We start from the raw sequence: 70,968 nt of genomic DNA on the forward strand, positions 1-70,968 counted from the left end.
TTTCTCCCAGCCTGCTCCCACACCTGTCAGGCCAGTTTCCAGAAGAAAAATTTGAAGCTTACTACCTTCACCAGGCACTGATGACAAATGACCTACGTGTTCTCCTATTGGTCGAGTCCACAATAGCACAGCCGCAGCCTTATTCCATTCTTTTCCTGAGAGACCCACTAAGAATACTGCCCTGACACAAGGATTCTATCACGGCTAAACCCATCATAGTGTGTGTATGTGTGTGTGTGTGTGTGTGTGTGTGTGTGTGTGTGTGTGTGTGTGTCTGTTTGCCTGTCTGGCCAATGAACCCCAAGACAAGACACACTGTCTTCTAAACCCATCACGATTGTGTGTGTGTGTGTGTGTGTGTGTGTCTGTCTGTCTGTCTGTCTGGCCAATGAGCCCCTAAAACACACTGTCTTCTTCCCCACCCCACCTCACCCCCATTCTGCTACCTTGCCAAGCTTTTGCATGGGTGCCAGGGGATCTAAACTCAGGTCCTAACGCTTTTGTGGCAAGACTTTACCTACTGAGCCATCTCCCCAGCCCCTAAATGCCTCCCTCTGAAAGAGGATCAGACAGCCAAGAATCACAGTCATTTGAGGGAAACTGTAACTATGAAAAATAGAGAGCCAAACAAACAGAAACAAGTGAACTCCAAGGAGACACAGACAGTATGGAGGCCAGAAAGAATTAAGAATTTCTACCGGACTTTCTACTCCCAGGGGACTAAAGAAGATACGTTATGAAACGAGACAATGTTAGGAAAAGGAAATGAACAAGAAAAATTCTAAAAATGTGAGGTGATAACAAACTACAGAAAGGGATTAAAGGTGTGTGCCACCAGCGCCCAGGGGGCTTTGGGGCTTCAAATGCCTATGCCAGGCCCAGTGGATGACTCCTGCTGCCTGCAGATCCAGAACTCTCAACTCTCTCCAGAATCATGTCCGCCTTCATGCCTCCAGGCTTCCCGCTATGATGATAATGGTCTAAACCTCTGAACCTGTACAACAGCGGCAATGAAATGTTTTCCTTTACAAGTATTGCCATGGCCACGGTGTCTCTTCACAGCAATAGAAACCATAACTAACACAGGTGTAAGTCTGTGCACTACATGTGAGCCTGGTCCCCAAAGAGACCAGAAGAGGGCATCAAGTCTCCTGGAACTGGAGTTATAGATGAGTGTGAGCTGCCATGTGGGTGCTGGGAATAGAACCCCAGTCCTAAAGAATACCAGCCAAGTGATCTTAACTGCCAAGCCACCTGTCCAGCCCCATCAAATGTGTGTGTGTGTGTGTGTGTGTGTGTGTGTGTGTGTGTGTGTGTGTGTGGTTTAAAAGACGCTTTGCGCCGGGCGTTGGTGGCGCACGCCTTTAATCCCAGCACTCGGGAGGCAGAGGCAGGCGGATCTCTGTGAGTTCGAGGCCAGCCTGAGCTACCAAGTGAGCTCCAGGAAAGGCGCAAAGCTACACAGAGAAACCCTGTCTCGAAAACCCCCCCCAAAAAAAAAAAAAAAAAAAAAAAAAAAAAAAAAAAAAAAAAGACGCTTTGCATCAAGAACAGCTTGCAATCTGCAAATTCATTCTTAGGGATCCTGCCAAACAACAAACCCAGAAAGATGAAGACAGAGTTCAAGAAACACAGGACCAAAGAGAAGTAAATGAAGGGGAACCCTAAAATAAAGATGGAGGGAGATCTCAAGAAGAATGCTTTTGGCTGGAACCACTGTCTAGGGTCTCCAGGGAGTGTGACACCAAGACTGAGCAGGCCTGACTGTGAAGAGACAAAGCTTTGAAACGTCAAGCCTGCCCAGAGTGACATACTTCCTCCAGCAAGGCCACGCCTCCTAAACCTCCCCAAACAGCACCACCAACTGGGCACCAAACATTCAAACACGTGAGCCTGTGGGGGCCATTCTCATTCAATCACCAGAGATGGAAATCCTTTAGCTCTTAGAGGCATCTCAGTGGGTGCCCGGGAAATGTTTGGACATATGTGTGAAGTGTGGGACAGACAGGTATGTGGGAGGGTGAACAGGTGAGTGACTGTGGTGTTCCCTCGGTGTCAGCGCTGTTTGGGTTAAAGGCTGTGTTCCTTTGAAGACGACGAGAAAGCCCGGGAGAGACTGGGATGGGAGGAAAACTCAAAACCACAAAGGAAGCTATTAGTCTGGTTTTTGTTTGCTTGCTATTTTTTTTTTTATGGTTATTTAGTTTGTTTTGTTTTGGGGGGGCAGGGTTTCTTTGTGTAGCCCTTGCTGTCCTGGAACTCACTCTGTCGCCTAGGCTAGCCTCAAACTCAGAGATTCGCCTGCCTCTGCCCCCTGAGTGCCACTGCCACCCAGCTATTAATCTGCTTTTTAAAAGGTCTGGGTGATAGGAATGGTGGTTACACGTCTTTAATCCCAGCACTCAGCACTGGGAGGCAGAAGCAGGTGGATCTCTGTGAGTTGAGGCCAGCTTGCTCTCTTTAGTGAGTTTCTGGCCAGCTGGAGCTGCACAGTGAGACTCTGTCTTTAAAAAAAAGACCTGGACGATGTCTATCCCTGAATGAAACCTTATCCCAAACACTACCCTTTCACCAATTCCTTACCCTAGACCCAAGACCTACCCCTGGGACACTTACCCCAACAGCCAAGGTGTCCAACACTAGGGGGCACTCTTCCACCACACTGGCCCTGCCTTCCTTCCCCACCCCCCAGGATAAAAGAGGGCCCTTTCCTACAAAGACTGCAAACCCAGGGCCTCCCCATGTTGGATGTAGCTTCTGGTCATGACTAGGGGGCCTTCCAGGCAGCCGTGGCTCATCCGCTAAGTCAGCAACCACCACTCTAAGTTCACAGAAAAGGGAGGTGTCGGGGCTGAATTAATCTGCCTTAGCTCGTTGGCCTGAAGGTCAGTTCTGGACTCCCTTCCCCTTACTATGTGTGACAGTTATCTAGAGAAGAATAAACTAAAGGGTGCATGCACATCGAAGCAGTTTCTTCCTGTATATGCCAACACCCATTAGACATGTCTCCCATGCAGAACCAGGCTCACAGAAGGTCTGGGTACTCATGGACCCCAGAGAAGGGAAAAATAATGGAGCAGTGGGCAAGGCTCCCCTCGCCTTACCATTCGCATGGATAGGCCCTCCCCTGCAGCATCGTCAGAGCAGAGACCATTGAAGATGGCCAGAGGCTCAAGGAGTATACCGCAGCCTGAAAAGTCTGACTCCTTCAGTTTCAGGAAAGCCCTTGGGCACCTTCACAGACTCGGGGCTTAATTCCCAAATGCTCCATCTTTTGAGGATTTAACCCCAAGGATACAGCCCCTTCTTTCCAAGCAACTCTATGTGAGATTGCTGCTCTGAGGCCTGGGGGACATAAGGAGGAGGGGACAGTAGTGGAAGGCAGGGCTTAGGAAATAGAATCTAGCAATAATGGTAGCAGGAAGGGTGGGAAATCGTAAGGATCAGCATAGGTGGGTAGGAAAGCACAAAAGGCCCTCGCTTGACTCTTCTGCCATGGAACAGAGAAGGGTTGGTATTTGCATCTCCACGGCATTCACAACAGCTCTTCTGGTGACTGGTGTTTGGCCCCAGATTCGAGCAGGCTTCCTGTTCCCATAACCTGTCAAGTAGAGTGTCAAGGGAAGCTGGGAGGGGGGATTTCACAACTAGCAGTTTCCCTTTGATGTTGCCACCGGAGCCCAGAGTCCCTCCTCCACCAGCCAACCATTTGGGGAGTAAGGAAGATGTTCTCAGTAGGTCAGGGGAGGGGTCTCCACTGGGGAACGGTCCTCACATTCCAGCAGGGGCCTGTGAGCAGGGAGGAGGGTGTGGGTATCTAGACAATTTGCTAAACCCAGGGCACACCTCTGATGCAGACACACCCCTGCGAGCTGAGTTCTCCAAAGCAATGGCTTTCTCTGAGAATTGGGTCAGCTTTGCAGCTTTCCTGGGCAAGATTCCAAACCCAGCAAGTCACAGAGTCTCTGGGAAGAATTATTACCTGCAGGAGGTGGGGGTGGGGAGAATAAGGGAGGGACAAAGGTGAGCTAGGAAGCCCTGTCTCCCTCCACGGGTCTCTTTGCCCCTGTTCTCAGCAAAGATTGGTGTGCAAGCCGGCAGGCTAGCCCAGTACCCACCTGTGTATCTGCTCCCCTGGCACATTTGAGATGGGGCTCCCTTCTCACTCCATCATCCTGCAGAGGCAGGTGTGGCTGCCAGCTCAGGCAGATTCCACTGAAGCTCCAGGCCTGGCCCTGCCTGAGAGGCCCCACCCTTCATCCTTCTTGCAAAGAGGAGAAAAATGTATATACATTCCATTTGAGAATCCCTCTCCCCCCTCTTTCCCTCTGGGTTACATGAGGCTTGCCTTGGTCTGGAGCGGACCTGCCCACCCTTAAACTGGCCCCTTCTCCAACTATCTCAGGAATGCTTGCTTGTCAAACATCCTGTTAGATACCCCTCTAAGCACCAGTGATCCACAAGACTGCGCCATATGGCTTCTCCCCTGATGTTTGTAACTCAGAGCATATGTGTCTGTACCTACTCTCGTAAGTGTCTCCACCAAGGGTTCCAAGAATGCTGTCCATGAAGCGAGGACACCTGGGAACCTCTTGTCTTTGTCATAAGACACTCACCTACTGCAGCTGGGGGGACAATGGTGTGCGGGCCACAGCTTCTCTTTGAACGGTACCCTTGAGCACATTTAGCTTGGCACACATGTCTCTTTCTTATTTGGCTCAGACACAATCACAATCTGAAATGCAATGTTTGAATTTCAAGCAAAACATATACACATTTGGGGGGTTTAGATTTTTATTTATATGCATTAATGTTTTGCTTGCGTGTATGTGTGAGCACCACGTGGGTGCCTGGTACCAGCATAGTTCAGAAGAGAGTGGCAGATCCCCTGGAACTGGATGGTTGTAAATCACCAAGTGGGTTCTAGGAACCGAAGGCACAGCCTCTGTTAACTACTTAGGACACCCCCACTTTTAAAGGGGAGCTTTATGAAAAAATTGCCTCGTCTCTGGCTATTGAGCTTGAAAGGTTTCTCATCCCTGATCCTCTCTGTGTTGAGGGAAAGAGAGAAGGACCAGGCCAGCCAGCAACGGAAATCAGCCCTGACTCTAAGTGGATGGGTCTGAGAAATGAATGCCACTCTTACCAGAGAGAGCTCTTACCAGAGAGAGGAGGAAAGGAGTGAGAGCAGCCTTGCTTAAGAAGGGGTCTCCTGGGGAGATAGAAGAAGGACCCAAAAGACAGAGGAGACAGGAACACTCCCGGGCAGAACAGCAGGAGCCAGCGAAGCGGACAGGAAAGAGGGTTGGCTGGGTGTAGGAGAAGTGGAAACGATCATGGAACTGGGGACAGGTGGGTGGAAGCAGAGACTCTATGGGTCTGCCCTGTTCAGTTAGGGAGCCCGGATTCTGGTGACCACGAAAAGAGACTTGGCTTCATCAGTTACTCTCTGTGTGACCCTAGGTAAACTGCTTAAACTCTCTGAGCCTTGGTTTCCTACTTACTACAAAGACGGTCAAAGAACTTCGTCGGAGGAAAACGCGAGTGATGAAGTGCCGCGTGCTCGGCTTAAAGCTGAGTGGAGTTAGTTGGAGGGTGATTCGTTTGGGTAGTGGGTCAAATCCACCAGATTTTCAACCCAGATTCACACTTCCTGTAGAGGCAGGATCTAAAAGAGCTGTCGAAGGTGTTTGTAAACAATAAAAGTGCAATGCAAAGTTTGCCGCTGGGGGCTGAAATAGTAGGGTTAGGAAAGAGGCGGGGCAGCTGCAAGCCGAAGCATCTGTTCGCCTGCAGCACGGTCAAAGCTGGGCGGATGTGGACTGCTTCCCAGCCCTCCCGCCATCTCCAAAACGCCAACGACCCCTCCCGCAGCCACTAGCGGGGCGTGCGAGGCATATCCCGGAAAGTCGTCCTTCGGTGCACGTAGGGATGACGGGTGAGAACCGGGCGCGGACAGTGGTGGGGCGATCTTGGGCCGAGGTGGTTATGACCCCCCTCAACAGCTAGGACAGTAAGGCAGGGGGCAGGGAACGCAGCACAGCCGCCAGAGCCCAGGGTGGCGAGGGGACAAGACTGAGGCCAGCCCAGCGGCCAGCCGCAGCGCCGCCTCCCGGGAGGAAGGCGGGGGCCCGGACGGGGAGCGGGAGGAGGCGGAGGGCGGAGGAGGGCGGCGCGCTGAGAGGTTATTTGTGGTTCGCTTTGATCCCGAGGGGGAACCTGAAACTCTCACATTCCTGGCATAGCAGCCGCCTCCAGCGCGGGCTGACCCAGGGGCTGCGCACTGGGGCGCTAGCAGCCAGAACGTCGGCGACACTGGCGAGTGCGCACCTCTGTTGCCGAACGTACCTAAGCCGAACCCGGTCTGCGCGCGCCGGCAGCCGCGGGCCGCAGCGGTAAGAAAGGTGCCGGGCTCTCTGGGCAGCACGCGAGGCCGGCGGGGACGCTCCCCAGCGGCACCCCGACACCGCGATCAGCCCGGCCTTTTCTGGCCATTGGAGCTGGAATGGACGAGCCTCTAAGGGAGCGGGAAGGGGAGACAGTGCACCCTTTCGAGGATCGATCTTGGGCGTCTATCTAGCCCTGGGAGCCCCGTGGTGTGCGCTTTTTTGAGGGGGAGACTACACGACTCCGACCCACTAGGGCTGGAGGAGGGACAGAGGATCGGTGTTTGGGGGTGTGAGTCTCGCGACTGGGCAAGTGGAAAACGGCTGTAGGCATATCTTGCCAAATGCAAGATCCAGGTAGCTGCTTTGTCTAGATTGGGGATACAGGTGGCTTTTACCCTCAGCTAGCTCAAGAATTCCTCTTTGTCTTCCTTGGAAAATCCTCTCTGGAGCCACGAACTGGCTCTCACTTAGAAAGAATGCAGCTTGCTGTCCAGCCCGGTGACGTCAGCGCTGGAGTATTTGGAAAACAAAGAGGTCTGGGGAGAGAGGCGGACCCGCGATGCTAAAAGACCTCTCGCGGTTGCGGGTTACTCTTTCCCGGGGCACTCCGGCAGGCATCGGGGCTAGTGGTCCGCCTCGAGTCGAGCGGGAGCCCTGGCCTGGCTGGCTTAGCTTTGGTTCTTTTTGCTAGAGGGAGCCCAGGCCAAGGCCAGAAACGCGTGTTTGCTTAGGAAGGTGGTTTGCAGAGTGCAGAGCGCCAGAGCAGCCCAGGTGCAACGCCCGGGTAAGGAAGCTGGTTTTTAGTAATGGCTCAACTATAGATACTTGAAAGGTTGTGTATCTAGGGGATTAGATTGGGACCCGTGTGCGATGAAAGGCCTCGGAAATGTTCCGGGAGCATGGCTCATGTTGGCGCGCCTGGAATCTATCGCGAAGGCTCTGCATTCCTAGTAGCCGCTCCCGGATCCTCCTTAGCGGGAGTCAGCCCAGACAGTGATTAACTTAGGAAATGCCAGGAAGAAGAAGCTGCGTGCGAGCAGACTCCTAAAGACTTACACATTGTAGAATGCAGTGGGGGAGAGGATTGGGTGCTAGGAAGAATGAGCGCATAGGTGTCCTCAGGACTCATTTCCTTCCCTCAGCTCTGCCAACATACCATTCCCAAGCTGAGGCGGGGCACACCGTGGCACAGAAAGGAGCCACATTTCCCCACCCTTCCCTTCGTCTTCCCTCTCAACGTCATTACCCCATCAGTTGGTTCAGGTGGTTGTTTCTAATGTCAGCAGAGATGCAGAGGGACCGTAGCAGATGTGTGTCCCAGGAGAGGCAAGTGATCATAAAATCAAGGATGTTTCGCTGGCTCGCAAGCACACTCTGCCTCCTCACAAAACCATTGTCCTGTTGTTACCTTTCTTTAGCAGCATTTGCCAATTGACGCTGTAGCTTCTCCTGCCTGCTCACCGTGCAGAATGACTGCTGAGGTCATCTGTGACAAGGAGACTCAGATTTATTTTAGAGGGAGCCTTTGAAGAAGCTGAGCCCAGGGTCTGTCTTCCAAGGACTGTCTGCTTCCAGGAAGAGAAAGCGGGTGGAGGGTGGTGAGCAGCTAGCTACCTGTGGCTCAAGCATCTTCGTTCTGAAGGGTCATGGGAGTCATTTGCTTAGAGCTTCTCTCTACAGGGCTACATTCATTCTTTACCATCTGCCAGTGAGCTGGGGTCTAGACTGCTAAGTGGTTGAATTTGATGGAAATTTGTCCTAGAGTCACTGGTGAGACTGTTTTGGTGTAGCTGCTGACTGCAGGGGACCATGGTCCCTATTAGATAACCTTATGGTTTTTTGTTGCATTTCTATGGGATTAGTTAAGTCTCCATAAATGTCAATGATAAACATTTGCCAGGGATTTATAACATACCAGGCACTCAGCCTCTCCAAGAGGCACACTGTATTGTTTTTAGTGGACAAACTGAGGGTCAAAGACTCAGTAACTAAACTTAATAATAGATAGCCACATTAGCACTTGGATCTGGGCCCAGGTAAAACCACCCACCTCCCCTACCTCCTCCTATGTGCTTCCATTGATTGCTATTATTTCTGTCTCTTAGGTGCTCTAGGACCAGGTGCCTGCTGGCCATTGTCTAGGCAGCTGTGTGCAAGCCAGAGAAGCATGAGGACACTGGAAGACTCCTCAGGGACAGTCCTGCACCGCCTCATCCAGGAGCAGCTGCGCTACGGCAACCTGACCGAGACTCGCACGCTGCTGGCCATCCAGCAGCAGGCCCTGCGGGGTGGGGCTGGAGCTGGGGGCACAGGGAGCCCCCAGGCCTCCCTGGAGATTGGACCTCCTGAGGATAGTCAGGTGCTACAGCAGGCCACCAGGCAGGAGCCCCAGGGCCAGGAGCATCAAGGTGGAGAGAGCCACCTGGCAGAGAACAGGCTCTACCGGCTGTGCCCACAGCCCAGCAAGGGAGAAGAGCTGCCCACCTATGAGGAGGCCAAAGCTCACTCCCAGTACTACGCAGCGCAGCAGGCAGGACCCCGGCCCCATGTTGGGGACCGAGATCCTAGAGGAGCATCAGGAGGCAGCCGACGCCAGGATGAGGCTCTGCGGGAGCTGAGGCATGGCCATGTACGCTCCTTGAGTGAACGACTTCTGCAGTTGTCCCTGGAAAGAAATGGTGCTCGGGTCCCCAGCCACATGAGCTCTTCACACAGCTTCCCTCAGCTGGCCCGGAGCCAGCAGGGTCTCCAACCCCGAGGACCCCCAGCTGAGGTCCCAGAGCCCCGTGGGCCCCCACCTCAGTACCCACACGCTGTACTGGCTCATGAGACTGCGGCCGTCACTGACCCAAGATACCGTCCTCGAAGCAGCCCACACTTCCAGCACGCGGAAGTCAGGTGACTACCCCACCCTGGATTTCTTCTAGTCCGGTGTCCCAGGAGAACCCCAAGGTCATATACCTTGGATCCCAGGTGGCATGATCCCAACCCCACTGCACCCATACCATCTCCTGGGGCTGTCTGCTCTTGATCTACTCTCCTGTCTTGAGAAGGGAGGAGCCGAGGGCTGGAAGATAGGGGGACTTACCTGTCTGACTTTACTTAGGAAATTAGCTGCCAGTCATGGTAGCACACTTAGGTGAGGTAGGAGGAGCCCAAGTTGACCGCCTGGGCTACATAGCAAGACTGTCTAAAACAAAAAGAAACTGACATCATTGCTTGAACTCAAAATATAGATCGCATTGTCTATAGCATTCAAGTAAGGAGGTCTCCCAGGGGATGTGAATGGGGTTTAAAGGTGAGATTTTTTAGAAAGAACTAACAAAGGACAATGGGAATCCCTGCCAAACTGCTCTCAAGTTAAGTAGGCCAAAGGTGGGACTTCCTGAAGGTTTTTTTTAAAGGGAAAAATGGACTTTTTTGTTGTGTTGTCATTGGGAGGTGTTGCTAGTGAGGCTGAAAGAACTAGGTGGCCACCTCTGTCACAGCTGCCTTGTCTACCAGTTAATTACTTATTACGTTTTCCCTTGTACTTGTCATTAGGATTCTGGGCCTAGGTGAGCCTTTTTGTGGGTTTTTTGTTTTTTTTTTTTGGTGGAGTCTCAGGATGCTGTTGGATCAGGACAGCGACTTAGCTTGACTGAGTGTGAAGGGAAGTCTTGGTGTGTGTATGTGTTGGGGGTGGGATATGATGGACTTTTAAAAGAGAGGCACATCACAATGCCAGCCCGAGAGAATGGGTCACTAGAGCCAGGGTGGAAGCTGGGAGCCCGGCGAGTGCAGGCAGGAAGCCAGATCATTGAAGGAGTGAAGGTTCCTAGAAACCAGGGGCTGCCCTGGTCATCTGAACTGACCCTTCCTTTTTTTTCTTTTTTCTTTAATTGGGTTTTTGAGACAGGGTTTCTCTGTGCAGCCCTGGCTGTCCTGGAATTCACTTGGTAGCCCAGGCTGGCCTCGAACTCACAGAGATCCGCCTGGCTCTGCCTCCCGAGTGCTGGGATTAAAGGCGTGCACCACCACACCCTTCACCTTTTCCTTGGAAACAGGCACCATGGCTGCATCCCCCTTGAGGGTGGGGTCAAGTGGGTTTCCAGGAAGCCCTACCAGGGGGACCCAAGAATCTGCAGAGCCTCTGGGTTCAAGGTCAAAGTCTGGCTCACTTCAGACCTGCTGTCTCTTCATTTAGTCCCTTGACCCCTCACCAATGGTTTCCCTTTACTCTGGAAAAGCGTGGTGGCCCTGGCCCGGAGGAGTGGGTTCACTCGGCCTCCACACCCCCAGACACCCACCTTATCTCCCTTCTCAGGGCAGTTCAGGAAGAATTTCTTCTCTTGGACCAGCCCTATTGAACCCTGCCAGGAAAAGATAATATTGCAGGCAAGGAAGCAGGCTGTTTGCAGAGAACAAAAAGATGGGGAGGGGGGGAGTAGGAAACGGAGAAACGGCAGACCCAGGAACAGGGAAAGCAAGTGTGGAAGGCGAGGAGGCACCATTCTTATTTGGAGCTAAATCATTCTCCAAGAATGCCAGTTGTGTCTGCCTGGCCTGGGGGGGGGGGGGCAGTGCGGCAGCGCAGGAGAGGGTAGAGAATGACAATTTTCTGAGGCCACCCTGCGAGTGACCACCACACTTAGCAACAAGAGAGAGTTGAGACAGCCCCTCTAACCTGCTCTCCCTGGAGGTAATAGTGGGGAAAAGCACATGCAGGCTTTTCCTCAGCTGACCAGATGAGAAATAAAGAGCTGGAAGCCTGGGGATGGGAGAAGGGGGGGTGTGATAGACCCGGAAGTGAAATCCAACTCTGAGGCAACTTCTAGGATTCAGAAAATTCTTAGTACACTGAGGCCCCAGAAAGGCTCTCTGACCCCCCCATACCTCATTCTTTGTCCTTCTCTTGACATAGAGCCTTAGGATGTGTTACACCTAGGCCAGGGGCCCGCAGAACACTGGCCTGAGCTCTGCTGATGAGCTAATCCAGAGGTGGCCCCTTGTTCTGAAGTGCCCACTGGCAGAAACAGGGGCTAAACTGTTGTGAGTGCCTGTTGTCTGCCGGCCACTCTGTCTGGCCTTGCTTTTGTGGCCAGAGACCCTTGGGATTTAACAGATGAAGGTGGCATGATGCTGGGCGGCCAAGGCACTCATTTGTTGGGGCTGAAATCTGTCCCTATTTTGTCAGGCCGAGCTCAGGCTCAGCATCTGCTTCCCTGCTCTAATCTTAGCTGGGTTCTTGGAAAAGAATTTCCTGGCTGGGGGTAGCAGGACCCTGAAACGAGGAGGAGAACTCAAGTGAGCTGCTTTAGCTGACGCGACCAGAATCCAGCCACTGGGCCTGGAAAGCTGTGTGGGTTCCATCCCAAAAGAACCTTCTGTCCCATTGGAAGGTTAAGGATTCCTTTTTTTAAAAGATACTTTATTTAAGCTGTACATGCCTAGGATGCCCAGGGTTGCTTGGGCTGATCCCTAAGGCCTTAGCCACCGTGGGGCAGCTGTGAACAGAACAAGCAGCTGGGTACTATGCCACCCCACATGCCACCCCACACCAGTCTTGCTCTCTGACCCTTTTGAGTCTCAGGCAGATACCATGTGACGTAGGCCCTCCCCACTGGTGGCTGCCTAACCCTGGTGAGGCTCAGCCACTGGCACTAGTGATAGCCAGGAGTGTGTGGGTGTGAGTCGGTCTCCGAGCTTTGCCTCTCCTTTTCCAGGATCCTCCAGGCCCAGGTCCCGCCAGTGTTCCTCCAGCAGCAGCAGTACCAGTACCTGCAGCAGCCCCAGGAGCACGCCCCACCCCTTCATCCGGCCGCTCTAAGCCATGGTCCCCCGGGCGCCTTCAGCCCACCGGCAGTGGAGGGACCAGCAAGCGCGCAGGCCACCTCGGGCAGTGCCCACCTGGCCCAGATGGAGACCGTGCTGAGAGAGAACGCCCGGCTACAGAGAGACAACGAGAGGTTGCAGAGAGAGCTGGAGAGCACTTCCGAGAAGGCCAGCCGCATAGAGAAGGTAGAAGAGACTCTTAGGGTGGATGGGGGAGACAGAGGAACAGGAGAGCCTATCAGGCTGCCTCTTGCACCAATTTCTGTCTTACGTTCCACACACACACACACACACACACACACACACACACACACCACTCCTAGCTCACTCCAGACAGCTGAGGAACAGCCGAGCGGTTCGCCCTGGTGCATGAGCAGTTGCTGGCCACTGGTGGTTAGAAAGAACTCATTCACCAGCTCTCTGCACACTCGCACCCTCGCCCTGCACAACCCCTCCTGTGGACACCTCCCACAGAGAGTCCTTTGTGCACCCACACAACAGCCAGTCTGTTCCAGGCCAGCCCTGGCCAACGAGAAAGCCCCTCCTCTCAGGGAAAAGAAAAAAAGCAACGTGTTGGCCTAGCCAGCCAGCTAGGAGCACGTGTAAGACCTGTGGCTTCCAAGGGGGAGGGGCAGCCACATGCTCCGGTCAGAGGCAGCTCAGGCTGGGGGGTCTGGCGCCCCCCTTCCTTGGTGAAGCCTGGCCAGTTGTGTGCTAAGGTTCAGCCACCTAGAATATGCTCATCCCCGGTTCTTGGCGCTCCGATTATCAGGCAATGCTAGGCGGAAATGAAATGCTTCTTAGAAACACTGGACGTGGGGCAGGCTGGAGGTAGCCCCCTTGAAGAGCATCTAGTCCTGGGTCTAGGTGACATCCAGTCCTTCCTTAGGAACAGCTGTCTGTCCCAGCAGTCTGCCCTACCTGCAGCCCTCTGATTATCTCACTAGGCCACTGGCCTCATTCACTCCCCGGGACCCTTCCTGTCATTCATTTCATTGTCTGTCTTTGACAGCTGGAAAATGAAATTCAGCGGCTCTCTGAGGCCCATGAGAGCCTGATGAGGACCTCCTCCAAGCGTGAGGCCCTGGAGAAGACTATGAGGAACAAGATGGACAGTGAGATGAGGCGGTTGCAGGACTTCAACCGCGATCTTAGAGGTGAGAACTAGGCTCGTGGGTTGGGGAGCTGGGAAGACATCTGAGGGCTGGCGGGGGGTGATTCAGATTCTCTGTTCTGTGCTGCAGAGGCCCCCATGACTCCCCATCATTGGGCTCTGATCTGAGCTGGGACTTCCCTGTAAAAACCCATCCCCAGTTTGGAGGATGCTGGCTCACAGTTAGAACCCCAGGGTAAATCCCCAGGCTGGCAACATTCCTTGATACTAAAACATCTCTCCTCTTTATTTAAAACAGAGAGACTGGAATCTGCAAACCGTCACCTGGCAAGCAAGACACAGGAAGCCCAGGCGGGCAGTCAGGACATGGTAGCCAAGCTGCTTGCTCAGAGTGAGTTGGGGACCTGTTAAGAAACCTTGCCGGGCCTACAGGCAATGAGACCACTGTGACCCCATTCCGTTCCCCTTGAGATGTAACCCCGCTTCCTTGCAGAGGAGCACTCCAGGACCAAATTTACTGAATGGCTGCTGTGGGAAAGAGCGGTTTCCAAAGATGAATAGGGACTAGGGAGCAATGACTGGCTGGGCCACACGGTACTGACCCTCAGTGTCACATTGGTCCCTCCTGCAGGGAGGCCAGGACAGCCCTGGCAGTCGTTAAATAGGAGACAATGGGGGATCTTCCGGAGTTTCCTAGGAATGCCAGGCAACAGAAAGGCTGAGGGTACGTGAAGCTGGGAAGCAGGGTAGAACTGGTGGAGGGTCCTGGGAGAGCCACAAATGGGCTTAGTCGACAGCTACAGTCTATAGGAAGCACTCAGGCTTCTCTGTAAACAGGGAGGCCCAGGCATCCTGGAGGCTTTATAGGCTAATCCATTCATTCCGTCTTCATTGGTGGATTTGAGCTAAGCACTGGGCCAGTGTTGGGTAGAGAGGGTGGGAACTCGCCCAGAAAATGGCAGGGAGGTGAGAGAAGCTTTAAGGCTGGAGCAGGCTCCCACAGGTTGGCGGGGGGAGGGGCAGTGTTCATGATCCTGGAGATTGGTGAGTAGGCAGCCCCTGGTGGTCTGGGAAGATCTGTGGGAACGCAGAAGCAGGGCTGTAGTGAAGGAGGTACCAGGCAGGCTTGTAGGTAAGACGGGCTTTTAGAAAGGAAATCTATGAGAGCGCTTTGTTAAGGGGCCTCAGGAGAGGGGAAGACCACATTCTGGCAATGCCCGCTTCTTGCTTCCAGGGCTTAGAGCCCTCGAGTGCTTGCTAAATCAGCCTTTGGCAGGAAATGGGCTCAGATTGGGCAAGACTTGGGCTATCCACTACTACCTTTCAAAATGAGGTGAGAGTGGCTAAAGGTCTCTGGAGCGGAGGTGAGGAGGAAGGAGGTGTCGCCTAGGGGCAGCCCTTGGGAGTCTGCGGAGGACCGAGTACTAGGGGAAGGGAGACTGGGGGTGGGTGGGTGCGCTAGTGGGAAAGTGCGCTTTGGGGCCCAGGCTCCGGCAAAGAAAGGAAGTCTTAGGGAGGGTTTCTGGAAGCCTGCAGAGGGGGAGGGGGGCAGAAGCAGCCGGGAGGCGTTTCCGCTCCCCGGGGAGCGAGCTAGCGCCAGGCTGTTCTTGGCTTCTTGCTGGAGCCATTAATCTCGCAGCCGCGGGTGACCTGGATGCCTGGCATTCCAGAGCCGCTGGGCTGTTCCGCTCCCGGCCGGTCCCCCTCCGTTCCCCTCCCATATGCGCCTGACAGTGGCGCCCTTCGGCCCCGGCGGCGCCCAGCCTGGCTTTGGGAGACACAAAGGGTGGCTGGGACCTGAATGTGGGGAGCCTGCTAAGCAGACTTAACCTTCCACCCGCTACCACGGTATCTTAAGGTTGTACAGTAAGGCTTCCGGAAACAAAAAAACTGGATCCACAGCCCCAGGAGCTAAGAAAAACCTCAGCAGCTCCCCCCCCCCCCCCCCATGTAATCCTCATTCTAAAGGGCTGAAGGTGACCTTTTTTGTGGCGGGTACAAAACCCCTAACACACACACACACACACACACACACACACACACACACACACACACACACAAATCAGAGCAGCCTCCAGCTCTGCCTGCATTGTCTTGTTTCAGGCCTTCAAGAGCTGGCTCTGAGGGCTGACGACTGGCCCTGCCCACTTGGGACAGGTGTCACCTTGGGCTGTGAGATAGGGCAGTATATAGGGCATTACCTCCTAATCGCGCTAGGGCTGATGTCTGGGCATTATTCAGTCATTAGGTGTAGGGCTCTGGACCCACATGGGAGAGATACTGTTTCTCCGTCCAAACCCGGTTTCCACCCTCCACCCCATTCACCGGTTGTTGAGTAGGCAGCATATGAACAGTTGCATTAAAGCGTCATTGAATAGCCCCACCTTTTCCTTCTGTACCAAAGAATGGGGCCCGCCAGGCTGGGCGCAGCCTTCAGAAGTGCACTGGAGGTGGCCCGGATTGCCCCTGCCACGCTGTCCTAGGAAGCAAAGAGATTCCCAAAGGGCAAGTGCTTTGAGGTGGGTCGTAGGCCTCGAACATCACTTAGAGAAGTCTTGTGTTCTGGCCTTGGCCCAGTGAGATGGAGAGGTTCTCTGAGCAGAGCTCCTCTAAGCAATTAGCTAAGTGGTCAGGGATAGCTGGAATCTTGGATGCAGTCTTTGGACCAGCATCCTTGTCATTGTGCTGCGAGGTTTGAATTCTATTATGAACCCACCTGCCTGCATGTAGGTCCCCAGACCATGTAAAGACAGGAATACTGAGCAGGAGAGGCTCCAGTCTGCAGGCTGCACTCCAGAGCAGACACTTAGGGACAAGAACTACATGCACAGCCAGAGAGCTGGAGCCTCTCAGTCAGCCATTTGGTTCCTGTGTTTCTCCCCCTATAAATCAAGAGCCACAAATCCTACCTGGGAGATTGAGTTGGATAAGATATGAAAAGTGCCTGCCTGCTTCTTCCTGCTTGAACAATGACCTTGTTGTTATAGTACCCTAATCTATAAAAGGTTGGCTCCGTTCCTGCCTGACCAGTCTCTAGTCATCGTGAAGCTTAAGGAAAACTGTGACTATGTTTTGGTGATGGCCATGCCTGGCTCAATTTGAGCAGTGTCCCGGCTGAGAGGCCATTTATCTTAGTTGTTACAGCAAGGGTCACAGTCAGGCCCTGCCATTTACGCTTAACCTGCGTCTCGCTGAAATGTAATAATAGACAACTCCCAGGAGTGTCTAGAGGGTGAGCGGCTGTTGTCGGTACAGAGCCCAATAGTGGACGAGTGTGGCCACCATCACTGATCACTCCTCAATTCCTCCGCCACAGGCTATGAGCAGCAGCAGGAACAGGAGAAGCTGGAGCGGGAGATGGCACTGCTCCGTGGTGCCATAGAGGACCAGCGGCGACGTGCTGAACTGCTGGAGCAGGCGCTGGGCAATGCACAAAGCCGTGCTGCCCGGGCTGAAGAGGAGCTGCGCAAGAAGCAGGCCTACGTGGAGAAGGTGGAGCGGCTGCAGCAGGCTCTGGGACAGTTGCAGGCTGCCTGTGAGAAACGGGAGCAGCTGGAGCTGCGTCTGCGCACGCGCCTGGAGCAGGAACTCAAAGCCCTTCGCGCACAGCAGGTGAGACCTGTGCAGCGGGCAGAGCTGGGCAGAATCCAAGGAATCCCTGAGCTCTAGTCTCTGTCCCCTGGGAAAGATGATTGCTCCATTTTCTCCCCCCCCCCCCCCCCCCCCCCCCCGGGCTCTTTGGTCCCTCTCAGTCATCTTGTATCGAAAAGGCTCTGCCATGTGGTCTGTGTTCAGGTTTGGAGGACTTGATGAGTCTTAACCTTGGCAGTAGCAGAAACTGGAATCTCAGGACCACACAGCAGTCATTAATAATGTTCATGCAGAAGACCGGGCCACTCTCACCCTATCTTCCCAAGATAGGAAGTCATGTCTGAGCCTTGAGTCTGAGCTTGCTATGTATTTGGACATAAACCTTTCTCGTTGTTTACAAACTGGATAGAGTTCTGTCTCCACACCCAACCTTACCCTGTCTTAGAAGTGGGGGGACCAAAACTTCATTATCGCAACATGATTATCACTCATATTCCCACTCCCACTTCAGACAATTGGTTTTCTAGTCACATGTGCCCTTACGTCCCTGGCTACCACAAACTGGGAGGGAACGTGAGGACCTTTGTTATCCCCCGAGTCTCTGGGTGGAAGTAGGCAGGGGGAGGATGCGGAGGTGCGCAGCAAATGACTGAACAAGGTGTGCATGTGTTAAGGTCTTCCTGAAAGCATGAGGACCAAAGCCCCACACACCCCAGCCTTAACCCTTGACTATGCTTTGCTCTACAGAGACAGGCAGGCACCCTCACTGGTAGTGGTGGCATCAATGGCGGGTCCACTGAGCTCAGTGCCCTTCGACTCTCAGAACAGCTGAGGGAGAAGGAAGAACAGATCCTGGCTCTCGAGGCTGACATGACCAAGTGGGAACAAAAGTACCTGGAGGAGCGGGCCATGAGGCAATTTGCCATGGATGCCGCTGCCACCGCCGCCGCGCAGCGCGACTCCACGCTCATCAGACACTCCCCCCAGCCCTCGCCCAGCAGCAGTTTCAATGAGGGCCTGCTGGCAGGCAACCACAGACACCAAGAGATGGAGAGCAGGTACTATAGGATCCGGCAGGGACATCTGGAGGGATGGAGGGGTGGGATGGTAGTAGCCAGTCTCTGCCCGATCCTTTGTCCCTGGACTGGGACAAAGGGCCCCACCCTCAGCAGCTCAGTATGTTTGGCATTCCAGAAATTATAAACAGTGGTTTCCCTGAGTGAATCCCTCCTGTGCTCAGGCTGGACATGGGTGGGTACCATCCAAGGTCTGGCTACTATGGGTCCTCGTGTCTGCTTCTAGCCCTAGGACCTGACTCTTGGAATGAGGTGGGCTCAGAGAACATCAATTGCAGAGCATTAATAACATTATGCAGTGCACCTCACAAGGGCAAGAGGTCCTACCTGCTTTAGGGAGGGATGTCTGAGCTTCCCTCCGACTTCTGTGAGGTGGGGAGAAGGAAGGGGCTGAGTCCGTGGGACTGACAATGTGGCCTCTCCCACAGGCTGAAGGTGCTCCATGCCCAGATCCTAGAGAAGGATGCAGTGATCAAGGTCCTTCAGCAGCGCTCCAGGAAAGACCCTGGCAAGGCTACCCAGGGCACCCTGCGACCTGCCAAATCGGTGCCATCCATCTTTGCGGCTGCAGTGGGGATTCAGAGCTGGCAAGGGCTCTCATCCAGTGAGCGGCAAGCTGATGCACCTGCCCGGCTGACAGTAGGTATGCAGAGGCTTGCAGTGGGATGGAGGGGAATAGGAACTTTTGAAACCAGACTCCAGACCTGGCTTAACCTTTGGCTCCTATGACCCTGAAACCCACAGGGGTCCTCCTAGTATAAAGTGGAGGATGGGCCTTCAGCTGCTTGCAGATAGATGTAGGCAAGTCTCTTACGTACTGCTCCTAAGCCAATACTAAGAAGTCCTAGATTTCAGCTACAAAGAAGGGGTGCAAAGCAAAGATGCCTAACTTGACCCCACTTATTCCCATTTCAAAAAGGGAGCCTTTCATTTTATTAGGCATCTTGCAAATTCAGAGCAGCTCAGTCCACCGAGTTTAAGATGTCCTCCATGGGTGGTGGTGGGGGGCCTTGTCTCCTGCATCAGGCTGTATCCATCAACCTCCTTTCTTTCCTACAGACCGTGTACCAGCAGAGGAGCCCCCAGCCACCGCTCCTCTCCCTACCCACACCAAACACGGGAGCAGAGATGGGAGCACCCAGACTGATAGCCCTGCAGATAGCACCTCTGCCTGCTCAGCCTCAGAACCCGAGAGCCTCCTAGGGTGCAGCAGTAGCCAGAGGACACCCTCCCTGGGTAAGCACCCTGCTTCCCCTGGCCTGTGTGTTAGGTGGGGGGCTGTGAGCCGGAACACACATTTCCCCCAAACTCATCCACCGTGGGAAGCCCCACAGTGTGAATGAGGGTTGTTGGAGGCATGAAACCCTCCATCAATGGGAGGCAGGCCTCTAATTCAAAAGAAAGTACCCCACCAGAAGGCATTGTACCTCCTCTGAAGTTTTTCTCACATATCCTCCTGCTGGTCCACATACCTATGATGATGGAGCTCAGCAGGTGGTCCTGATGGTGATCTTGGATTGGGAAGCTATTGATCGGGAGAGCCCAGAAAAGAGAAACTTGAGAAGAGGCCTTTTCTCTTCCTACTCTGATTTCACATTCACCCTAGCATAGCTGCCTGTGTGTGCCTCATGCTCCCAGAAAACCACAGGCATGACAAGAATGCTATAGCCTGCTTCTAACCCTGGGGGCACCCCTCCACGGGTCACTGTAGCCAGTTCAGAGTCTAAACACAGGCATACTTCCTCTGCAGTCTAGGCCCAGCTGAGGGGAGGGAGCACAGCGTTGTGCTTAGGTGACCAAGTTAAGAGGAACCTGAGGACGGGAGCAGCCCAGGAGGAGGGAATCAGAAGAAAGAGCCTGTCTTTAAAATGTGTTGGGAGCTGAAAAGAACAATAATACTCACACCATGGGTCTGCTGTTTTCCTGTCTTTCTCCAGACTCTGTAGCTGCAACCAGAGTCCAGGACCTGTCAGACATGGTGGAAATCCTGATCTGAAGGGAAGAGGTGGGGCCTTGGGGATCCCGACTCCTGGCCTCCCCTGGCATTCCAGCGGTCTTCAAGTGCTGAGCCTTACTTTCTCCAATCATTGACGGTGTGGTGCATGAAGCTCAGAGAGGAGCACTACAAGGGACCTAGAAAAGTCTGCACCCCCAGAAGACTGCTTCTTGGCCCATATTCCTCCCGTGCCCGTGAGGAAGAAAGAGCCAGATTCCCCCTGCTGCCCAGGGTCTGTTGCTGGCACAGAAAGGAGCTGAGCCCCCTCCGTCCTGCCCCTTTGTATTCAGGCATGAAGGAAAAGGGGAGTGGATTCTGATTCCCAAGGATGCTGGGCATTGGTCCGGTGGTCTGCTGAGATAACAAGCCAGCCATGGTGTTCTGTGGTCAAGCATGGCCTCAGCCAACTCCATCTGCTCTTCGGTTCCTCACTGCCTTCTTCAGATCGCTAAGACTTGAATCTTTGGGGGGACTTTTGGGAGTGTGGGTCTTTTGGGAGCCACCAACATGCCTCTCGCTTGGAGTAGGTTAGAGGCCATTTGAGAGGCCTGCAGAACAGTGTGTTTTGTATATAATTCTCCTTCCTGGGAACAGAAGACTAAGCATGCTGGTTCAGATTCTCCTTCCAAGGCTGTGCTGCCTGCCCCTGCTGCCCTGGTTCATGAAACATCTGATGGGTTCCTCCGCCTCCACTTCTTGGCCATGGAATTTGATATTAATTGCCTTTCCTCCATTTTAAACCCCTGTGTTCCATGCCCATGGGACTCTTGTCACCAGCCTTTCTGAACGGCTCCACAGCTCCTGTCCCTGGGACACCCTGTCAGTTTGGTTGTAGACTGAGCCAGATGCAATGAGCCGCCACATATGGACATCTGTCATGCCCAGCCCCAGGTTCTCTTTGAAGAAACTGGAGAAGCTGTTCTCGTCAACGTGTTCGTTCCCACCGGCAGGGAGTGGGAGAGGAAGCTATGCTCTTGAGAACTGATCAGTGAGCTTAAAAGACAAAAGTCCTCACTGTGGTGCCCCATCACAGAACGGCACCCACGAGGCTGGCTCCTCAAGTTTCTGGTGCCCCAGCCCTAAAGCAGGGCCAACTACTTGGAATTGGGTGAAGACCCTACACGGCAGCCTGCCAGCAGCAGTGACTTTGACTTTGGTCTTAAAGTAACCCCCATTCAGCTCAAAAAAGCGATTGGTGGATTTCAGAGCTTTTTTGTGTTTTCTCCTTGAATCTTTGGTTGTTTTGTTTGTTTTTCTTTCACTGTTTTCAAGTTCTGTTTGTTGTTTCATTCCCATGGTTCTCTGAGTTTTCTTTTTAAACATTTGCATTTGCTGGGCAACTGCATATTTTTTTAATTCCCCTACCCTTGTGTAAAGCTGAAAAATACATCTGGTTCATGTGCATTGTTTACAAAGATAAAAGTTAAAAAAAAAAGGAGGGAAAAAAAGGCAAAAAAATATTGTGAAAGAAAAAAAACAACTTAATATATTTTGGATTAATATTTGGTATTTCTTTTAAAGTATTTTTTTGTTGCTGTGAACGTTTTTTCTGCCAAAGACCATGACGTGTGTCTGTGTGTTTAAGTTATCATGAATATTTAAAGTGTAAACATGGCTGTTTTGTTACGGCACCCTGTACCAGGATTGCTGCTGCATTCCACTGGGTATGACAGTATTTTAATAAAAAAAAAACTTATAAGGAGAGATGCTTATCTGTTCATTCATTTATTGGTTGAGACACTGCCTAGGTCTGAATCTAAGTTTGCCTCAAACTAGAAATTCTCCTGCCTCAGCCTCCTTACCGGTGGATTTACAGGTGTGTGTGTGACCTCCAGCTACAAGACTGGTTATTTGCTAGGATGAGAAGAGGAAAGAGGAGGAAGATTTTAAAGGGTCACCATGTCCGCTCTTCAAGGACATGTGACAAGTCCTACTGGCGATTTTGTGAAGCGGCATTAAGGACAGTTGAAATGACATGGCTGTCCCCATCTCCCCACACATGGGCACTTTCACAGAGACCGTCTGTGAGGATAGAGGGTGTGGCAGATGGCTGCCTTTCCAGGGGACTGTCCTAACCCATTTGGATTCCGGTTGTTACAGAGTGGGAGTGAACACAAAGGTGTTGAGACGTTACCCACTCTATCCTCTCACTTAGCACACAACTTCTTTGTTACCATGGTTACCTCTAGGTTACCATGGTACCGTGTGAACCCTCTGGGCACACACAGTGTATGTTCCAGAGTGTGATGAGTTCTTGGGCACCTGTCTTTAGCCTCCAACCTTTGTTCACACAGCATATTTCTCCAACATGTAAAAGTAAAATTACCTCTTAATCTTGGCGTTGACTCCCCACTCAGGATGGCCATGAGGCAGCAGACCCCTGGATGGGCCGTAGGTTAACAGCAAGTTAACCTCCTATAACCTCCATGGGTGAAGTGTCTTCAGGGCAGGTGTGGGGACTCAACAACCATGTTGATGAGTGACCAAGCTGGGCTTCTAAAGAAGCCAGCCTGCTTGTCATGAGAATGGAGTTGACCAAGTAGGAGAATTCAGAACATGCAAAGGCTTTTCCAACAGTTCTGCAAGTGGCTGTGGACCCTGCTGTCTGCCTTCTGGGTGATCTAGTCAGTCTAGAGTCACTTTCATATTTCCTTCCCGTAGACCAAAAGGAGGAAGAAATGGATCCCAATGTGTTCAGCACATGCACATGTATGTGTGTATGTCTGCCCATGTGTCGCAGAGAAAAAGGTTAGGGGCAGCAGTATTTTCTGTTTTGGACCCCTCCATGGCCACACGTGCTCCCTGGCAAGGCGTCTCAGGGAAGGAACTAAACAGGTTACTCAGCTCACTGCAATCCACCCTACAGCCAAGCCCTGCAAACAGAAGCTGCCAACGGTGGGGAGCCAAGAGGCTCTGAGGAAAGCATTTGCCCCAGGTGTCTGGACACCTGCAAAGGGGTGGGGCCTATGCTAGAACCTGGGTGGCTCTGAGAGGCCGTTTGGAAACCAAGCTGATCTCTTAGGGGACAACCTAACCTGAGCCCTCACCTTCTTGTCTTAGCCCCACCTAGGATCACTTCAAAAGGGTGGGGAGTGTGGCATACTCCCCACCGGGTAGCGTAGCGGGGAAGCATACCATTCCAGGAGCCACGTATGAGCGACTGGCCTGGCTTCTCTCCTCTCTCTCACCTTCTGGTTAACTATTAACTCTCCCTTGGCATGAGCATGTGCCAGGCTCAAAGAGCTGGTTAACAATGTGCCAAAGGCAGAAGCAGTAAACAGGTACAAACTCACAGAGAAGCAAAGCCTCCCCATGATCCCTGAGGACCCCGATTGGACAGGAAACTTATTTTCAGAGCTACCTACCACCTTGTCTCTTAACCCAAGTGGGGATCTAGTAGACACATAGTCAGTCCTTCATAGTCCTTGCTGGGTGACCAAGCCTGCCGGAGGCAGTTCAGAGTCCTCATGACAGCGATGTCTTCCTGGACTAGCTGTGTCTGGGTCTAACCCATGCAAAGTGCCACAGCAACTGACTCTTCAGCATCCTTTAGAAAGAGGTAGACTTCATATACCATGAGATTCCCCCCTTTGACATGCACGATTCAGTCATATCTTATATCACAGAATTTACTTTAAGCCAGCTGTCAAGCATGGGTCAGCACTAATTGCCCCATCCATAGCCCATATGAATACCATTAAAGTGCCATTTGATCCACTTTCCACACGGAAGGCCTGTTAGTTCTCAGGATGACTCCTTGAACTTTCTACAGCTGACAGGATCCTTCCCTGCATCCTAGACCCAGCACCTCCGCTACACTTCCTCTAGGCTGCAAAGGACACTGTCTGCTCTAAGTCAGAGGCCTCATCATGGATCCCAAGCCTGCTACGGGACATGAGTTCTTCCTGAGGTTTGGCCAAAGGGCCAATGAGTTTTGGCTCTGCAGAGTTGACAATTTGTTTGTTTGTTTGTTTTAAAGCCTGAATCTTATTTAATTGGGAGGACCATATCTAAGAAAAATGTTACAAAGGGTTAAGTCTAACCCCAGCTTTGTTAAGGGAGCTGCTAGGGAGCACTTAGACAAAGCTTCATTATTAACTCTACTTAGGGGCACTGGGCATCATGCCTGACCAAAGAGATTGTGTTCTGGGAGATGCCCACGTTTAGGGCTTACCTTTGTCTCTTCAAGGTGGGGCTTGGAACTGGAAATGGAGGAAGCTGAGATCTCAGTTGTTAAGGCACTAACCTGTCTGGAAGCCTGGATGGTTTGGCCAGCCTGCCAAGACCCGAATCTACATCTGGCCTGTGTCAGCCCTCCTCTATCCCACCAAGCAAACTGACATTCCCCAGCACCAGCTGCAGAAGTGGCTACTGCACTGTTGTAGGGACATGTACCTCCTCTGCTCCAGTGGTCTCAGCTTTGGATTTGGAGCAAGCCCAACGTCATGATTTGTCCTCAGAGGTGTCTTTTGCAAGTCCAAATGTTCCTACCTAACGACACATTCCAGGTGTATTAGGCAACTTCATGGTCATTTCCCTGTTACAATTGACCCTTCTTGTATCTGTCTGGCCCTCTATGACAATGCCATTTCTAGCTGGGGGAGGCCTGTCCAGACTGTCCTCTGCAACCTCTGCTTGCTCAACACAGTGGACTGTGGAAATCCTCACAGCAGATTGCATCAGTAGCAAGCACGCCAGCATCTCTACTGCACAGTGGCAGCTGTGCAAGTCACTACAAAGTCTTGCCCTGAAAACCACGAAGACCTTTATTTTGTGGTGTAAATGTGTATGATATATTTGCATGTGCATGCGTATGTGTGCAGGTGCATACACCCATGTGAAGAGGCCAGAAGAAGATATTGGGTGTCCTGCCTTATCACTGTCTCATTCCACAGAAGCTAGAGCTAGGCTGCCTGCCAGCAAGCTCCAATAATCCTCCTGTCTCTGCACCCCACAAGGATGAGGTTACAGGCATACCATGACTGTCCCCAACTTTTGGCATGGGGTTTTGGGATCCAAACTCAGACCCCACATTTGTACAGCACAATAGCCTTCCTTTCTAAGGCATGGGTTCTCTGCTTTGGTGTGGCTGACTTCTCTTTCCTCCTTCCTATTTCTCTAAAGTGGCTGTGACATCTCTTCCTTGCTTCCTTCACCCACTTATTCCTTCATGTTACAGATGTTTATTGAGACAGGACAGTCAAAACAAAGCAAAAATAAGTTTCCAAACACTTGTATGCCCCTACTGTCTGATCAGCGTATGCTATCCCAAGCCAAGCACAGAGGTGCTCAGAAGTATTGAATGAATATTCTAGACAAGAACTGGCCCATATCTGTTTCTCTGGCTCCAGATTTGAACAGGCATCAGACACCTCACATATCCAGCATCTAAATAATACTTGGAAGGCCCCAGTTCATGATGGTCCTCAGCTCTAAATCTCTCATGCTATTCCTTTGCCTAGGAATGCTTTTCCCCTGAATATCATCTCCTACAGCAGTATCACTTCCCCTCTTCAGTTTCTTTTGTGTTCCCACATGAGTAGAAGGCAGGAGAGAGTGGAATTCCCAGGCTGAGGGTTTCTTTGTCCACGGACATTCATTTGGGCTCTGCTTGGCTGAGAAGGACCCTCAGCTGAGATGACACAACTGTGCAGAGATACGCTCCCTGTCTGCACTGCAGCCACGTGCGGCCCTGAGCAAGGTCCAGACAGTAGTCCCTGGGGATATTTTGATCAGAGGTCTCAAGCCCCTCCCCACTGACCAGACCCCTGTCATTCCTGGAGGTGAGAGAATGACAGGGACTTTGTGGGTGGAGTCACAGGTCAGAGAAGGAGAAGCTGAGCCCCAGGGCCTGGGCTGAACCAAAAGGAGAGTATGAACAGGCAGCTGTGGGTGTGTGAGCCCAGAACTGGCCCCACAGGATGGCTAGGCCCTGAGTCAGGCCCAGGCATTGACAGCCATGTGAGCCTAGGCCAGCCCAGCCGTGGGAACAGCAGGTCCCTCCACCCCCAAGAGAGCTGTTCCTGCCTGGAGCCACTTCTGCCTGGCTCTGCCAGCCCTGAAATTCCTCTGGGTGCGGGCCAGAAGTGGGGTGGGACCAAATACTCCTTCTCAGGTTTACCTTCTGGTACTAAGGTCCTAAGTTCAAAATATGAATAAAGGCATCAGAGCTGTCGTGCGTGCAGGCTCCCCAGATCATCCTGTAACCCTCACGTGTCTAGCTCCTTTCCCTGCATTCCTGGAAACAGAACCTCTGAAATCAAAGGGCAGAGAAGGGGGTAGATGGCTCCTGGGACCGGCCTCGGGTTAGCTATGTTATCAAGGAAGATGACCTTGAACTTATGATCCTCTCACCTCCACCTCTCAAGTGCTAGAATTACAGGAGTACACCATCATGTTCCTTTGGTGGCATCGAGGGCTGAACTGCAGGGGTCATGCTCCTTTGGTGGCATGTGCACATACATATTCTTTTTAAAATAAATTTGATGGGGGTGAGTGCTCTGAGCAAACACCAACATCTTCTGTGAGTGACAAGCGGGTAGATGAGATGAAATTCACACACACACACACACACACACACACACACACACACACACATACAAACACACACACACTTGTCCAAGTAGTACCCCCAACATAGCTCTGAGCAAGCAGGCACCAAACTTACCCCCCTCTGCCAGCTGCAGGGAACACAAAGCAAGGCAGGGTCAGGTTAGACAGGAATAACCTCAGAGCTCCTGGGTCCTGACTCAACACCAGAAGCAGACAGCCATATGCATTCTTGACAAGTAGGTCACCATGACCAGCCCACACGCTGGGACTGAAGGTCTAACTGGAAAAGGCTTGGGAAACACCCAGGTGTTGCAGTCAGGCCGGAGTTTGGTTGGTTGGTGTCTGCAGCACTGGGGCTGGAAAGTGGGTTTTCACGGCACCACTGGACATTGTCACTGGGTTCAGATGGCGGCTTAGGAGGGCCTGCAGCCTGGAGGAACACGAGGATGCAGCCTAGCTGTGTACTTCTCGTGTCCATCTGTCTGCTATGCTGTGCTGTGCTGTGCTGTGCTATGCTGTGCTGGGCTGGGCTGGGTGCTCTGGTGGGACACAGCCCTGCAACCTGGGTTTTCTTGCTTCCATTTGATAGACATAGGGACAGAGGATGGCAGTCAGTCAGTCAGTCACTCTAGGCTAGGGCTTCTTAAACTTTTCACACACACATACACAACAAATCAATGTAAATTTTAGAGTTTATAATAGGGAGACAGGCTCCCTGAACCCCCTTTAAAAGCAGGATGATTAGTCTGAATTCTGGGGCCGTAGTAGAGGAGGCCTGTGAGAGACTATATGAAGACCCTTTAGCACGGTGGTTCTCAACCTTCCTGACACTGCAACCCTTTAATACAGTACCTCATGTTGTGGTGACCTCCAACCATAAAATTATTTCATTGTTACTTCATCATTGTAACTTTGCTACTATTATGAATTGTAATGTAAATATGTGATATGCAGGATATCTGATATGGGACCCCCCCTCAGAGGGGTCAAGACCCATAGGTTGAGAACCACTGTTTTAGCATGAAGTCTAGAATAGAGCAAATGTTCAATCCATGGAGACTTGGTCTTCCCTCTCCCCCACCCCCCCAGCTGAGGACCGAACCCAGGGCCTTGTGCTTGCTAGGCAAGCACTCTACCACTGAGCTAAATCCCCAATCCCGGAGACAAGGTCTTTATTACTATTTTTCTAATTTTGTTATCATTATTCTTGAAGGAAGTCCACCAGACTCTCTTGCAGAGCTTCATTTTATTAATAATTTTCAAATCTAAACTGGGTGTGGTGGCACACGCCTGTGATCTCCAACCTGGAAGGTAAGTAAAGGCAGGAAGATCAGAAGTTCAAGGTCATTTTCAACTACACAGCAAGTTTGATAGCCAGCCTGGGCTACCTGCGACCTTGTCTCACACAAAGCAGCTGCTACCCCATGGCAGGGCACCTCTTTACCTTCCAGCTAGACAGTATGCAACTGTTTATTAAGGACAAATAGGAAAAAAAGTTTCCCATTGTCTCCCTTGGGGACAAGGAAAGCCCCCCTGCTTCTCCACCCTTTGTCCCCATCATGTCAAGCTGGCCTTTGACCCTCATAGAAACATTCCAGCTACAACACAAAGGTAATGACACAGGACACTGGAGAGAGTTGGGGCCAAGGTCCTGCCGCCTCTAGAATGGACCCCAGGTTCTGTACCCGGGCAGTGTGAATTCTGACTTCTGGCTTCTGGGCTCTAGGCTTTATGTCTTCCACACCAGCCTTATCAGAGCTGGGAAATGAATCCACCGAGAAGGTGTTTACTGCTCTGCCAGCCAGTGTGCTCAAAGAAGAGGCCTCTGCCTTGCCCTCCAAGGATTCAGATCAGCAGAGGCAGCAAAGGCCAGACTTTGGCTGGGGATGGCCCTTCGAGCCAGGACCTGCTGTTCCCCGGTTAGACCTGGGTTCTTTTTAAGGGACCAAATCCCCACCACATCACAGAGCCTTTATTAATGGTGATTTCATCATGGCCCCAGCCAAGATGACTGAAACCTTGAAGAACCTGAACAGATGGAGAACAAGAGTGTTAGGGACTTGGAAAGCCTATGGGGGCGAGTGACAAAGTCTGGAGAATGAGAGGCCACAACTGTTCTGAGCAAAACTTTCTTTTTCTAAAAAGATTTCTTTATTATTTATGGATATGTGTGTGGGTGGGGGGGTACCCTAGAGGGCAAGGTCAGTGTGTCAGATGCCCTAGAACTGGAGTGACAGATCATGGTAAACAACTGATGTAGGCGCTAGGAACAGAACTCAGGTCCTCAAGGTCCTCTGTAAGCGTGGGGCCATCGTTCCAGCAAACTTTCACAGTTAGAAAAGGTGTCGAGGCTGTCCCTTCTCAGATGTTCATCACAACATTCCCCATAGTGAAGGCAGAGGAATGAGGAGAATCCAAAGTCACTGTTACAACCAGATGTCCAGGGCCAGTGCCGTCCTTGGACATCAAATTTGGTAGCTGAAAAGGTTATGAAACAATAGTATTCACATAGTCTTAAAATAATCTTCCCTGGCTAGAGAGATGACTCAGTGGGTAATCCTGCACAAGCATGAAGACCCGAGTTCAGATCCCTGCACCCACGAAAAGGTAGGCTATGACCTCAGAGCTCTGGAGAGGTTGTGGGCATGCAAAGGTAAAGTGATCTCTGGGTCTCACTAGCCACCAGCCTAGTTCTGGATTCAGTGAGAAACCCTGTCTCAAGGGAATAAGGAGGATAATGACAGAGCAGGACCTCCTGGACTCCACCTTCACAAAGACGCATGCACCTGTGCTTAGGTGCATACTCTCCTCTCATCCTAAAAAAATATATTTTTAAAGATAATATCTCATGATGTTTCTCTGGCTGGTTTAGAACTCACTATGTTGACCTGGTTGGCCTTGAATTCAGAGATCTGCCTGCCTCTGCCTCCCAAGTGCTGGGATTAAATGTGCATGCCACCAAGCCTGGCCTCAAAACAATTTTTGTATTGATTCCAAAGGGAGAAAATTGTGACTTTAGAGTGGAGAACCCTTAAGCCAAGTGACCAAGGTGAACACCACCAGTAACTGGACATAATATCATCATGGGTCCTGGATATAATGTACCAAGAAGGGCAGGTCACATCTATGGCAGGCATCCTGCCCACTAAGGCACAACATCATCTATGTAAAAGAAAATATCCCACACGTGCAAATCCAGGGACATTCTACAAAATAACTAACAGATCTCTTTTTGTTGTTTTACTTGAGATAAGGTCATCTCAAATAGCCCAGACATATAAGAACTCCTGGTCTTTCTATTACATTTATAATTGCCAGGGGCACAACTTTTAAGGGTAGATTCTCTTCTTCCACCATGTGGCTTTACCCAATGAACTGTCTCTCAGCCTTAGACCAGTACTCTTAAAAAGTCTTAAGGTAGCTGAATGTGATGGCCCATGTCTTTAACTTTAGCATTCGGGAGACTGAGGCAGGTGGACCTCTGAGAGTTCCAGGCTAGCCTGGTCTCCATAGTGAGTTCCAGGCCAGCCAGTACTACATAATGAGACCCAGTCTCAGAAAAGAAAAAAAAAAGTCTCAAGGAGAGCTGGTTCAGTGGCTAACAGCACTTGCTGCTCTAGCAGAGGACCCTGGTTCCATAGGCAGCACAACTATCTGTAACTCTAGTCCCAGAGGATCCAGGCATGCACACGATACAGACATACCACAGGCAAATCACACATACCCATAAAATAAAATAAATATGCATACCTGGAACCTGCTTTGTAGACCAGGCTGGCTTCAAACTCAGAAAGTCACCTGCCTCTGCCTCCCCGGTTCTGGGATTAAAGGCATGAGCCACCACACTTGACATTATTTTATTTTTTTTAAGTTTTAAGATTATGCTAGGCAAGGAAAGACTGAGGAAGTGTCACAGGCTGGAAGAGACTAAGCAGACATGACAACCAAGTAGAGCCTGAGCCACAGAATTGGAGGTTGGAACATAAGGAGTCAGTGGGAAAACAGGACTGCACTGGAGGGAAGGCTGTAGTTGTTTTTGTTTTGTTTTACTCTTTGATCTTTGGGGGCCTGCCATCCAGCTCCCTAATAAATGCACAAAGACATAGTCTTACTTACGAATGTCCTGCCTTAGCTTGGCTTGTTTCTAGCCAGCTTTTCTAATTTAAATTAACTCATTTCTCTCCTTCTACATTTTGCCTCTGGGCTTTTTATCTTTAATCTATGTCTTTTTTCCCTTCTTGTTCCATGGCTGGTTGTGTGGCTTGGTGGCTGGCCCCTGGCATCACCCTCTCCTTCTCCTTTTTTTCCTCCTCCCTATTCTTTCTCCTGAGCCTAGATTTCTCCTCCTATTTATTCTCTCTGCCTTGCAGCCCCACCCATCCTCTCTCCTGCCTAGCTATTGGTCATTCAGCTCTTTATTAGACTAATCAGGTGTTTTAGGGAGGCAAAGTAACACAGCTTCACAGAGTTAAATAAATGCAACATGAAAGAATGCAACCCATCTTTACATCATTAAATATTCCCCAGCATAAATGAAGGTAACACACCTTAAGCTAATATTCCACGGCACAAGACAGTGACGTGGGTGTCAGTGTTTGCAGGGGTGTAACGGATGTGGGACGGTCATCTTAGAAGATCTGAGGGAGGGATGTGTGTGGAGTCTCTTCATTTCCACAATCCAAAAATCCGCTCAGAACTTGGGAGAGTGAAAAGCTGTTGGTGTTTGTAAGGATTTGTCTATGCTGCTGGCTAAGCCATCAATTTCACAGAGTCTGAGACCACAACCACTGTCTTTTCACTGTTATCTTCTGGCATGATATGTGCTGAAAAACAGATTCAGTTTCAGACATGGAAAAAATGTCTGTGACATATTAAGCGGTATAAATAGGCCACATGGGGCTAGGGATGTAGCTCAGTTAGAGTGCTGGCCTAGCGTGCACGAAGTCCTGGGCTCATTCTCCAGTGCATTCTCCATCAGAAGATGGAGGCAGGAGGATTAAAAGTTCAAGATCATCCTCAGCTACACACCCAGTTCAAGGCCAGTCTGGGTTTCATGAGATGCTGTCTAAAAACAAGGAGAATGTAAACAAACAAACAAAAAAGACACAAAATAACTCATAGAAGCTGGGCATAGGGTATACTTCTGTAATCTTAGTAATTAAGAGGCAGGAGGATCACTTTTGCTCCTCAGGTCTCTACCTCCTGAATCTTGAAACTACAAGTGGGTAGCACTACACTGAGTTTACGTGGTGCTGGACATAGAGCCCAGGCTGTCAGCATGCTGGGCACAATACTCTACACATTTAGCTACATCTCCAGCTCAGACCTTATCTGAATTTCATTATATCTTCAAAGTTTATTCCCAAATGAGTAACATTCACAGGTAAAAGGGTTTGGGTCTTGAATATGTGGTTTTGAGAAGTAATCCAGTCTACTGCCGGTAGAAACTGCCCTGTAGCCATTTTCTATTGCTGCCTAGCATGCCACTCTGAAGTAATTGGTAAACTGATTAAAGCAACACTGTATTGCTGAGCGTTGGTGGCGCACGCCTTTAATCCCAGCACTTGGGAGGCAGAGGCAGGCGGATCTCTGTGAATTCGAGGCCAGTGGTCTACAGAGCGAGTTCCAGGACAGGCACCAAAGCTACACAGAGAAACCCTGTCTCGAAAAACAAACAAACAAAAAAAAACAAAAACAAAAGTAACACTGTATTTACTTACAATTGCATGACTTCAGGGTTAGGAATGGGCTCAGCAGGAAGGGTCTGCTGATTTCTTCTGAGGTCATTAGTATGACTGTGTGTTTTGGTGGCTATCCTGAGTATAAAAAGCCCAAGATGGCCTCATTCTTTTATGTAACTCTCGATATTGGCTATAGTCCGTCACGTGAGCCTTGACTGTCATGGTGCCTGTCTGCTTCACACACTCTCAGGTTCACCTGCAGCTTGAGAGAGGCAGGGTGAAGGAGGATCAAAGCAAAAGCCGTCCTGCCCGCAGATGACCGCCCTGCTGCATTTTCATGGTTCATGCAGGTTGAGGCAAGTTCAAATTCAAAAGACTCCACGCCTTTGTAGAAGTGACAGAGGCAGACTCCCAGGGGCCCGCACATAACAGTAGTGGAAGTACTGAAGCCATCTTTGCAAATCATCTACATCTAGACCTCAAGCTCTGGAAAGGCAAGGCCTTGCTCATAAGACATCAGTGTAACAGCTGGCTGGGATCCTGTGAAGAAAGCGCCAAGAGTTAGAAAACAAGGCATTGCCTTGCTGGTGTCAGAGAGCTGGTGGGAGGTAAATCAGAGTCGCCTACCTGACCTCTGAGTCCCAGGTCAAAGGCTCTCCGTCTGCGTCTAGATCATGATTCCCATGCCCTAGGCCCTTTAGCCCCAGTCACAGACTAAGCCGATCATCGATAGGATCATAATTCAACCATAAAGTAAGGATGGCACAATTTCAAACAGCCCGAATGCATATGCAATGCTCACTGAGGCAAGCTATTTTATGACAAGGGCTGGCAGAGAAATGAATCTGGAGTTGATCCTGGGCAGAAGTCCTTGCCCCCCCCCCAGGCAAGCGCTCGCCCCTTTCCCTAGTGATTGCTCAGGAGAGGCCTCGGAGCCCACACTGAAGTGGGAGGAAAACCCCAAGGGGACACATCTGATGTCATAGGAGGTGAAGTCCTGGCTGCACTATTCTGTGTGTGACTTCCAGCCTCTTTCCTCAGCTGTGAAATGTGGGCTCTTGGAGCTTCTGTAAGAACCCGAGAATGCTTTGCCAACACTGCAATCGTCTGTGAGGACCACACAGCCCCCGGCACACTCATGCATGCATGCATGCACTCAGGCAATGGTCAACTTGGTCTGCCTAGAGCAACAAACTCTTGCTCCTAGGAGTTTTCTTGGCCTTCTTCATCCTCTGCCAGTCATCTCCAGCCCCAACTTTGAAATGTGGACTTCATCTTCTTAATTGTCTTCCTCACTGTGGATCTCAGGTTTCTCCCCCGAGATTTAAAACAGAATGTTTTATTATATCAGACATTAATTTTAATTTTTATTGTTGGAGATTTATCTCATTTTAACAATTAGATATACATGTAATGGTAGAGGGGTATGCACACGTGAGAGCAGGTGCCCACAGAATCTAGAGGAAAGTGTTGTATAGGTGGAGCTTTTCATCTGGACCACTGACTCCCCAATAAATGCACAGAGACTTGATATTAATTATAAATGCTCAGCCGATAGCCTAGACTTGTTTTTAGCTAGCTCATGTAACTTAAATTAACCCATTTCTTATCTACCCTTTGCCACATGGCAGTACCATCTTGCTTCTCTCTGTGGTCTCTCAAGACTCCTGAAACTCCACCCTTCTTCCCAACATCCTCTGGGTCTATAACTCCTGCCTAGCTACTGGCCAGTCAGCTCTTTTATTAAGCCAATCAAAAGGTGCCTTGATAAAGACACATCTTCACAGTGTACAAAACGGTTATTCTATAACAGTATTGGATTCCCTAGAGCTGGATCTAGAATCCCTTGTGAGCTGCCTCATGTAGACGCTGAGAACTGAACTCTGGTTTATCCCTGAGCCATCTTTCCAGCCTAGTTTTTCTTTTTCCTTCCTTCCTTCCTTCCTTCCTTCCTTCCTTCCTTCCTTCCTTCCTTCCTTCCTTCCTTCCTTCCTTCCTTCCTTCCTTCTTCCCTCCCTCTCTCCCTCCCTCCCTTCCCTCCCTTCTTCCCTCCCTTCCCCCCTCTCTCCCTCCCTCCTTCTCTCTCTCTCTCTCTCTCTCTCTCTCTCTCTCTCTCTCTCTCTCTCTCCCTCTCTCTTTCTCTCTTTGTTCTTTTCTCATTCCCCTAGGATGGAGACTGATTCCAAGGTCTCATGCAAGCCCTCTACCCCTGAACTACATCTCTAGCTCCTTCCCTGAGATTTCTCAAAGTGAGTGTGCAAAGAGTGGCATTTTAAAACCAGAAATTACCGGGCGGTGGTGGCGCACGCCTTTAATCCCAGCACTCGGGAGGCAGAGCCAGGTGGATCTCTGTGAGTTCGAGGCCAGCCTGGGCTACCAAGTGAGCTCCAGGAAAGGCGCAAAGCTACACAGAGAAACCCTGTCTCGAAAAACCAAAAAAAAAAACAAAACAAAATAAAACCAGAAATTTCCAGATGGTTCTGTCTGCCTCACCCTGGGGAGGAACTAGAACAGGGATGGAAAAGCAAGTGAATCCTGAGGCTGGGTTAGGCCAGCTCCCCGTTGTCACTGAAGACTTTTTCCAAAGAAACTTCCTCTTAACATAAACTTATAACAAAAGGAATTTTCACGAAGACAGTCGGCTTGTCCAATGTTTATTGAGCAATTCAACCTACCTAGCCCTGGAGACACAGCAGAGTCACCCTGAGTCCTCCCTCCCCACCCCCAAGACAGAACAGGCAGGAAGTGTGAAAGGAGCTGCCACTCGCTGCTGGAGCTCAGAGAAAGCATGTTTTGCTTATTAACTGAGAGGTGTCTACAAAGGCCTTGTGGAGGGCATGCCTGCCCTGAGCCCTAAGTCTGTGGATGAACCTCCCCAGTGATGGGGAAGTTAAAAGTGAGAAGCCTCACAAGAGACTGGAAGCATTCTGTTTTTATTTTCATGTATTTCTTTTCTAAAACAGGGTCTTGTGTAGCCTGGGTTAGCTCCCAATTCTCTATGTAGCTAAGGATGACCTTGAATTTCTGATCTTCTTGCTCTGCCTCCCTCATGCTGGGATTACAGGCCTGTGCTACCATAGCCATTTTATGAGATTCTGAAAATTAATCAGAGGGCCTTATGCATGCTAGGCAGGCACTGTACCAACATAGCTACTCAGCCCAGAGTCTAGAACAGTTCAGAAAAGCCCTGGAAGCTTGTGTGAGGGAGGGCACAGGAAGTGGATAGACATGGACCTGCTGGGAACTGAGGTGTCACCTATGGGCTTGGGCTCAGGTAGGGAAGAGGCAGGATCATTTTATATGTTGTTTTGTGGTTTTTTGGGTTTTTTCCCAGATGATTTTTCTTCTGCTCTTAGGAAGATGGCTCCTTATATGGGCTTTAGTGGAGGTCATGGGGCAGCACCAGGAGTCTAGATAGTGGTGGGTGTTCAGTCCTTCAGAGATCACGAGATGGATTCTAACCCCCTCGCTATGATTGGCATAGCTCCCGCGGTAACGTGGTTTGACACAGAGCTTGGGAAGTACATCAGCATTGAAGACACTTGCTTTAGAAATGTCCCTGATTGCAGCGGCCTCCACAACATTCTGAAAGACAAACTTCTTAATGGCCTTGTCCTTGGGCATTGCAGTTTGTACAACTCTGCTGCACAAGGCCAAGGCCCTTTCGACCTGACCATTGCTTCTTCTGTTTGTTTGTTTGTTTGGTTGGTTGGTTGGTTGTTTTGGTTTGGTTTGGTTATTTTGTAGCCAAGACCTGAAAAGTTTTGTGGGGTTTGTGTTGTTGTTTTCCTTTATGTGCATGTATGTTTTTCCTGTGTGTATGTCTGCATACCACATGCATGTCTGGTGCCTTTGGAGGCCAGAAGAAATCTTTGGATCCAAGGAACTAGAGCTACAGATGGTTGTGAGCTCCCAGGTGCATGCTAGGAATTGAACCAGCAAGAGCAGCAAATGGGGAAGTTGGCCGGTGTGTGCATATGTGAGTGCAGGTCATCGGGGAATCTAGAACAAGGCATTGGAGGCCCTGGAGCTGTAGTTACAAATGGTTGTGAACCCCTCAATGTGGGTGCTGGGAACCAAACTCAGGTCCTCTATGAGAGCAGTACATGCTTTTAACGGCTGAGACATCTGTCCCAGGGTCAGCCTCTTAGACCAGGCTTCTAAGCATGGCCATAGCGGACAACTGCTGAGTACAGAGACTGAGGCTCACCTGTACACTCTATACCTTGGAACGATCCCATGGGGGTTCCAGCAGGTGAAATGGAGCTCGGCCACGTGACACTCAGCTCCTATGGACACTCAGGCCTGGGCCCTGTCACCTGGTCAATGGGGCTTCACGATAACTACTGTACCCTCCGCTGCCCTGAAATCCTAGAGCTTGGAAACAAACTTACCTGCTCACAGTCATAAAGGCAACAGCAGTTGAGCCGTATAGTTCATATGGAAAGGAGACAGAGAAGTTAGAGGGGGTGACCTTCATGGAGGGCTCTCAGATGTCTACCTAGGGACAGAGGGGCAGCCTCCACATAGGGGGCCAGAGACCTTGTTTCCTCAAGTGGTTCCTGAGAGACAGACACCAGATGAGGGACTTAATGAACCAAGCAGAAGGACCCTTCATCCTAAGGATCCAAAGGCTGTGGTGCTTAGAAAGAGGCAGAAGAGCAGGTGGTTAGCTCCATGCAAAGGGACTACCTGGACACACTTACTCAGAGGAATTGTGTGTCAGAGACCAAGGACAGCACACATGCCATCATGAGTCAGTGTGAGCAGGTGAGGGGTGAAGACAAATGGCCCCAAAGCCTGCAAAGGCTCAGCTCCATCTTCCTGGGCACCGTCCTGTTTGCCCACCCAACCCTCAGAGCACCTGCTTCTGCAACAACAGGTAGTATGGTGCTCCAAAACGTCTGTCACCAGACTGTGAGCGCCCTGAGGACAAGGTCTGGCTTGTTCCTGTGGCGGCCCTAGCTCCAGCCTAGGCCTGGCATGGGGCAGAGGCTGGCGGTAGGCATGGCCAGCAAATAGATGACCACTTCAGAACCTCCCAGAGGGCCGGCAGTTGACGTAAGCAGGAAAGTCCCGGAGACTAGAGCACAGAATTGCAGGTGAGCACCACAGGGCACAGCAAGCTCAGACCAGGAGAGCTCGGTCTGAGGCAAGCTTAGAGACAGGGGAGGGACAGATTGGGCCAGGAGACCCCATTAGGGTATCAAGTGGTCAGACCAGAGCTGCAGGGAGGTGGTGGGATTGGGTAGGAGGAACTCATGGGCAAGGAACTAGGGACAGACTAGGACCTGTGCAACCGTAGAAAAGCTCATTAGGACCTGGGAAGATAGCTCAGTTGGCTTGAGGCCCAGAGATTGATCTCGAAAACCCACGTTTAAAAATCTATGTGTAGGGCTGGAGAGATGGCTCAGCAGTTAAGAGCACTGGTTGCTCTTCCAGAGGACTGAAGTTCAATTCCCAGCACCGACATAGCAGCTCACAACCATCTGTAACTCCAGTTCCAGAGAATCCGACACCGTCACACAGACACACAGACCGGTGAGACACCAATGTAGATAAAATAAAAATAGATCTTAAAAAGAAAATTGTGTATAGAGCCAAGCATGGCAGTACACACTTTGAATCCCAACTCTCAGGAGGCAGAGACAGGCAGATCTCTATGAGTTTGAGATCTGTCTAGTCTACATAGTAAATTCTGGATTAGCCAGGGCTATAGAGTAAGACCCTGTTGAGAGAGAGAGAGAGAGAGAGAGAGAGAGAGAGAGAGAGAGAGAGAGAGAGAGAGATATTAATGAAAACAGAACAAAAGATCTGAGTGTTCTGGTCCAGCCATCTGTGGAATGTTCACTATGAGCATGCCTTGTATCTAGACTCAGTAAAAGCCCATGAACAGGGTGACCAAGATCCATACTTAAGAAGCTGAGTCAGCTAGGACCTGGCAGAGCAGGTAGACACTGCAATCAGGTGAGCAGGAGCTGCTAGACAGGGTCCTGTGACCTGTCAGAGTGTTGCCATCTAAGCCCTTTCAGCGGGTGCTGGGTTGGGCTGGGTTGGTAGGGGAGAGGCGGTGGGAGCTGCAGGGTTAGAGGCAGGATAGAGCTTAAGGCCTGACTAGGTCAGAGCTACTCCTGACCTGCAAAGAGAAGTGCAGGGTCAACAGCTGGCCTGTAAGTACCATGGGCAAGCACTCAAGAGCTTGAGGCAGAGGGGAAGAGTCAGAAGTGTGGCTAGAGAGGGAGTTGAGGCCGTCATAGAAAGCCAAGAGGGGGGGCTGGAGAGATGGCTCAGAGGTTAAGAGCACTGACTGCTCTTCCAAAGGTCCTGAGTTCAATTCCCAGCAACCACATGGTGGCTCACAACCACCTGTAATGAGATCTGGCGCCCTCTTCTGGCCCCCAGGGATACATGCACACAGAACACTGTATACATAAGAAATAAATAAATCTTTAAAAAAAAAAAAAAAGAAAGCCAAGAGGGTTGAGGCAGAGTTGACCGCGACCCTTTTTGTGTGGGGGACACTGGAGAAGGGCTGTAGGTGGGGAAGTGAAGTCAGGCCCATCATCTACGATTCCAAAGCCCACCGTACTGTGTACTGTGGTCTTTCTTTAGCAGCTTTGAATCAGACGCTCATTGGTGACCCAGTGAAGGCTGAGGGCATCCAAGAACAAGAGCAGGCAAGTAGCCCGGGGCACCTTCCCCTCTAGGCACACCTCCTTCTTGCAGATTCACTATTGGGCAGTAGCTATGAGGGTGACAAGATCCAGGCTTTTCCAGACCCAGAATCCCAGGATGTAGGAGGAGGATGCGTGGCCAGCAAGTCTCAAACCTTTTCTAGAATGGAATTCTCTTTAGTAATCTGTTGGGTTCTCAAGCAGCTGGATCTGGCCTGCAGGCCTGCCCTACCCTGCCTGGTCCTCCCAACCCTAGCTTCCCGTTGGGCTGGTCCTGCCAAGGTAGAAGGCTCCAGGGCCACATTTTGGGCCCTTCCCTCCTCTGTACCTGCGTCAATGCCTCTGCCTGCCTTCCACCCCAGCTTTAAGGAAGGTACTCACCCTAGGCTTGGCTCCTCATCAACAGACTGAGGTTCCCCATCCCAACCACCTGTCAGGCAGATTTGGCTTCGCTGTGTTTCTGATCCATGTTCTGCCCCATCTCCATCACTGCCTAGGTCAGCATCTTCCAGTGATGTGCAGGTTCCCAGGACCCACCTTGATGCCTCCGCAGAGATCTAGTTGGTAGTAACCGGGCACATGCACAGGGCAGGAGCATGAGACCCTAGCCTTCTCCCCTGGGGCAGACCCCGCCCCTGCCCCTGACTTGCCTCCTGTGCAAAGGCCACAGCATGGCTTATAACGCTTCCTTGAGCTCTTAGGAGCATGATTCTTACGAAGCGAGGACTTGAGGACAGGTAAGACCACTTTCAGAAGTGTGCCGCAGTCTATAATCAGTCCTCCTCCCCCAGAGGAGAGAAGAAGGGTGACATCAGCAGCGGGTCTAGGGGGCCAAGAGAACAAGGAAGCACCTTCAAAGCTTTTTTTTTTTGTATTGAAAATGTTTTATTTGTTAATATTTTTTACTACTTTTGGTGATGTGTAGGTGTGTGTGTCTGCACATAGGTGTCATGTGAATGCAGGTGCCTGCAGAAATCAGAGGCATAGGATCCCCTGGAGTTAGAGTTACAGAGGGTTGTGAGCCACCTGATGTGGGTGCTGGAAATCGAACTCAGGTCTTCTGGAAGAAAACAAGTAAACAAGTGGGGTGGCTCTTGCCTCTGAGCCATCTTTCCAGGATCATAAAACGTTTTAAGTGTATTTCACCTGCCTGTATGTCCGTGTACCACTTGCATGCCTCACCCCTGTGGAGGACACAGGAAGACAATGGATCCCCTGGAACTGGAGCTACAAAGGGTTGTGAGCCATCACGTGGGTGCTGGGAACTGAACCTGGATCCTCTGCAAGATGGACAAGTGCTAATCACTGCTGAGCCGTCTCTCCAGCTCCAAGCATCATTTTCAGGAGCTACTTGACTGTCGTGTGGGGCATAGACTGTAGCAGCTCTTGACCGTACTCCCTGGGGCCAGAGGCAGATGATAAAATGTGCAGTATAGGAGCAGGTGTGCCCAACATAGGAAGCAGAGGTTCTGAAGGAACACAGAGCTGAGGCTGGATACCTGGGAACAGCCAGAAGGTGTCACAGTGCGAGAACATCCAGTAGACACAGACTGCAGAGTTGGCTGCATAAGGAAGGAGAGTGAGGACAGGAGATGGACCAGGCTAATCGGAGACCAGCAACGTTTCTACACAGCTAGAAGGGATCCTGAGGAGATGGTAGCCAGGACAGGTGAACCCCAGGAAATGCCTGTTGTTTGAAAGTGGATTCGTTGGTCAAGTGGACATTTGATAAAGGGGAATATGGCTTACCACTGAGGATCCTGGTCATGGCCAGGAAAATACCTTCCTGAGTGTTCACTCCTGCTTTGTCCCCATGAGCCCTAGACCACGACTGAATCTTACACACACACACACATACACACACACACACACACACACACACACACACACACACACACACACAGAGTATTGAATGTGTATGAGTGTTTTGCTTACATGCATGTCTGCGTACCATGTGTGTGAAGTGCCCAAGGAGGCCATAAGAGGACATCAGATGCCCTGGAACTGAAGTTACAGGCAGTTATGAGCTGCCATGTGGGGCTGGGAATTGAACCCAGGTCTGCAAGAGCAACCAGTGCTCTTAACTGCTGAGCCATCTCTCCAAATCCCATATGACTGAACCTTTAAGGCCACAGGTAGAAGAAAGAGGATTACAAATTCAAAGTCACTCTATGCTTCATAGCAAGTTCAAGGCCAGCCTGGGATCTATGAGACCCCCCCCCCCCCGCCCCATACACATGGCAATCCACCCCCACCCCGCCTTCTGTCTTATTTCTTAGAGGGATGTCAGCTTGCATGTAGCTACTCCATATCTCACCGGCCCTTCCCCTCCCCTCCCCTCCAGCCTCCTGGGCCAGTCTGTCAACAGAGTTCCCTCTGGTTCCCTTCAGATCGCTGCTCTCCCTGAGAAGCTCGTTCCAGGCCATCTTCCACTGTCTGCAGCATCTTTCTGGGACTGCCCCAGAACAATGGAAGGAGAATAGTGACTGTGGACACCAGGACTGTCATTGAGAAAGTGTGAGCAGATGACCCCACACACACACCTGAAATGCACCATTGTTACTCTTTTCCTTGGCCCTTCCTGGCTCCTGAAATCAACTCTCCTGAACCCATTCCTTCCTGGGAAAGGGGCACACCAATAGGGTAGGGTCCCCAGGCACATTCTCCTCAACTATGCTGGACACTGTCCCCCTCCCCAAGAGCAGATGCCAAAATAGAGGGAGGGGGAGCAGAGGGGGGGTAGAGACAGAGGAAAGGACCTGACTGAGGCAGGCCATCAGACCAGTGATCCGTTGCCCCCAACCCATGCTTGGAATGAGTAAGGGCCAGGTAGCTGGGTTAATGCCCATGTCTCCTCAGCATCCAGGGCTCTGAATGATGGATTACTCCTTTGACATGTTTATCCTTTGGCCCCGGAGAGGCAGCTTTGCCTTGGCAGCTCATGACAGCCTCGAGTCCAGCCCTCCAAGGTCACCAGGCCCTCTTTCTACATGAGTCCCTCTCTCCTTTGGCTTTCAGGAAGGACTTAGGCCCAGAGCCTCATTAATCTGTTGTCAGAGTCCCTGATGGCATGTGAGGTATTTTTGCAATTGTTCTAAAAATCCCATTATCTTGGCCTTCTGGACTGTGCAGTGGCCACTGCTGGCTGAATACGTGACGGACCACCAACCATCCCCTCCAGGGAATGCCAGGGAGAACTCCCTGGGCTGCTGGCCACCATCCAGACATGCTCCTCTCCGTGACAAAAACGGAAGGGGCGGTCTCAAAACACAGGCTACCTGTAAACACTGCAGCAGCGTGTTTCAAAGAAAACAAAAGTAAAATTACAGGGCTGACGAGCTGGGAGGAGCTCAGAGTCCACTTTACTCATTCTCTCAAGCCGGCACTTACTACAGTAGTCATTTCACACTTGCCCATGTTATTATTTGCTCAATTCATTCGGCAAATATTTACTGAACACCTACTATTCTGGATGCCTGGGCTACATCCAGAAACAGAGACGAGCCTCTCCCCTCCCAAGGGCTTGTGTTCTGTGGAAAGATCATTGGTAAAAGGAGAAGTCGGAAAATGTTAGGTGATCCGTGCTAGGTAGACAAGCAAGGTAAAGTGAAGCTGGAAAGAGTGAGCAGAGGGGGCCTGTGTGGAACCTTCTAGAAGGAGCAGCTAGAGTGCAGGCTTTCGGAAACAGGCAAGAATTGAAGCAGAGCGGAGAGGAGGCTGGTGGGAGAATGTCAGGGGGACGTTGTAGGGGAGGAGAGCGACATGATTGTCCTTTGTTCCCATGAGAGCCCCAGGAAGGTGAGGTCTGTCTGCAACTCTAGGGCTACCACAAAGTCTCGTAAGAGTCCATAAGTTCTGGGGCTTGGGAGATGGCTCAGTGGGTGAGAGAGCTTGCTGAGCAAGCATAAAGATGGGAGTTTGACGCTCTAGCACCCATGTGAAAAGCAGGCATGGCCTTTGACATGTCTGTAACTCCAGTGCCATGGGGAGCAAAGACAGAGGAGTGCAGAGGCTTGCTCCAGATTCAGTGGGAGATCTCAAAGGAATAGGGCAAAGGGTGATAGAGCATACACATGGGTATGAGCATGTTCACACACACACAAATCCACCACATACACACACATACACACAGAAATACACCACATACTCACACACATAAAAATGCACATGAGCTGGGCAATGGTGGTGCACGCCTTTAATCCCAGCACTCAGGAGGCAGAGCCAGGTGGATCTCTGTGAGTTCAAGGCCAGCTGGAGCTACCAAGTGAGTTCCAGGAAAGGCACAAAGCTACACAGAGAAACCCTGTCTTGGAAAAAAAAAAAAAAAAAAAAAGAGGGGTTGGAGATATGGCTCAGAGGTTAAGAGCACCAACTACTCTTCCAGAGGTCCTGAGTTCAATTCCCAGCTCCCACATGGTGGCTCATAACCATCTGTAATGAGACTGGCACCCTCTTTTGTATACATAATAAATAAATAAACCTTAAAAAATGCACATGAATATACACATCACACAAATATACTACACACACACATACATAAATACATGCATACATATTCAGACACACCACACACACTCACACATACATCATACACACACTCACAATATTCATACACACCCTACACACTCTCACATGCACAAACACACACAAACCACTCACACACATCATACACACATACCTTATACACACCTACTACACACACAGCACACATACAAGTAAGTACATACACCACATGCACGCACACACCACACACACTCTCTTCCTACACAGAATGTAAAGATTCCAGTGGAATGCATGAACAAAGGAGGAGATGATGCCTATGCATCCCAAAGAGATAGGACAGTAGGGACAGCTGGAGAAATCTACCCCCAGTCTGTGGACTGTATCTAAACCAGAGGTCTGTGTTTCAAATGCCCCGGAAGTCTTCAGGATCCTCACACACAGACCTTTACTCACAATCATGATTCTCAAGATGAAGTGGGGAAGGTCCTGGGTGGGACAGAACCTGAGTATGTGGTTATTTTATTTTACTTTTTAAGATTTATTTGTTTTTCTTTTGTGTAAATGAGTGTTTTGCCTGAGTGTATGTGCATGCAGCATTGTGCCTGAGGAAGCCCAGGAACTGGAGTTACAGATCATTACTAGCTATTCTGTCGGTGCTGGGAACTGAACCCTGGTCCTCTGAAAGATCAGCAGTTACTCATAACTGCAGAGACATCTCTCCATCCCCAAGTATGAGGTTCTTATGTGTACCCACTCGTTAGCGAGGAGCACCCCATCTAGATATTCTCTGACTTTTCTGAACACTCAGCTCCCGGTGACATCCCCAGCCCCAGGGCACATGTTTAATAAATGAACAAATGATTGTTAGCTGAATTCATAGATGCATAAGTGCATGAGTAAAACAGTTGGTTATTCTACTCCCAGATAGTTGGAATTATTATTGTTGTTGCTGTGATTATTTATTTGTTTGTTTGTTTGTTTTCAAGACAGGGTTTCTCCGTGTAAGAGCCCTGGCTGTCCTGGAATTCGCTCCGTAGACCAGGCTAGCCTCAAACTCACAGAGATCCCCCTGCCTCTGCCTCCTGAATGCTGGGCAAGCGCTCTATCAACTGAGCTGCACCCCTACCCTCGGATACTTGGAATTATTATAAACAAACGACATTCCAGAGAACAGGAAGCCCCATGCTGTTGCTTCCTGTCCTATATCTACCCACAAACCCTACCAGGACACCTCTTCAGGTTTCTTATGTTATACTGGTTTTTACCTGCTCTGTCCTGTCCGAGCTAGAGTGTAGGGATTTAGGGTTTCTAGAAGCACACTGCCTTGCATGCCCTTGTGGAGTTCTGTGGAGCTCTGAATCAGTAGGGTTTCTCTCCAAATAAGAGGGTTGCTGCAGAATAGGTTCTACTAGCTAGCCCATTGTCCCCAAAGAAAAAGCTAATAGAGCCTGGGGTGTAGAAGCATGGGGCTTGACGGATGGAGGGGGACAGGCAGGTAGGCCATATCCCTTTCCTCTCAGGAGACTATGTAGTCAGGTTCACATGCCAGGGCAGGGGCTGAGACCAAACGCTGCAGGAAATGTTGGAACCATAAACACAAGGACCGACCGAGAACCAGAAGTCCTTCCCGTCCGCCCTGTCCCTTCCTTTCTCCAGCCTCACTGCAGCCCGGAGCCTGGAGCTCCACTCACAGCTGCTGAGTCTCACCGATTCTTGGCCCCTGGCTTGCAGGTGCTGGCTGCCTGAGATTTTTTTTGCCTGTAAACAGTAGAGAGCCCCTGATTATCTTACATAGTTGGAATAAGCACTCTCATTTTTCTCCCCTCCTCTTCCCAGAATTCAATAAAGGCCAGAGATTCCACAAGCCATCTGACTCAACTTGATTTCCTCCTTCCTCCTGCTCTCCACCCTTGTGACCCTGAAAAGGCAGCCCAGAATCCAGGGCTCTGCAGCCAGGCCTAAGCCTGCTGCCATATCTGGTGGTCAGGAGTCTTTAATCCTACTGACCCAGGGGTCACGTGCTACACCCCCACTGAATGGGAAGCTCCATTCTGGAGGAAGTAGTGCTGGGCAGGGTGGGTAGGCAAGGGCCTAGTAACGATGATGTCCAGCAGCCAGAGTTCAAATCCTAGCTCCCCAGTTAATCAATATGGCAAACGAGTTGTTCTCTCTGAACCAGTTTCCTCTTGTGTAAATGAGTGTGTCAACAGTTTCTTTTCTTTTTTCTTTTCTTTTTTTTTTTTAAATTTTGTTTTCTAGAGACAGGATTTCTCTATGGAGCCTCTGCCTCCTGAGTGCTGGGATTAAAGGCGACAGTTTCTTTTCTTTAAGGTGGCTGGAAGGTTGAATAGACTGTGCACAGAAAGTTCATAATAAATAATGACTATAATTATTGTATTTCCATCAGTGCTGAGCACCTGGCTCAGACCTGCTCCTAAAAAAGCACATTCCAGGCAAGGAGACAGACAAGGAAACAGGAGGCTCAGGTCTATGGGATTAAATGTGGGGTTCAAAATAGAGCAAACACTGGGATTGTCATTTTACAAAGAAATCAAGACAATTACAGAGAGGGAAAGTATCCTTGAAAAGTATTGAATGTCTAGTAGAAGCCCTTCAAAAAGACAAAGAGCTGGGTATTATAGAGCATGCCTTTAATCCCAGCATTTGGGAGGCAGATGTCAGGAAGGTCAGCCTGATCTGCATAGGGAGTTACAAAATGAAATTCTGAAGAAAGAAAGAAAGAAAGAAAGAAAGAAAGAAAGAAAGAAAGAAAGAAAGAAAGAAAGGAAGGAAGGAAGGAAGGAAGGAAGGAAGGAAGGAAGGAAGGAAGGAAAGAAGGAAGGAAGGAAAAGAAAGCACATTACAGATAGAAATGGCTACACAACAGATGACTCCTGGGCCCAACCAGCAAGCCGGGTTGGAAACGCAGAGTGGCCAGTTCAAACTGGGTCCATCCTGGGAGGCCCTGGGAGCCTTGCTGGGACTCTTCTTCCTCTCTGGTTTTGACTTCATATACTGACCCTGGTCCTCTTTTTACTCCCTCGGACACCCCATCCTGTTCCCACTCCACTCACACTCACAGGACTCCTTGTATTCTGAAGACCACGTGACCGTCTCTCCGAACGTACCGCATCTCCCCAGTTGCACACGGCAGCTTTTCGGATGTCCTGTTTTGGAAAAGAAAGAAGAGCAGATACAAATGTACACACTTCATGTGCCATACTCAGGGCAGCTGGGGACAGCCCTTGAACTCTTCTGAGCACTCTTTCTCTCCATCTGTACACATCTGGTTTACCATCGTATAGCTGTCACTCCATCTTTGCCTTCTATTTATCAAAATACTTTTTGTTTGTTTTCCAAGATAGGGTTTCTCCGAGTAGTCCTGGCTGTCCTGGAACTTGCTCTGTAGACCAAGCTAGCCTCGAACTCACAGAGATCTACTCAGACTCACAAAGATCCATCTACCTCTGCTGGGATTAAAGGTGTGCATCATCGCCACCCGGAGAAAATACATTTTTGAAAAAGAGTATGCCCGCTTGCCATCTAGATCATATCTTTGCTCTCGGGTTTTTCATGACTCAGATTTGGGGAACCCATTTATCTGTCTGTGGGCCTGTGATAACAGAGCTTGGCAGCTGAGTCAGGATGATGCTGGTCTACACAACAAAACTTCAGTTCAATAGAAGTGAGTAATTATGGTCAGTCACAATGTATCTTATACTGGAAACTGCTGAGAGGATCTATTTTAATAGTTTTTCCATCACAAGAGATGATGTGAGGCAGTACATATGTTCATCAGCTCAGTTTGGCCACAATGTGCACATGTTTCCAAAGGTCATATACCATAAAATACACAATTTTTAGCCAGGCAGTGGTGGCTCACACCTTTAATCCCAGCACTTGGGAGGCAGAGGCAGGCAGATCTCTGTGAGTTTGAGGTCTGCCTGGTCTACAAAGAGAGTTCCAAGATAGCCAGGACTACAGAGAGATCTGTCTGCTTCTGCCTTCCGAGTGCTGGGGTTAAGGCATGCACCACCACCATCTGGCTTAGGTACACAATTTTTATTTACCATTTATAAAATATTTTAAAGGTGGAGAGGGATGCTGAGGCTAGGTCACAGGAGAAGGTCAGCTAAGCTACCTCCACCCTACACCCCACAATCAGCTACAAAGGCCTTTGTGAGGTGCTAAGGGCAGGAGGACACACCGTTGCTGTACTCAGCAAGCGAGGACAACAGCAGCCTTCCCTGCCCATGTTCTAGGCTTCAGCCATCTGCACCTTCCTCCCCCAAGCACTCAAGCTCCAGGTATGCTGGGGTGCAAGCTGGGGAATGTACCTCCCCTCTGGCAGACTCAAAAGTGTCTCAGTTGTGGATCCTTTGTGAGTAACAGAAGGCCTCTGTCATTAGTGAAAGATATGCAGGGGCAGAAGGGAGAGCCGGAAGAGAGGAAGTCGAGGGAGAGAAGGCACTCACTGTCTGACTGACGGCTCCAAGAATCTTGTACAGCAGGAATTACTGTACCCATTGCCCAGATGAGATTAAGGTGTGTGTCAAGGTCATTTCTACAAGAAAAAAGAGCTAAGCCACCAAATCACATCTGTCGGGACTTGAGAGTGAAGGCCTTCTTTCAGAAGCTTGAGATCCCTAATCATACCACAACTACACAACAACCTCTATTTACTATGTATACATGTATTTATGTAATTAAGAGTGGGTCTCATGGAGCCACAGCTGGCTTTGATTTCACTGAGCAGTCTAGAATAACTCCTGAACCTCCCAGGTGCTGGGATTCCAGGCATGCACCAACATGCCTGTTGTGTGCCGTGCTGGGAATCAAACCCAAGGCCTCACGTACCCTGGCAAGTACTCGACCAACTGGGTGAAATCCCTTCCTGTTACCTAATAGTGATTTCAGTTTGGTTTGGTTTAGTTTTGAGACAGGGTCTTACTCTGTAGCTCAGACTGACCTGAGACTCACTCTGTACCTCCACTGGCATTGAACTCATGGCAATCCTGTTCAGCCTCTGAAGTACTGAGATTACAGGCATGTGCCACCATATATCTGGTTAATTTTTATTTTGGGGGGAGGGGCATTCCTGGCATTAGAACCAAAGGCCTTGTGTATACTAGGCAAATTATCTACCTTTGAACTACATCTTCAGCCCAACCATTTTTTTTTTTAATTTCCTTCTAATTCTTTTCTTGTTCTGGTGCCAAAAAAAAAAAAAAAATCATGCATTTTTTATTGTTGTTGTTGATTTATCACTACATCTTAAATGTTTATAATGTTGTTAGTCTTTTTAATCATCACTTTTGCTTGAATGTAGTGGTGCATGCCTCTAATTCCAGCATTCCAGACATAGAGGCAGGAGGATTGGCCGTAAATCCTCAGTGAGCATGTCCTACAAAGAATTCCAGGCCATCTGGGATTGTAGTGTGAATCCCTGTCTCAATTAAAAAATAACAATAAAATCACTTTTACATACGAATCCACCCTGTAGACGTATGATTCACCCCACCATCAGCGAACCTTCAATGTCTCAGCATTGTAAAGTGTCCCCACCCAAGCCTTCCCAGGCCTGGGAAGCCGGGCTCCCACCTGCCTTGTCTGGAAGGTTATGTAGGTCACTGGAACCTGACTGGGCCTGCTGTACCACAAGAGGCATACTCGAGTGCCCGGGAAGGCCCTAAATTCCCTGCTTCTCTGAAGGCCTGGCGTGGGCTGCTTCCATCTGCTCAGGCCATGACATTGGAAGCCTCAAAGGTAGTGTCTTACTGATGGTGACATGGCCTGCTCCCAGACATCTCCGGAACCAAAGCGCACCCAAGCCACCCTAAGTCAGCCATGATCGATCTCAGCACTGGGTTGGGAGCAAGCTTCCTGCCAAGGGCCCTGAAGAGCTAAAGCTTGATGGCCATTCTCTTGAGAAAGCCCCTTCTAGAAAGTTCTGTTTTCTGAAAGCAGAAAGCACTTCGGGCAGGCAAACAGACCGGCACAAACGCCCAAGGTGATGGGCCGAAGATCACATTTTCAGGATGCCTCTCAGCTTTATGTGTTTGCAAAGCAGATATTTGGGGAGGTTGGGCTCTGAATTGCTTCATGGTTGCCAGCCTCATGGGAAATGGCTCACATTCTTAGCATAGCTGAAGAGCTGTGAAGCAACATAAGGCCCGCTCTGAGGCCTCTGGGGAGCTAAGGAAGATGAGCCATGGCCTCGGCATGCCTCCTTGGATGGGTTTTGAGATGGGACGCACCAGATATTTTTTCCAAGAAGGCAGGGTGGTAGGGAGTCTCTGAAGTGTCTATGTAAGAGTCACTGTGTGGCTTATGCAAGCCTAGGCCTGAGTGCTTCTAAGACCACTTAGCCAGCCCCTGTCCAGAGAAACACCCCAAACAAGCAGAGTTGGCCTCACAGCCACTAAGGAAGAACCAAGGAGAAAAGCTTACTCCATAACCTCTGGGGTGATGATTGGCATTTTTCCTCCTCTCCTTAGTCTCCTCCTCTTGTAGCCCAGGTTGGCCTTGAACTTTTCATGAAGAGAAGAATAACCCTGACCTTCTGATACTCCCAGCTCTAAGAATGATAAGCAGCGCTGGTTGCCGGCCCTGGTTAGGTCACAGTCACAACAAAACCCAGTATTAGTATGAGAGCTTTATTAGGAGGAAGAGGGGTGGTGGTGGTGGGAACAAGAGAACCAGGCCTGCGGAAGGAGCACGTGCAGAGAGAGAGAGAAAGATGGGGCGGGGGGGGGGGGGCGCGGGGGGGGGGAGAACAGAACAGAGAGAGGGTGGGATCTGAGTCATGGCTCTTTAAGGCGCAGGTGGGCTTACAGAGCTACGCCATGTATGTGCTGATTGCGTGACCACGACATACGTAATCACCAGTGCACACTGATGACATAAGATACAAGACCCTTTGCTTAACTCCTGAACTACGCATGTGCAGTCACGCAGCTGGAGTGAGGGTAGAATTCTAACACCAGCCTCCATCTCCCATGTGCTAGGATTATAGTCATGCAGCACCATACCTGACTGGGATTTCTGTGGTTTTGGTTTTGGTTTTTGTCTGGGTATACTGCTGTTGACATTTTTCTTTTCTGTCTTCCTTCCTTCCTTCCTTCCTTCCTTCCTTCCTTCCTTCCTTCCTTCCTTCCTTCCTTCCTTCCTTCCTCCCTCCCTCCCTCCCTCACTCACTCACTCACTCACTCACTCCCTCCCTCCCTCCCTCTCTCTTCTTTCTTTCTTTCTTGATTTATTTATTTATTGAGACAGGGTTTCTTAGGGGTTTAACTGTGTAACAGTCCAGGCTGTCCTGGAACTAGCTCTGTAGACCAGAACTCACAGAGATCCATCTGCCTCTGCCTCCCGAGTTTTGGGATGAAAGGCCAGTGACACCACCACCTGGCAACATTTTTCTTTTAATTGAGAATGCATATAATTTTTTTTTTTTTTTTTTTTTTTTTGGTTTTTCAAGACAGAGTTTCTCTGTGTTAACAGTCCTGGCTGTCCTGGAACTTGCTTTGTAGACCAGGCTGGCCTCGAACTCACAAAGATCCACTTGCCTCTGCCTCCCAAGTGCTGGGATTAAAGGTGTGCACTACCACTGTCCAGCGCATATAATTTTAAATGAACACCAATAACGTTTTTATTTATTCATTGACAGTTTTATACAGGTATATGATTTATCTTGATTATACCTACCCCTCATTCTCTCACTCCAACTCCCCCAACACACCTCCTTCCCAACTTCATTTTTTTTTTTTTTAAATAACTCACTGAATCCAATTAGTATTGCCCCTATGTTCATGAGTGTGGAGTTACTATTTACCAGGTCATGGGCAGCCTACAACAGCCTTTTTAAAAAATAGATAATCAAGTTAAAAAGGTCCTAAGGTCAAAATGTTTTATCCCCTATCTTGACAGTAAACCCCAGATAGAGCTATCTTTCTCATCAGAAATTTCTAAACCCTATGTCCTCTTTCCAGTAGCTGATTCCATGCCCAGCCACCCCGATGGAGAGGAAGGTAAGGTCAAACCTGTCACTGCTGGCCACAGTGGCTGCTGGCCAAAAACCACGCCTATTGAATTCCCTGAACTGAGAAAGCAGCATTCCTGAGACCACTCCGTAGTCCTGGCAGCCTCAGAAGGCAATGCCAGGAAATGCAGAGGGAGAAGAATTCCTTCCTGGTACTGCCTCTGTGGCCAGTGCAAGGTCCCCCATCCGGCTGGCATGGGTGGCTGAGCACCTACAGAGGTTAGACATGCCATACCACAGAGGCTTTGCCCATTGCTTCCTAGGAGCTTTGTGGAATCCACCTAAGAGAGGAACCAAGGGCAGAAGTATGCAAAGCAGCCTGCGTATTTGTCCGTCTGAATGTGAACCAGGCAGAGAAATGCTTCTGGGAACTGGAGGCCAGGTGTGTGAATGGGATAAGAGAGGTCCTGGCTCCGCCCCTGGGGCAGCTATAGCCCAGGAGGAGGAACGAGAGGCACGTCAGAAGTGTGGGAGCGCAACAGGTGTGAGTGCTGGAGGGCTGAACTTCCTGTCAAGCCGAGATGTCCTCAGCCCCACCATCTGGGAAGCTTCTAAAGATGGCGGTTGTCCAGGATGCACCATAACCAATGTAGCCCAACTCCTCCCAGCTGGGACCCGTGATTTTTTTTTTTAATCATCCTGGTAATTACAGCTAGGCTGGAGAATCAGTGCTCTGAACGTATCAGTCTGGGTTTGTCACACAAAATAAGTACAACTCCTTCTGAATGATTCATCAGCCACCTTCTCTCTAGTGGAGCAACGGCTCCCTTCTCAAGTCTCTGCAGTCGCCTACTGATCTCTAAACTCACTGCAACCCCACCTCCTGGTGGAAGTCCTGCTGACCACGGGGCTGCAGGGAACACAGCCATCGGAGGTCACTTAGGACCCAGGCCTATGACCTCGCATAGCCATCAACAGGCAGGCATTTGCCTGTCCAGTGGGCCTGTCTCTTCTTGTCAGGGCAGGTAGTGTGGAATGGCCTTTCCCACTTTCTCGTCACCTGCTGACCTACCTCCTACCTCCATATACTGCCCACATTGTACGCTCAGAATTTCCTGGCTGATTTACACGTTAGGGCACCTGGACATTTCAAGCAATCTTGATGGGAGAGTTGGAAAAAAATGTCTAATACAAATGAGTAAACGTAACTTAGAGGACAGGAAGAGCTGACTCCCAGATGACGAGATGCTCACTCTGGCTCCCTGCAAATGAAATCCAAGGTAAAGGCGAGACACGGCCATCACCTATCAGATTGGCAAAGATCAAAACGTTTGATTTGGCTCAGCGTCGCCAGGGAAACAGCAGCTCCTCGGCTGGGGTGGGAGTGTGATTGACAAAGCTGTGTGGAAGACGATTTGGCAACCTCTCCCTATGTTACAAATTCCCACGGTCTTCAAAGGGCAGAAGAATGTGATAATTAAGAATGCGAGTTGGAGTCAGACACCTTGGTTTGGGTCCCAGCTACGTCAGTCATTTCACTTCCCTGTGCCTGGATTCTTCTCAGCTGCAAAATGGCATGAGTTAGCATACCTACCTGGCCCTGAAGCTAGTTTGCAGCCTTATGATGCATTAATCGCTGTGAAGCACTGACAGCAAATCCCAGCTCTTGGAAAGCACTATGCAAATGTTAATGATCCTTACTATTAATTGCCCCAGCAATTTTAGTGCTAGGAATCTACCCTACAGACACCCTTGCCCATGTGCTGAGCGTCCTGGGTAATTCACTGAGGTAACTGGGCAGAAAACCGGAACCAATCCAAATGACCACAAGCAGCTAAACTAATTCTGATGTGTGTGAAACAATATACCCTGTAGATGCGTAAGAAATGATGAGTGAATTTTTCATTTCTGTCCAGCAGGCACAGTGTGCTGTTTAGATGTCTGTAGGTAGGCAGGGGAGACTGGGGTATAGTGGCATGTGCCTATAGTCCCAGAACTCAGGAGCAGGAGTTCAAGGCCTGACTGAGCTACATGAGCCCCTGTCTCAAAAACTAAAAGACTACAAATGGCAACATAGGGGTAGGGCATTTGCTTAGCATGTGCAAGGCCCTAGGTTTAATCCCTAGCACCAGAAAGATAACAAACATCACAATAATAAGTAAAAAGCAGGGTAATAGAGACCCAAGAACACAACATTCTCTTGTCTGTAATTACAAAATTCAAAAGCCTCTAATTTAAAAAAAAATGGCACAAGCATGTTTTGTTTCAAAAACTAAATTCAACTGACTGAAGGCTGATTATGGATTTATCTTATTGGTACAGAAATATTAGTGTTTCATCACAGAGTGTGGCCCAATCCACAGAACACCACCTTCCTTCATTCCTTGAATTCCAAATTCCAAACTACACTGCTCCTGCGGTTTCCAGATAAAGGATTATGGACCTATAACCTGGTTTATCCTTTTTTTTTCTTCTTGGTATTAAAATATTCCTGCAAGTATGCAGGACACACTAGCCCAGGTTGCCTCTGTGAAGGAGCAGAGAGACACTGATTGGGAGGGACATTTTTCCAAGTATTTCCATCTACGCTTTTAAAGAGTGTATCAATACTTTGAAAAAGAAAGAAATCATATTGAAGCCCTTCATGTAAGTGACTAAGGTCCCGCCCTCTGCCCATGCTGGGCGTGATAGGCTGCCTGGGAACTTGGACTTGGGAAGTAGGGCTCGAGGGTGGGGCCAGGTGGGACGCGAGCCTCACCTCTGAGTCACAGTGCCATCCTGGGCACCGCAATGTGGTGGCCTCCCTAGAAAAGTGTAGATAATGAGGGTGACTCAGGCCCCCCCATCAGCTTCCTCCTCTACACTTTTTCCCAACAAGGATCGAAAATCACCCCCACATGACACCTTCTCATCACATTTCCCCAGGAGAAACCAAGGGTAAGGGTACTGGGTCCCAGGACCAAAGGACATGCGAAAATTGTTTAAAGTACTCAGCCATGTGGGATAAGCCCTTAGCAAGCGGAGGAGAGGCAACCTTGTGTCCTGGAAGGGGCCACCTCAAGGCCACAAAGAACAAAAGAAGTCACACAAGCAAGCAGTTGAGGAAAGGCCCCAACTGATTTTTTTAAATATTTTTTATTTGTATTTTTAAAAGATTTATTTTTATTTCATGTGTATAAATGTGTGCCTGCATGTATGTATATTCATCATGTGGGTACCCTAGTGCCCTGGAGACCAGAAGAGGGCTTGGGATCCCCTGGAAGTTACAGATACGAGCCTCCATACGGGTGCTAGGAACCGAATCTGGGTCCTCTGCAAGAGCAGCAAGTGTTTTTAACTCCTGAGCGATCTACCCAGCTCCTTTATTTTATTTATTTATTTATTTGTTTGTTTGTTTATTTTTGGTTTTCCAAGACAGGGTTTCTCTATATAACAGTCCTGGTCTTGGAACATGCTCTGTAGACCAGGCTGACCTCAAACTCACAGAGATCTGCCTGCCTCTGCTTTCCTAGTGCTGGGATTAAAGGTGTGTGCCACCACCGCCTGGCTCCTTTATTTTATTTTTAAAAAGATGGTTTTGCTAATTTGACTAGGCTGGCCTGAAATTCCTGGGTTCAAGTCATCCTCCTGCCTTAGCCTTCTGGGTAGCTGAGATTAAAGCACAGTCATGGTCACACCAAATAATAGAAGGAATTCATTTTATTAAAACTGAGATGATCCAGATGGGAGTTGAATGTGACAGCCTGGGATTTATAGCATTTCTCTACAGTCTTTTCTTCTTCTGTAGGGGTCCTTGTAAAGTACATGTGTATCACTCCATATTTTTCTCTACATGCAAATATATGAATATATATACATGTGCAAATCTATCTGTGTACATACTGATACACACATGCATATTCCATGCCTCCACAAGAATATTTGCACCTACATACTCACATGTATGTATGTACATACACAGTTATATGTCTAAATATGTCACAAACTCAAGAATGAACCTGCCCATTATTCGCTCACAGAAATTTTCATCAATAAATCTCTTGCAACTCAAATACCAGCTTGGAGACTGATCCTTGGAGAACCCAAACCAATAAAACACACACACACACACACACACACACACACACACACACACACACACACACACACGTGTGTGTGGATATAAAATATATACGTAGTTTTTAAATAATTGTTTTATAATACTATGATAACTGTAACTATAATATTATACCAGTGTTGATCGGGAATGGAGTATTGTTGCAGTATTGTCCACAGTGTCCAAAAATTGGAAAGCAATGTCCATTCATAAGTTATGGTCAAATAAATTACCATGCATCCATGTTTAAGAATGATATGCAGCTGGGCATGGTGGTATATGCCTTTAGTCCTAGCACTCAGGAGGCAGAGGCAGGCAGATCTCTGAGTTTTAGGCCAGCCTGGTCTACAAAGTGAGTTCCAGGACAGCCAGGGCTACACAGAGAAAATCTGTGTAGAGAAACAAAAACAAACAAACAAACAAAAAAGAATGATATGCAGACTCAGTATGGTAGTGGACACTTTTAATCCCAGCACTCAGGAGGCAGAGGTAGATGAATCTCTGAGTTCAAGGCCAGCCTGGTCCACTGAGGGAAGTCCAGGATAGCCAAGAGTTACACAATGGAGCCCTGTTTCAAGAAGAAAGGGGAGCAGGAGGAAGAAGGAAAGAAAGAAAGAAAGAAAGAGAGAGAGAGAGAGAGAGAGAGAGAGAGAGAGGGAGGGAGGGAGGGAGGGAGGGAGGGAGGGAGGAAGGAAGGAAGGAAGGAAGGAAGGAAGGGAGAAGAAGAAAAAGGAAGGGGGATGAGGAGGAGAAGGAGAAGAAGGAAGAAAAGAGGGCTCAGTGGTTAAGAATATTTATTTCCTGCTTTTGGAGGGCAAGGTTCGGTTCCCAGCACCCACATGGTGACTCACAACCATCTGTAACTCAAATCCCAGGGGATCTGACACCTCTTCTGACCTCCATGAGCTCCTGTACAAATGCACACACAGAAAACAAATGTTTTTAGAAGAAGAAACTGTCAGCATCATTAAAAAGAATGAAAGAGGTGCTGCAGAGGTGGCTCCGTGGTTAAGAGCACCATCTGCTTCTCCAGAGGACCCGGGTTTGAGTCCCAGAAGCCACATGGCAGTTCACAACCATCTGTAACTCCAGTTCCAGGGGATCTGATGCCCTCTTCTGCCCTCCCTGGACACTAGGCACACATGTGGTGTACAGACATATATTCAGGATAGACATCCACACACATAAAAACAAACAAACAAATAATAAATACATTTTAAAACCTAATGATAGAATTAAACTAGTGATGGATTTTTGTTCTTTTTTTTCAAAGAATATTACACAGTATTTAAGTAAGCCATTGGTTTTAAAGATTTATTTTAAGTGTGTGTATGTGTGTGTGTGTGTGTGTGTGTGTGTGTGTGTGTGTGTATGTAGGGGTATGTGCACTCAAGTATAATACCTGAGGAGGCTAGAAGATGGCATCGGATCCCCTGGAGCTGGATCCCCAGGCAGGTGTGAATTGTGTTAGGAACTGAATTCAGGTCCTCTATAAGAGGAGTATATACCCTTAAACCCTGAGCCATCTGTCTAGCCCTATAAGCCACTCATATAATAATTTTTAACTGAGTGGCTTTCTTTTAATAATTTACTTTTATTTCATGTCCATTTTTTTTTGTGTTTTGCCTGCATGCATGTATATGTGAAGGTATTGGATCCCCTGAAACTGGAGTTACAGACAGTTGTGAGCTGTCATGTGGGTGCTAGGAATTGAACTAGGATCCTCCGGAGGAACAGCCAGTGCTCTTAACTGTTGAGCCATGTCTCCAGCCCGAGTGGCTTTTGAAGGGTCTACAAATGTACACTTCCATAAGCATTGATTCTGAACACTCTCTTATCTGTAGGTGCATTAATAGTAAGAACAGTTAAGATTACATTTCTTTTTCTTTTAAAACGTTATCACGTTTTATTTATGTTGTGTGTATGCATGCATAGAATGTGTGTGGTGTGTGCTTGCCGTGGCTTGTCTCGGAGGGACTCTGAGTCAGTTCTCTCCTTCCTTTGTGTGGGTCTCTGGGATTGAACTCTGATCATCAGGCTTGGTAGCAAGTGCCTTTACCTGCTGAGCCATCTTGCTGGCCCTAATTGGTTTGTTATTGTTTTTGTTCTATTTATTGTTTAGCTATACAATGTAAACACAGTTCTCCTTGAGCTTGCTCCATAGCTGAGACGAACCCGATTGATTCTTCTGGCTTAGTTTACCAAGAGCCGGAAGTACAGATATGAGGCTCCATATCCAACACTTTCTTCCATGTTGACTTAATCATGTTAGTACCAGTAGTTTCTCATAATTTTTGGCTCTCGGAATGGCTCTTGTATCAGTTGCCAGTATTTCTATTGAGTCATTTATTTCTTCCAGTTTTTAGATATTCACGTTTATGTATTCACCAACTTTTAGATGATTTGGGGGCCTTTTATTCTCTGATTTGCAAATACATTCTAAATCTGTTCGGATGGTGCTTTTGTGCTATCTTTTCACAAGAAGAGTTCAAGTTTTGATGCAGCTAAATGTATTCCTCTTTTCTTTTAAAGTGCCAGTATTGGTCAAGGCTTTCCCCTACCCTGTCTTCATGGTCCAAGAAGGTTCCTAGAACTCCAGCTATTACAACAACTGCACCAATGGCCACAAGAGAGAGGAAGGGTCCAGCTATTACAACAACTGCACCTTCCTTTAAAGTATCTCTCCAGAACCTTCTGCATAACAATTCCTGCGGAGCCATGGTTAGCTGCAATATTGTCATGGCGTTGGTGTCTTCTGCACTCACATCAGAGCCAAGGACACCTTTACCTCTTGGTAGTCATTAGACAGGAGAGAACACACACTGCTGGGGTGAACCTCACCTCACAACCCACCTCTCAGGACAGACAGAACCTCTCTCCTGTCCACACAGAGCACCCACTGGGGAAGGACCTCAGCTCAGAGACCACGTGGTCAAAATCTCAGAATGGTTGTAGTTTCCAAAGGTGATGCCTCTGCCTCCAACTGTTCTCTTTGTGACCTCCTTAGGTTGAGAGGTTTGTGGCTGGGTGGGGATAGTGAAGCCTACTGCCTTGAAGGGTTGATGGTTCTGGACTGTGGGAAATACCACTAGGCATTTCCAGGCAGATGGACGCTTTAGGGAATTGCTGTGATTCATGCCAATCTGGTGGTGGGTGTGTCTATGCCAGAAGAAAAAGACAACAACAACAACACTGGAAATACTTTCTAACTGGACTACTTCCCTCCCTAGACACCCACAAGGACCCAGATCAGGGCCAGGCACATCTACCTAAGGTCTACTTGGTAAAAGGCATCTGGGGAACGGATGGTTCAGTGGAGGGTAGGGGCCATGAAGGAAAGGAATGGAGAAGGCAAAGCTTCCACCAGATGCAAGGCACACTGCCTTGTGTGTCTTGTGCAGCATTTGGAAGCTCAGGACAGGCCTGCATTCCAGGCCCAGCTCTACCGTGCCCCAAGTGGGGCCTGTTCTTTGAGTCCCCCAGCTGCACTGAACATCTGCTCTGCCACTAACAGTGGTGTGTGGTCCTTCTCTAGTGTGGAGACTTGAGGTGTCTGATTAGTTCTCATGCTTCAGGCTCAGGTCTGAACAAGTCTAAATTAGTTCGGCTCTAAAGAACAGCATGCCCAACTACAGCTCTCTCTCTCTCTCTCTCTCTCTCTCTCTCTCTCTCTCTCTCTCTCTCTCTCTCTCTCTCTCTCTCTCGTTCTTTTTGAGACAGGGTTTCTCTGTGTAGCCCTGACTAACCTGGAGCTTACTTTGTAGACCATGTTGGCCTCGAACTCACAGAGATCCGCCTGCCTCTGCCTTCTGATTGCTGAATCTCTGACTTGAAAAAGAAAGAAAGGAAGGAGAGGAGGAAGGAAGAAAGGGAAGGAGGAAGGAAGTGATAACAAAGAGGGACATGTGGCTCAAGGAAGCCCAGGACAGTAGGATTGCCATGAGTTTGAAACAAACCTGGTCTACAGAGGGAATTCTGGGCTAGCCTGGGGTCCCTTGTGAGACCCTTTCTCAAAAGTAAAATAAAACAAAATAATAATAGGCATCCATGGTTAAAATGCCTGGGAATCATAGACAACACAGATAAACAGAGAGAAGGCAGTAAAAAAACAATCCACAAATTCAGAGAAAAGAGATGTTTGAACATGCCCTCTTACAGAGTTCCGTGTGCCTGGCTTCATTTCTAGGAGCACAGCTGGACTCAGCAGCCTGCCACGAGCCGACCCGATGCTTTCATGTGTCCTGAGAGCGCTTCATTCAGTCTTGACCTCAGCATCATCACTGATGTCCTCTTCCCCTCTGGTCCTAATACTGCCTAGCTCAGAATTGTTACTAAACCCATGTTGATATAAACTTTTGATTTGTTTGCTTGCTTGTTTTTCGAGACAGGGTTTCTTTGGGTAGCCCTGGCTGTCCTGGAACTCATTATGTAGACCAGGCTGGCTCAAACTCTGAGATCCACCTGCTTCTGCCTCCCAGGTGCTGGGATTAAAGGTGTGCACCGGCACCACCCGGCTAAAATTTGTTTACCATTGGTAAATTTGGTTTTTTGAGATAGGATCTTACCCTGAGCCACTCCACCTGGGTTCCCTGGGTGGATTCCTTTTTTTCTTTTTTTTTTTAATTTTATTTTTTGAAACAGGGTTTCTCCATGTAATTTTGGTGCCTGTCCTGAATCTTGCTCTGTAGACCAGGATGGCCTTGAACTCACTGAGATTTGCCTGGCTCTGCCTCCTGAGTGTTGGGATCAAAGGTGTGTGCCACCGCCACCTGGCTGGTGGGTTCTTATTTTTAAACATGAGACAATAAAATGTTAGTCGAGGCCTAGGGCTTTGTTCAGTGGGTAGAACGCTTGTCTAATGTACACGATGCCCTGGGTTTAATCCCCAGCACTGCATATGATGGGTGTGGTGGCTCGTATCTGTAATCCCAGCCCTCAGGAGACTAAGGCAGCCTGGGCTACATGAGCCCTGTCTCAAAATTAAATGAATAAATAAACCACTTTGAATATGAAGATTTTTGTTTGTTTTTTTGATAATTCTACTTCTCTATGCATCTGGTCCTGTGTCAGTGGATGGAGGCTTGAGGGAATTGTTATGATTCATGGCAATCTGAGGGGCATGTCTGTGCCAGAGAGAAAAAACACAACATTAGAAATACTTTCTAGTCGGGTGGTAGTGGTGCACACCTTTAATCCCAGCATTTGGAAGACAGAGGTAGCCTGCTCTACAAAGTGAGTTCCAGGACAGTCAGGGTTACACAGAGAAACCCTGTCTCAAAAAAAAAAAAAAAAAAAAAAAAAAAAAAAAAATGGAAAAAAAAATTGGAAAAAAAAAGAAAAAGAAAAAAGAAAAGAAATACTTTTTAACTGGACTGCCTCCATCTTTAATCACTCAGAAGCTCACCTGTCCTTCAGCAAGGGCCCAGGCAAGGGCACACCTACCTATGGTCTGCTTGGTAAAAGGCGTGGGGGGGGGGGAGGAGTGTCCAGTGGAGGGCGGGGGTCATGAAGGAAAGACACTAGGAAGGTATTGCTTCCACCACATCTCCATTCTAGACTTTGCACCACTCACTGTGGGGTGCTCGGCTTGGTTTTAATCTGTGCAGTTTGGCTCTATGATGCCAGCACCCAGCACTCCGCTTGACACCTCATAGGCACTCCTGAGTATTTGTGGGAGCAGCGAATGAAAGAACCAGTGAAGGGGGGATCTGGGGCACCACACGAATCCTTGTGTAGGCAGATCTTTGCACACATCTCATGGAGGAGTGACCAGGGCTCTGGAGAGAAGGAAGAGAAGCAGAAGCCACAGTGGGCAACCCAGAAAAGGCCCTAGCCTGGGTCCTGTGGTGAGCATGGGCAACTTCTATAGCAGGCCAGGGGTGTCTGCTCAACCTAAGCATTCCCCAGGCACACCTAGAAGCCCCTTCGTGTGTCTCCACCATTCCCCCAAATGGCGCACCATCACTACTGCTTTGGTCTGGACAGGGCCCAGATAGTTGGCACCAAAACCCTGCCACGTCCCCACTGTGGGACTGGCACACTCACGCCAAGGCACACACACACCCAGCCTGAGGTCCTCCCCAGGAGGATGACTCAGGAGCTCCCTTGGAGACTGGGGTCTGTTAGCCAGGCCACGTCTCTTCCCGGGCATCCATTCTGAGCTCCCAGCGTGGAGGACCTGCCTCCTCACAGCCAGAAGAGTAAGGGATTTTCCCATCCGCAACCCACTGCCCTGTGGAATTTTAAAATAACAAAGCCAGACTCCAAGAGAGGAAATTCTAAGAACATGAAATAAGTCAGCAGAGCAGAGGTGGGTGTTTATTTTCCATGACCACCTACTCCTCGGTGCCCCCCCTCCCAGGCTGGGGGAGGGGTCAGATGAGAGAGTCACGAAGCTGGAGGAAGCCCATCTTCCTGTGTTTGCAGAGGAACAATGCTGGAGACGCCTTTCCAAGGCCTTCCACTTTTCCTCTCAGGTCTCCATGCATTCCTGGGAGGAGGTCCCTCAAGGAATGTCGGACGTAAACATCGCCCGTCTGTCACTCAGTTACATCTGTGACACAAAGCAAAAGCCGTAGTCCTCTGGGGACCCCGTAGCTCAGGTCCATCCCTCCAGGTGGAGATGGCAGAGTGCATCTGGAGTCCCGGCCCCACCTTGCATGTAGCCCGTTCCCTGAGAGCACTGATCTCATTGGCTTCCTCGGTCCCTACCTCCCAGCACTGCCTCCTGCCCACTCAGTTCCTGGACCGCTGCCCACCTCCAGCCTTCCTGGCACATTGCCTCATACATCCTGTCCCCAGCCCGTGAGCCATCCTCCACACTGTACCTCCAAGCGAGGCCCTTTTCCTCTCTAGCACTTCCTGTCAGCCACACCAGGTGCCCTGTGGTCTTCTGGGACCTTTGTGATAACCAGGCCACACCGGTCTCCTCTCCTGAACACGCCTTCCCAAACCAGGAAGGGACAAGCAACACTCCCTACCACCACCACCCCAGAGATCAGACCCACCCCTGCCTGGCTTTTCTGAGCGGTAACTGCGACCTTGAAGGGGACCCAACCAAGCTGCTTAATCAGGCAAGGTCTCGAAACACTGGCCAGTGCCTGCCGAACACCTACAATTGCTAGTGCCATGCTCAAAGGGTATCCACACCCTCAGAGCAGAGGACTGTGCCCCAGTCCTCAGGCAGAGAGGGGGCTGCATAAACCAGTCAACACCACGGGGTTGCCAGAGAGACACTTCATTTTCAATGTAATTGAGCTGGGCACTTGGACAGGCTCTTTGGATGGCCACTCAGCCCACATGCTTGCCCCCAACAAGCAAGCTCCCTTGGTCTAAAGCACTAACCCACTGGCCTTTCAGGTGGCTACCCAGGGTCTCCTAGGAAACCCTTCCTGGATCTCAGCCCCCAATCCGGGCTATTCCTGTGTTTCTGCACGTGCACATGCACAGGCAGGCACACGGTGTGGGTAAAAGACTGGTGTTAGAATAAGAATGTCATAATTCCCAGGGGATAGTAGATGTCTTTACCTCTGTGTCCCCAGAATTGAGCTCAGGATCTGGGTCAGAACAGAGACTCGGTAAATATTTGTGGAACGAATTAAAGTCGAACTCTTGGGTATTCAGTCACTTTGGCTGGTCTGGGAGCATCTAATCTCACACTGGGTCATCTGCCTTTCCACTTCCTGTCTCAGGCTTTGCCTTACACAGCAGGTCTCCCAAAGTGAGCAAGTCTGGGGATCTGAGCCTGTGTCCCTTGAGGCTGGTGGCCCAGAAGGGCAAATTTTACGCCTCCGTCCACGGAATGGACTCTCCCCAAAATGTCCAAATATATTGCTTTGAGTTTTCCCTAAGCCGTAACTGGCCCCAACACTTCCCTGCAGGGGCCTAGGGCCAGGACCCGCTGCCCTGCCATCCCCAGGGCCTCCTCCTCCACCTGGAGGGACAGGGCCGCCGCGTTCTGCAGGCTCAGTGGGGTGGCTGACCAGGTTCTGCCTGGTGTTCAACGGAGGGAGGAGGACCAACTTGTGCATCCAGGGCGCACAGTGAACACCCTGTTCACATTCCTGCGCCAGCCGGAATGCTGGGACGAGCCAAAGGCCGCATTCCTCCGGCAGCGGCCAGAGCGCAGCCCAGGCTCCCGCCCCGCCTCCCCTCTGCCCAGCAGGGAAGCGGGGGCCCAGTCTGTGAGGACGCCCCCCTGGCGGTCGGGGCTCGCAAGGAGCCCTTGGGGGTCTCCTCTGACGGCAGTTTGGATTGGAGCCTCGACCATCACTTTCCCTCTGCTTCCAGATTCCATACTCTGTGACTCCTAGCTACAGCTCCACTCTAATGTTTGCAGCTCTGCCTTTTCTGACATCCTGGTACCTGCCTCTCATACCTCACCCCTGCCTCCTCTCAGGAGAAATCACTACCCAGTGTGTCACCTTCCTGTAGGTACTTTCAAGGCTAGAGACCCAGACGAGTGAGTGGCAGGCCTCACCTTGGCCCAGTTACTCAGCGCCCACAGTGACTTTTTCGAGACTCGGGTGAGGTCTTGGGGGGAGGGGGGGAGAGGCCATGTAGTTGGTCCTGCTCCTTGGTGGCCCTGAGCACAATGAGTAGACCCCATACATCAGGGCCATACATTTAGGATACATCGCTAAGAAGGGTGAAAGTTGAGGCCCTAAGAAGGTAGCTTGGGGGCTGGAGGGATGGCGCATTGGTTAAGAGTGTGCGGCTGCTCTTCCAGAGGTCTGGAAGTTCAATTCCCAGCAACCACATGGTGCCTCACAACCATCTATAATGAGATCTGGTGCCCTCTTCTGGCGTGCAGGCATATAGGCAGGCAGAAAACTGTATACAAAATAAATCTTAAAAAAAAAAAAAAAAAGGTAGCTTCAAAAGCACACCAACATGATATACAATTGTACTATATCTCCATATCTAAATGCTGCTCAAAGGCATAAGCAAAGGATTTTTTTTTTTCTAAATCCAAAGCCAGAATTAGGCAGAGAATGTTCACTCTAAGGGGGAGGGATGTGTCAGGCTCACTACTCTTCGTGGAGGAAACTGTCCATGTTCCCGGGCAGTGGAGCAAAGCATGGGCTCTTCCCCGTTTCCCCGGCCTGTTGACTTGTGTCTTCCTTTGGGGGAAAGGAGAGACAAATGAACGATGTTTACACAGGAACATAGTTATCTACATACCCGCTGAGGCAGCAACGTAAGACAGCCTGAGACCTCCGTTGCTCACCATGCAGGAGGGTGAGAAAGCAGGAGCCACGCTCTCGTTGGCCAGCATGTCAGCTTGTCAGGGAGCGCTCGCTGGGTTCAAGGTTGAGCTTGATGGCCAGCTTACCTTGCGTAGCTGTTTTCTGAGCCTCACCAAGCAGGAAGATAAAGCGGCCCTTTCTCAGCTGGCACAGGTCTTCCCACCGAGTCTACAGGTAGGCCAACAGCAACGGGGGGGGTGGCGGGGGAAGCCATGACGCCCTGGGTTTGAGGGGGCCGCCCTGGCTCAAGTTCTCCCTCCTCCTCATGACACAGAACACGGAGAGTCTACACTCGGCCCGCTGCCCTGGCTGTTCATCAAATGGACACACCAGGGCAATGTTTCCGTGGGGGGCATGAGGATGCTCAGTGTGATAATGACTAAGTCAGACTCAAAAGAAGCCCCCGTGATGAGTCTATCCATTTCACAAATATTTATCAAACTCAGGCCCCGCTGATGAGAGATTCGGTATTCCTTGGAGGTGACTGTGGTAAGTGGCAAGGTAGAGGCAGGTCCAGGTCCAGTTGAGGGGCAAAGACGGGTGTTGGAGGCATCTCTCTCAGAACATGTGGAGGGGGGTTCTAGGAAGGGCTTTAGTGGAGTCCTGGGAAATATAGGGAAGGTTCTTCCTGAAGAGTGGGCACTCTTTCTTGCCTCTAGAATCTTCTTCCATATCTTGAGGCTGCTATGTCCCCATGCCTGTGTTTTGTTAGAGAGTTTCCACCGTGTCTGCTGGCCATGACGCTAGCCTGCAAGTCTGTGTTCCGAAGTCACTTTCTGAAGATGCATGTGATCAAAAATTCCCTAGTCAAGGGTCTGGTTTCAGGGAAGAATTAATCCCAGAAATTTGGCCCTTTTGCCTTGGTAATACTTCCAGCCAGAGTCATGTCAACCCTCAGGCCTCTGTATGTCCAGCAGCTGCATGAAACTGATCAGCCCGGTCTCATAAACAGGCCCAATCCCCATCTGCACAGCCCACCCCATCTGGTCTTGCCTTTCCTACATAGGCGGGTGGCTGGCATCTGTGGAGCCTCATCATCCTTGTGGATAGAAAATTACCAGGCCCTACCTATGCCACAAGAAAAAAAATGAGATGATAAGGTCTTGTGAAAAGTTATTTTATGTGTATTGGTGTTTGTTCTGCATGTATGTCTGTGCACTATGTGTGTGCCTGGAACCATCAGAGGTCCAGGAATGGAGTTACAAATGGTTATGAGCTGCCATGAGAGTACTGGCAATTGAACCCAGGTCCTCTGGAAGAGCAGCCAGTGCTCTTAACTACTGAGACATCCCTCCAGCCCCAAGATAATAAGATGTTTACAAATTTTCTTTTCTTTTCTGTTTTATACTTTTATAAAGATTTACTTATTATGTCTACAGTGTTCTGCCTGCCTGTATTCCTCCAGACCAGAAGAGGGCACCAGATCTTATTAGAGATGGTTGTGAGTCACCAAGTGGTTGATGGGAATTGAACTCAGGACCCCTGGAAGATCAGTTAATTCTCTTAACCTCTGAGCCATCTCTCCAGCCCTCTTTGTTTCTTTTACATTAAGTGACTTACTTTTTGTATGCATACGTGTATGTGTGTGTGCATGACATGGCGTTGTGTGAAGGTCAAGGGGCAACTTTAGGGAGTTGGTTCTCTTCTCCGAGGCTCAAACTCAGGTCATCAGGCTTGATGACAAGTGCCTTTAACCACGGAGCCATCTCACTGGTCTTTCATTCTTTTACACATTTTAGATAGAGTCTTTAGCTCGTGAGTCTTGTTCTTTACTTCCCGAGGGCTGGGATCACAGGCACACACCATTACACTAGTTACTGCTGACAGTCCAGCCTAGACCTTCCACACACTGGGCAAGCGCACTGCACCCCAACCTCTGCAAAGTTTTCAAGTTCATCTTAGTATGGAGTTGGGGAGGCAGGCTTGTCAACATGCCTCCTCTCCCACTCAGGGATTCTTAGTCAGGAGGTCTTCAGTAGGGTCCAGGACTCTGCACATTTGAAACTCATCCCGAGGAACCCTGCTGTGGGACTTAGACAAAAGCGACAGAGGTAGCTTTGCTTTTCTTCTCAGTAAATCCATTGAGTATGGACTTCTCCTCCGTCAACATTGGACAAATCCCACAAGATATTTTTAATCCTCTGTCACTGAAAAATAATTCCACAGAGGAATGCAGTTTCCAGGAAGACCCTTCCATTGTCCAGGGAGAGAAAATACACAGTAAAGCAAGGTGGAGCCAGAGAAGCCCACAAAGCAGGCAGGCCCACTCCAGTGAACAATACAGGTACCACACGGTGGAGCCAACACCATTTTCTCTTCATATCTCCTTTCTTTCTTTCTGGACCAGGTACCAGACATCCATGAGGCAGAACAAAGCCAGACAAAAAACACCTGATGTGAAGGCTTTAGCCATCATTAGAACCAAAGTTGCTATGGGTCATGGTTCTAGTGTCTGTCACTTGAGCCCTGCTAGCCACAGTCTTCACAGAATCCAGTTGCCCAGGTGCTTGGCCCCGAACAAACAAAGTCGATAAGATAGGAACTCTACCTGCTTGGCTGTGCCATGCACGCACGCACGCACGCCCTCAGCTTCAGCACGACTTTGCCCTCATTCCTAATATGCCGTGAACAAGCACCTGTCACTAGCTGGTGTTAACATCAAGGCATGGAGACCTTTGATATTACCTCAAGCCTTGTCATAAATGAGAGCTGACATCATTTCAAAAGATTTGACAGGTTTGAATTTGGAAGTCACATCTTGTCAGAGCTGTCGTTGGCTTAATGTCATAATGCAGCTAAGAGTTCAGACAGGCATGCAAGAGACGGCTTAGGCACTCCCCTTGTTCAGATGCAGGTACTGGCTGCTTGCTTTCCGCTCTTGTTTCTGAAGGGCAGGATGCTTAAAAGCCCCTCCCTCCCTCCCTCCCTCATTCCTTCTGTGAGGACCCCTTTATTTACTCTGTGACATCCTGTCCCACCAGTAAGCAGAAATGGTGTGTGTGATACACAGTCCTGGTCCCAGGGAGGTGGCTCTGCTCCCTCCCCAGCTCTCCATCACATACACTTTGCTGACCCAGGGCTTTTTGACACACGATCTCATAAAGGTACCAGCACCAATATGGAGAGCAAAGTGGTGGTTTTTGTTTTTGTTTTGGTATTTTGAGACAGAGTCTCTCACATTTCTATTTTTATATAAATATAAATAAATAAAATAAATAAATAAAAGGATATAAATACATACATAAATCTTACCCTTAACAGATCATCTTTCATACCCTCAGTTTGGAGACCACTGACCTGACTGGAATCTTCCCAGCCCAGGACCCACATCTCTGAAACCCAACCTTCCTTTTTCAGGAAGGGACCAACTCCCCCAATACACCCAAAAAACAAAACAAAAACAACAAAAAAAGCAAAAACAAACATGTGAGCAGGCCCATACCACAGAAAGAAATTCTATCCCAGGAAAAAATTGCACATTCCCGTTCATACTTCTACTTGTGAGTCTTCAAAGCCACATTCCCAATAAACTGCAATATCCTGTGTCAGATAGGTCTACGATTGGGGGAAGGGAAGGTGGGGAGGGCAACAGGGAGTCTGAATTTGTGGAATTCCTTTGGATTTACAGGCGGTTGTCAAACTGCATTTCTGAAGGGACAGTGGCTGTGTGACTAGTCCGAGCATGGAGAAACAGCGGCCTCTGGTGGTGAAGATGTGAAATGCTTCCCAGGCGCTGGATTGCAGGTATCCATCACCAGCAGCCAATGCCGTTGTCTAGAAAGTCCTTAACCCAGTCACCAGCAGAGGGCTTGCCTAGGTCTGATGAAAGAGAAAGGGGTGGGCCTCGTGCCCTGAAGAGGCACAAAAGATCTGCTTAGCCCCAGTAAGGCCATCATGGGACCCTTGTTCCTTCCAAACCCTAAGCATTTTCAGAGTGGCTCGAATAACCTAAAAGATAAAAATGTGGGGACCATTTGCAGCCGCGTTCCCCTTTCACATGAAGTACCCACCTCTGACTTGTGGGTAGCCATCCTCACAGCCCTGAGAGGTGCCTGAGCTCGTGAAGTTTACTAATGTCATCTGTTCCTTGCTAGGCAGGGTTCTCACAATCCATGGTGGATGGTGTCCTGCTGAGGCTGGGTTCCCGCCCGCTTGAAACCTCAGCTTTTCGTGCCCTCTTTCCTCCCTAGGGATTCTTTTCTCTCCCACCCATCACACCCCATCCTCCCATTTAGGGGCACTTTTACCTGCTTATCTCTCCACTAAGCACGAACCATCAGAACTCACATACCCCAGCCCGGAAATACAAGAGGACTGCTCGGTTGTTGGTGCGTCATCATTGCTTCCGGGCTAGCTTGGAAGACAACCGCACTACACACACTGTGACAATTTTCTTGGAAAGGACTAATGTAGCCACTCAGCTTAGGTAGAAAATGGGTGAAGAACCATGCACCACAAAAAGGAAAGCATGATTTCCATAAAAATACCCTGAAGCCAACTGATTTCCAAAGCTCATCTCCTTGGGTGCCTGTGGACGTTTTTCTTCTTCAGGTGAAAGGACCTGAAAACATCTCACCCTTCCCCTGCCTTGCCTGTCTCCCTGATGTGGAGTCTGTTTCTCTTGGCTCTGTCTTTTCAGGAAGCAAAGACACCAAGGAAGCAGTAAATCCATGGACAAAGACGCTCACCCGCTCAAAGGTGTTTCCAATTTCTTTTAGACTAGCTGTTAAACGCCATTAACTCCAGGAAAAGCTCAAGTGAACACAACCATAGAGAACTAGCTGACTCCACTAAGTAGGACATATATTTATGTGAAAAGAGTGTAGTGATACTGTGTTCACCAAAATATTATGTACCTTAATAAACTTATCTGGGGTCAGAGAACAGACAAGCCACTAGTTAGGCAGTGATAGCACACGCCTTTAATCCTAGCATTCCAGAGATAGAAATCCCTCTGGATCTCTGTGAGTTCAAGGCCACATTGGAAATAGCCAAGCATGGTGACACACACCTTTAATCCCAGAAAGCCAGCCTTTAATCCCAGGGAGTGGTGGTACAAAACAGAAAGATATATAAGGCGTGAGGACCAGAAACTAGAGGCTTTTTGGCTGGTTAAGCTTTCAGGCTATGGAGCAACACAGTTCAGCTGAGATACATTCTGGATGAGGACTCAGAGGCTTCCAGTCTGAGGAAACAGGACCAGCTGAGGAACTGGTGAGGTGAGATAGCTGTGGTTTGTTCTGTCTCTCTGATCTACCAGCATGGACCCCAATTACTGGCCTCAGGTTTGATTTTATCAATAAGAACTTTTAAGATTCCTGCTACATCTGGCGCCCAACGTTCGTGTTACGAATTCATGAAAAAGCTGTTTGCCTGTGGCCTTGTGAGCCCCAGCTCAGGCCCAAGCTACACTCAGGCGGTTGTGGTGGCGCACACCGGTAGGATTTGCTGAAGGAAACAGAGGCAGGAGGATCCCGAGTTTGAGGCCGGCCTAGGAGGCTTGGGAGAAGCTTTGGCCCGGATTGAGCCATAAACAGTGGTGGGACCATGGAAACAGTGGCTACTGCTCCACGTTGCCAGCTCCTTCTCATCGTGTTGGTGACTGCGGTGATGCTGCTACCTGGGACGAAAGGTTTACTGCTGCTGTTTCAGAGAAGAATTGCCAGGACCATCGTGTTACAAGAAAGCATCGGCCAAGGTCAGTTTGGAAAAATTTGGCAAGACAAATGGTGGGGAGAAATTGTTGTGAAGATTTTCTGTTCTAGGGAAGAATGTTCATGGTTCCGAGAGACAGACATTTATCAGACTGTGATTGCTCCAAACCACAGAGGAGGAAAAAAAAAAAAAAAAAAAAAAAAGTCTGCATGGAACCATGACCACACCTAACAGCAACTTTGAAATCTTCAAAAGGACTATGGTAAAGCCATTAAGCTGAAAGATCTGCTTTGGACTACAAACTGCTTAGGACAATTTTGAGATGGCTAGCTGAGATGATACAGCCTGACAGACTACTCAAACAAGGACTTGAAACAAGCCCTGAACTTTTCTATTATGCAGAGACTGGACAAATGATACAGGACTTGATGATTAACCCCAAAATTTTCTTTTCAAGATTCCCTAAAGATATCTTCACCCCTAGAAAGCAAAAAGTAAAAGAGAATATAGATATGAGATAGATCATCGAATCTACTCTGAGAAAAAAGATAAAGAAATAATAGGATAAATAGGTAGATCACTGAATCTACACTGAAGAAAA

General features: G+C 49.6%; 1 protein-coding gene across 3 annotated transcripts; it reads left to right on the forward strand.

The window, feature by feature from the left end:
• The first annotated feature begins 5,530 nt into the window (after positions 1–5,530).
• On the forward strand, positions 5,531–21,684 carry Amotl2 (angiomotin like 2). Of its 3 annotated transcripts, none has more exons than XM_015997385.3 (10): positions 5,531–5,938; positions 8,495–9,287; positions 12,095–12,389; positions 13,216–13,360; positions 13,616–13,708; positions 16,634–16,929; positions 17,656–17,966; positions 18,413–18,627; positions 19,044–19,220; positions 19,922–21,684. In XM_015997385.3, exons 1-10 carry the CDS (start codon positions 5,932–5,934, stop codon positions 19,978–19,980), a joined length of 2,391 nt encoding a protein of 796 aa, XP_015852871.1. In that variant the 5' UTR covers positions 5,531–5,931; the 3' UTR covers positions 19,981–21,684. The 3 variants fall into 3 exon arrangements, with proteins under 3 accessions (XP_015852871.1, XP_006978723.1, XP_015852872.1); XM_006978661.4 differs by lacking the exon at positions 5,531–5,938 and adding an exon at positions 6,151–6,395; XM_015997386.3 differs by lacking the exon at positions 5,531–5,938 and adding an exon at positions 6,992–7,173.
• Positions 21,685–70,968: the final 49,284 nt, after the last annotated feature.

The sequence above is a fragment of the Peromyscus maniculatus genome, chromosome 7 (genome assembly GCF_049852395.1).
Source record: "Peromyscus maniculatus bairdii isolate BWxNUB_F1_BW_parent chromosome 7, HU_Pman_BW_mat_3.1, whole genome shotgun sequence".
NCBI classification, from domain to species: Eukaryota; Metazoa; Chordata; class Mammalia; order Rodentia; family Cricetidae; genus Peromyscus; species Peromyscus maniculatus.

What these genes read in the sequence shown, in the direction of transcription:
- Amotl2 (XM_015997385.3), top strand. An exon ending in CACCAAGAGATGGAGAGCAG is followed by an intron (nt 17,967 to 18,412) that starts GTACTATAGGAT and finishes CCTCTCCCACAG; the next exon opens with GCTGAAGGTGCTCCATGCCC. An exon ending in CCAGAGGACACCCTCCCTGG is followed by an intron (nt 19,221 to 19,921) that starts GTAAGCACCCTG and finishes GTCTTTCTCCAG; the next exon opens with ACTCTGTAGCTGCAACCAGA.